The sequence below is a fragment of the Nerophis lumbriciformis genome, linkage group LG23 (assembly GCF_033978685.3).
Source record: "Nerophis lumbriciformis linkage group LG23, RoL_Nlum_v2.1, whole genome shotgun sequence".
NCBI classification, from domain to species: Eukaryota; Metazoa; Chordata; class Actinopteri; order Syngnathiformes; family Syngnathidae; genus Nerophis; species Nerophis lumbriciformis.
In genome coordinates, this window is record NC_084570.2 from 8,851,905 (window position 1) to 8,915,808 (window position 63,904).

A 63,904-nucleotide genomic window follows, 5' to 3' on the forward strand; every position below is an offset into this window, starting at 1 on the left:
ATGTGTCCCATTTTTATAGTCTTTGGTATGACTCGGCCGGGGTTTGAACTCACAACCTACCGATCTCAGGGCGGACACTCTAACCACTAGGCCACTGAGTTGGTACCATTTAGGTACCTAAATTGTAACACATTTACCATGTGATACAATTAAACACATGGTAAACAAATTGTTGTATAACTTATTTTTGTACAAAATCCCCAAATTAATTAACAACGCTCGGTTTTTCAAGGTTATATAATGATTTGTTTAATTTTTACCTCAGGTTTTGACTGAGGATCATAGCAGGTCCTTTGCGCCAAAAGACTGGGACCGAGTCATATAATAACGTTTATTTCTACTAGTGACGAGTAATCTAATTATTTACATTTACGTATGTTACAACGCCGTTACCGATAAGTTTGACGTAACATGGCACGCTACTCTGGATGTGGTTGTATGTCAACCTGAAAGCGTCAGAAGCACAGCAAGTTCAATGAAGGGAAATATCGTTTTACTAAAACAACAACCAGCAGCACACTAAAATGAACTCGATATCAAATAGAAGGAGGCAACATCACACAGTAAACAACACACAACATTGTAAGTACACACACTCATGCACACACTACTATGTGGGAATAATGAACAACAAATCATTGAAGTGACGTGCTTGCAATCCTACTTGTGGACAAGGAGACTCCAGCCATCGAAGCGCACTCAATCTCTTTATTGACCGGAGGTAACACAATCCAGTGAAAAGATTCAAAAGAGCTGCTTAACCGCAAGAGCTAAAAAAAACACAGCTGAGCTAATGCTGCTCTGTGTGACTCTCTCGCTGACGTCACAAGTCACTTGGACAGCCTTCTAAAGGCATACACACTCCATTTTCATGAAATGTCTTTGAACTACATATGCCGGATATTTAAAAAATAATAATAATTAAGTAACGCAATTACTTTCCCTAGTAATAATTATATTTATAAAGAGTAATTACATTAGTAATTTAATTAAGTTTTTGGCAAAGTATAAAGTACCCATATTTATTTATTTTTAATCTCTCAGTGGTGACAGCCACGGTGTTTATGCCACATATTTTTATTTCAAAAACATAATATTTTCTTTATTTTAAAAGTTCTTGATTCATATTGTCGTCTGGAGTCCGGCAAATCTGGCTGCTGATTGATCAGCTGATACGTGCTGTCAATTATTGTCACGCTTGCAAGAAACAGCAGAGCCAGCAAGCCAATCAGTGAGCTTGTGGGCGACCTAAAGGGGACAGCCTTCAGCCTGAGTGGCCATTTTCCGCCTGGCACTAGTGTTTGACTCATCTCCATTCAATAGGGTAACATTATTTTTGGACGGTTAAAACTGCCTTTTGAAAAAAAGTGCAGGGGACATAACCCCCCTGCCCACACAAATGATGTCCATTATCATTTTACATTGTGCCTTTTTTTTAGAGATTCCCACTGACTGCATCCATGTCTTGTTGACACATGGACAAACACCTCCCAAAATGTCATCACAGTTGATATAGGTAGGTGACTAACAAGCAGGCAGCAGTAGGTAAGGGTATCATTCACATTGAAATAGATACTAGTACCAAATCTGTACTTTGAAAACGGTGCCGGTGCTTGAAATGGTACTTAAAAAATGGACAACATGCAAATTTCCCCAAAAGAGAAGAGGGAAGCATTTGAGAACGTGTCACTCTCCCAACGCACTGTAACGAGACAGGTTGAGATCATCGCTGGAAAGGAGTTTCAGCTGAAGAACAGAACGGCTGACTTTGACTGTTTTTTGCTGGCTTTGGATGAGAGCTGCGATGTACGTGACACCGCCCAGCTGCTCGTCTTCTTTCGTGGGATAACTGCAGACTTTCAAATCACGGAGGAGCTGGCAGCCATGCAGTCAATTAAAAAGGACAACCACAGGTAATGACTTGTTCACAGAGGTAAATGCGTGTTTGGACATGTTAGGACTGAAATGGGACAAGCTGGCAGGTGTGACAACAGATGGTTGTCCAAATCTGACGGGGAAAAATGTTGGACTTTTAAAGAATATGAAGGATAAAGTGACAGAAATTAACCCTGTGCAGAAATGGACATTTTTGCATTGTATTATACATCAGGAAGTGTTGTGTGAGACAGTGTTGAAAATAAAACCATCAAAAGCAATTTGCTTTTGTATAAAGTTAAGTTAGGTTAAATGAAACTATTATTATTATTATTAATTATTATTGTTATTATTATTTATTTTACGGTATTTTAAAAATAATATTGAGCAAAATGTAATTGAAATATTGTCGATGTGGCCCTCCAGCAGTGCTCGGGTTGCTCATGCGGTAAAAAATAATTGCCAATCCCTGATATAGAACATAAAAAAACGTGCTAAAAAACGACTTATTTGACTTGGAATGTTTGATGCTTATAATTCCGGATGTTCATGAATGCAACCTTACTTGCCGTAACTGTCACTGGTGCATGATGGTGAAGTATTGTGTAGTTGTTGTGACTACTGTCCAGGCTAGCGTTGCCACGCTGGCGGTGTTATGAGGGTTGCTCAGACTCTGTGATGCCATTACGGATCCGTGTTTCGGTGCCAATCCCTCGGCCGCACTACCTCAAACTTGGGCTTGAGAAGGCGGCAGTTGAGGGCGAACCTCAATCAAGGATAACATAACGGCGTGACTCAGTTGGTAGAGCGGTCATGCCAGCAACTTGAAGGGTTATAGGTTCGATTCCAGCTTCGGCCATCCGAGTCACTGCCGTTGTGTCTTTGGGCAAGACACGTTACCCTTGCTCCCAGTGCCACCCACACTGGTTTAGATGTGGCTTGGATGTAGACAATGGGTTTCACTATGTAAAGCGCTTTGAGTCTCGACAGAAAAAGCGCTATATAAATATTATTCACATATAATCTAAATATCAAATATTTGTAGATAGAAATGTTTTAAATATATATTCTGCATGATTCGTTTTTTTTAATAGTTTCTTTAGTAAAACTTGCTTAATTTGAACATTTCCTGATTAAATATAGAAGAGAAACCTGAGTTGAGTCTCTCCTCTATTACCTTCTGAATGTGCACTCCTTAGACTTAGACTTAGACTTAGACTTAGACAAACTTTAATGATCCACAAGGGAAATTGTTCCACACAGTAGCTCAGTTACAATGATGGAAAGTGTAAGGATGGAAAGGACAATGCAGGTATAAATAGACTAAATATAGCGATATAAATTATAACATATATACGTAATATTTACATAATATATGTACAGTATATTATATATACTGATATATTATATTATGTCTATATCATATATACAATATGTAACAATGACCATGTACAATATTACAGTATATGTGACAGCTGCAGCATAAAATAGAGAGTAAATCCAGCAGAAAATAGACATTAAAAACAAAGAGAAGTAATTGGGTTGGTTAGCACGTTGCATGTTTCTGTTTGTCAGCATGTCGTCAATATAATAAATGTTCCTGGAACATTAATTAATACACCATGACTTTCTACCGCCTATATAATGTCTTTGATGTAAGCATGACATCGTTATTCTTGCTAATTGCTCGTGATTGCATTTAACCGCTTTCTCGTCGGCTGCTCCTCTGCTTTTTTATTGTGTATTGCAACCGCTGGAGTCTGTGCCAGCCCGGAGCCACGTTGGTGAGGATTGCGAGTGGTCAGGGTCCATTGCTGCACACCCACAATTTTGGACGTGTTGAATGCAACAACCGGATACTGACGTCCATCCATCCATCCATCTATCTCAGTGGTTCTTAACCTTGTTGGAGGAACTGAACCTCACCAGTTTCAAATGCGCATTCACCGAACCCTTCTTTAGTGAAAAATATTATTATGTATATATTTTTTTAATTCAAGACAAAGTTATATGTTTTTTTTACTGGTGCACAAAATGAACCGTGCATGAACATCACCTTGTTCCAAGAACAAAGCCAACACAGTGCATGAACTCACAACTAATTACTGTCACCGAACTATCTATTACACAAGACAAGAAGGAATCAAGCAGAGACAGAGTTTAATTTTACTAATGAGGAGATACGTATTGGACTGTACACTCAGTTACAGTTTCCCCTTACGCTCTAAGGTACAGTCCCATGTGCTCCTCTATTTATTCAGGAGGTCTCTTGTTAACATCACTGAGGCTGCTTCTGAAGGGAGGGGTAATGCAAGCAGCCCCGGTAGACACAATACATGATTATTCAGAATGGAAATGTGCTGACACTCGTGATTTCGCCCTGTCTCTGTTTTGTCTGTGTTGAGGTACTCGATGTCCGTCCTTGGCTGTCAGCAGGCAGGGTCTGGAAACAAACTGCTGACACGAGACAACTCGCAAAGCAAGATTACAAGTTGTGCCTTTGCACAGATAGAAAAGTACAACTTCAGCACAATTGATAATTACTATAGCAACGGCCTTTAAGCATAAGAGTTGTGTGATAACTTATACATAATTATTCTAACATTTACACACCTGCAAATCAGATGGAAAATTAAAGGGAACATTGTTTGGGGGTATCCATAATACGCCGATAGGGAGACGTTTTTATTTACACGATGAGTCGGGTGTGTCTTGACCTTCGCCGAACCCCTGACACCGACTCACCGAACCCCTAGGGTTCGATCAAACCCAGGTTAAGAACCACTGATCTATCTTCTTCCGCTTAGGCGAGGTCGGGTCGCGGGGAGCCTAAGCAGAGAAGCCCAGACTTCCCCCTACCCAGCCACTTCGTCCAGCTCCTCCCGGGGGATCCCGAGGGAGCGCTAGTCTCCTCAACGTGTCCTGGGTCTTCCCCGTGGCCTCCTACCAGTCGGACGTGCCCTAAACACCTCCCCAGGAAGGCGTCCGGGGCATACTTTGAGACCTCCGAATTCGGGAGATGGGGGGGTTGAGGTGAGAGGGGGCGGGGTTGGGTGGGCGGGGTTTGGTGGTAGCGGGGGTGTATATTGTAGCCCGTAAGAGTTAGGATTCTGGGTATTTGTTCTGTTGTGTTTATGTTGTGTTACGGTGCAGATGTTCTCCCGAAATGTGTTTGTCATTCTTGTTTGGTGTGGGTTCACAGTGTGGCGCATATTTGTAACAGTGTTAAAGTTGTTTATACTGCCACCCTCAGTGTGACCTGTATGGCTGTTGACCAAGTATGTCTTGCAGTCACTTACGTGTGTCTGTAGAAGCCGCAAACAAAATGTGACCCAGTCGGCACGCTGTTTGTATGGAGAAAAAGCGGACTCGACGACAGGTTGTAGAGGACGCTAAAGGCAGTGCCGTCACGGCACGCCCTCAATATTGTTGTCCGGGTGAAAATCGGGAGAAATTCGGGAGAATGGTTGCCCCGGGAGATTTTCAGGAGGGGCACTGAAATTCGGGAGTCTCCCGGAAAAATCGGGAGGGTTGGCAAGTATGGTCCGGGGATACTGACGTATGCACTCAAAATGCTAATTGTAAGTATTGAAGAGAGCAGATTGAAACATAGGTAGCGTTTACGTGGCACAGGACTGGAAACTATGACGTAATAAACGCAAAGCATTGTGGGTCTTGCGGACTTTTGAATAGCGTATTTAATGCAAATTTAGTTATTTTCTTTGACAAGTTCAAAACATCAATCAATCAATCAATCGATCAATGTTTATTTATATAGCCCTAAATCACAAGTGTCTCAAAGGGCTGCACAAGCCACAACGACATCCTCGGTACAGAGCCCACATAAGGGCAAGGAAAAACTCACCCCAGTGGGACGTCGATGTGAATGACTATGAGAAACCTTGGAGAGGACCGCATATTTTTGAGAACCGGTTCCCGTTATCGAGGCCACTATAGTAAAGAAAAAGAGTTGGTTCTTTATTCGAATCCCTGGGAACGAATCCCGTCCCACAAGAAATGCCCTGTGGGACATCACAAGAAATGACGTAGCTCAGTCATTAGACTGAGCTACGTCATTTCCTGTGAAATGACAGTTTTAATGTTTTTAATTTAATAAAAAGAGCATTGGTATGGTCATGATCATCCGCATAATTTACAATTCTAATAGCTTTCTTTTGAAGTAAGAACATAATAAATTCATAAAAGAACCAAACTTCATGAATGTTTTTTGTGACCAACAAGTATGTGCTCCAATCACTCTATCACAAAAAATATACGAGTTGTACAAATGATTGGAAACTCAAGACAGCCATGACATTATGTTCTTTACAAGTGTATGTAAACTTTTGACCACGACTATGATAATAATAATAATAGATTCTATTTGTAAAAAGCACTTTACATTGAGTAAACAACCTCAAAGTGCTACAGCGTATTAAAAAAAATAAAAAGAGAATTAAAAAATAAATAAAAATAAAAACTAGAACAGCCAAATAGCTAAAACTAGTATGCATATATCTAAAACAAAAAAAGGCATTTTTTTAAAAAGAAGGGTTTTTAAGTCTTTTTTAAATGCATCCACAGTCTGTGGTGCCCTCAGGTGGTCAGGGAGAGCGTTCCACAGACTGTTCGTAGCTTTGTTCTCGGAGGTTGGAGGAGGTTAGCCTGTCCGGAGCGGAGGTGTCGTGTGGAGGATTTGGGGGTGAGTAGTTATTTGAGGTAGAGGGGGGGCATTTCCATGGAGGCACTGGTGGGTTAATACGACTGTATGTATCATCAACGTTGTGCCTGCTGGGGATTGCGAAATGACATGCCCTTTGGAGCCCTATAGTAGTTGGTAACATAGCTGTTAGCGTGTGGTTGACAGAGCACATGTGCTGTTTTTGGTTCAAATATATTTTCTTCTGTTGCCATGTTGAATAACTGGGCAATGTTGTTCTGAATTACACGGCGGCATCGCCATGGTAACAAGGGAGCCCTCCTCTCGATCACATCCACGGTGACCTCAGAGTCCCCTTCCATTTGTTGTGTGCAAGGTGGCGGGTGTCATCGATTACTTGCTGGAGGAGCAATCGCAATAAATAAATGACTTGTGTTTAGCGAATAGAGCGACCACGCTGTGAGTTGAACTTTTGGACTTTGTATTTTATTTCCGTTATGAATTAGTTGTCACTAAGAAGTTGTAAATTGTCATTCCATAACTTGGCTATGTTACATGCCAGAGGTGGGCGGATGGATCCATGTAGTATCGATACAGATGATATGTATAGTCTCAGAATCACATCGATACTAGTGTCATGAAATTGATATTTTTCAGTGCTCTCCTACATTTATTTCCACAATATTCTGGGTCTCGGCGTCTCTGTTTCCACATCTCATCGACCAGTAAGGTGCAACAATGTTGCTGTCAGTGCAGGCCCTGTATTTAATTGGTATCGGATCAGAACACAATTCGCACTACCGAGCATCGTACAATCGGCTCAGTGTGAGTCGACTCACTCATCCTTTGACTGATGTAAAAATGATCATGCTAATATTATTATTGATATTTTATAAGTTATGTAAAAATGTGTACCGTATTTTTGGAGTATAAGTCGCACCGGAGTATAAGTCGCACCGGCCGAAAATGCATAATAAAGAAGGGAAAAAACATATATAAGTCGCACTGGAGTATAAGTCGCATTTTTGGGGACATTTATTTGATAAAAGCCAACACCAAGAACAGACATTTGAAAGGCAATTTAAAATAAATAAAGAATAGTGAACAACAGGCTGAATAAGTGTACGTTATATGATGCATAAATAACCAACTGAGAACGTGCCTGGTATGTTAACGTAACATATTATGGTAAGAGTCATTCAAATAACTATAACATATAGAACATGCTATTTGTTTACCAAACAATCTGTCACTCCTAATCGCTAAATCCCATGAAATCTTATACGTCTAGTCTCTTACGTGAATGAGCTAAATAATATTATTTGATATTTTACGCTAATGTGTTTATAATTTCACACATAAGTTGCTCCTAAGTATAAGTCGCACCCCCGGCCAAACTATGAAAAAAAACTGCGACTTACAGTCCGAAAAATACGGTATTTGCCATAAATAATCAAGTGTGAACAATACACACAAAGACTACAATCTTGTTCAATAAATTATGTTCAATAGTTATGTGTTTATATGCCAGATAATGTCCAAAGTTTATATGAAAATATAAAAAAATAGGTCCAAGGGAAAAGTGTTGGATATCGCCCACCGCATTGAAGCAAATTCAAAACTGCTAAGCCACATTGGCATTAATTGAAAAAGTAATTAAAACACAATTGATGAGCAAAAAGAATGATTTTTTAAATATTTTTTTTTACATTTTATTTTTGGGGAAACGGTTCGGCTCCAATATAAACTTAAATTGTACGGTTGTTGTAGAAATACGGTTGTAAATCTCTCACGATGTAGGCGTTCAAAGCGATGATAAATTATTAGAGATGTCCGATAATGGCTTTTTTTTGCCGATATCCGATATTCCGATATTGTAGAAAAAATTAAGTTAAATAAATAAATAAATATTGACTGTTACCCCCCTAAAAAAAAAAAAAAAAAAAATATTGACTGTTACCCAAAGTATATTAAGTGGGATTTTTCAGAAAAACAAATATATATAGTAACACAAAAACAACCTGTCTCTGTGATCACTATAGGTGTATAAATAACAATATAGTGTTAAATAGATTCAGTCCCTTGGGCACAAAACTGAAAATAATACAGCTCTCCAAAAAGTGCACTTCTGCTGCTATTGGAACATACTAACTACACACAAAGGCAGACAGTAGCAAACAGTCCAAGACGTCTAATAAAGTTCCAAAGCAGATTAATCCATTTAGGCTCTTTATTGTTGTTGATCTTGCTTTGTCTTTTCCTATCTTTACTTTTGTTTTGCACTGGACTATTTTTTTTCCCCGTTTTTTTTACTGAAATACACACAATGACAAATGTATAAACTATGCAATTCAATTAACATACTGAAATGTAATACACAATATGTAAATATTTGCTTCACACAAATATACAGTACTATCATCAAACAAATACTTCTGAGTGTTCAAACTATTTCGATGGTGGAAATACACGATTCAGCCATTTTAAGTCCTCAAAACATCCATTGAAACAGTGCACAAAAATCGTTTTTCAATAAACATCTTACTATCAAATGTAACCACTTTCCACCTTAATATTGAGTTACATAAACAAGTTAAACAGTTTGCTTACAGACTTATCTTTTCCAAGGCTTGTAAGAGCTAACACAACTTGTCTACTTCTCAATTGTCTCATGAACTGGACAAACATCGTCAACCCGGAAGTGCCCAAACTATTGAGGCGTAGTATTTTCATATCGCCACAAGGTGTCAGTAAGTGAAGTGAAGTGAAGTGAAGTGAATTATATTTATATAGCGCTTTTTCTCAAGTGACTCAAAGCGCTTTACATAGTGAAACCCAATATCTAAGTTACATTTAAACCAGTGTGGGTGGCACTGGGAGCAGGTGGGTAAATTGTCTTGCCCAAGGACACAACGGCAGTGACTAGAATGGCGGAAGCGGGGATCGAACCTGCAACCCTCAAGTTGCTGGCACAGCCGCTGTACCAACCGAGCTATACCGCCTACAATCAAATGGGCATAACATTGCCCATTTGGGATTCGTTCCCAGGGATTCTAATAAAGAACCAACTCTTTTTCTTTACTATAGTGGCCTCGATAACGGGAACCGGTTCTCAAAAAGGGATTCGAGTCCATGGAATCGGTTCTTTTCTTATCGAACAACCGGGAGAATCGGTTTCGAACATCATCCCTAGTTACCACTGGATTGATACAAGGAGGTATTTGATACCTCCAAGAGTTTACATGTTGTGCTTTTTGTTCAATCCCAGAAAGACTGTGATTTAAGGTGTTTAATCCTGGCTTTGTAGATACACTGAGACCGAGTGTAAACTCATTGTGTTTTTGAAGCTGCACTAATTTCCTCAGAATTTTCAACCAACTTGAAGTGTTTTGTCCAAAGGATTACTTGTGATTCGTACATTTTCAGAATGTGCTTGTTCTATTTTTGGCCAAAGAAAACAACCTGGAGTTGTCTTTATTTTTCAGTTATCATGCCATGATTTTACCATTCCGGCCCACTTGGGAATAGATTTTCCTCCATGCGGCCCCCGAGCTAAAATGAGTTTGACACCCCTGGTCTACACCACAGAACTGAAACAACCCTCATACAAATCACTAATCACTATTGTTTACTGTCTATCCTTGAAAATAATCTCCATCTGTTCAACGTCAATCTTCTATGTACACACCACCTCTATCCTCGTCCACAGTCTTCGGTCTCTTCTATTTTCTTTGACCATTTTTTGTGTAATTATATTATGTGCCGCTTTTATCTTGTTGTTTTTCTCACTGCACCGCGTCCTTGGCTTTCATGAAAGGTGCTTACAAATAAAATGTGTTATTGTTATTATTCAAATGGAGCTCCCAGTTCCAATCTGTGTTTCTTCCTGTGTACTTTAGTGTGATTTATTCCAACTCTGTTCAAAAGGTCGGCGTTAGAGAGCCCTCTGTTTGGCCTTGGACAAAGACAGAGCGAATGGATTGAGGAAGAATTGGCTCACTGATTCAGCTCCAAATCGAAGTACTCTTGTATATTTAGGATTAAAGGTCAAGGAAGCTGCCCACTAAGAACGAGCTTTATTTTGTTGCCGTCCACGAGACACACTTCGGCTGCAGTTGTCAAGAACAATATTTACTGCAACATAGTTGGTCTTTCTGTGTGCTATTGTATCATTAAAGTATTCACAAGGAGGTAAACACTGCATAATGAATAAATGCAGGGGCCCACCACATTATAGAATACAACTCAACAAGTTTGAACCTTGCAACACTTTAATTTGTCTCCTGGTTTGCAACAATCTCAACTGTTTCTTTGTCAATAACAGCAACAGTCAAAGTGAATACATAGTTACTCCAATGTGTGAGATCATTTATTACGCAGGCTCATGCAATGCACACAAACGACTGCAGAGGACGTCCTTGTTTTTATCTGTTTGTGCAAAGGATGTAATGCATACTTGCCAACCCTCCCGGATTTTCCGGGAGACTCCCGGAATTCAGCGCCTCTCCCGAAAACCTCCCGGGACCAATTTTCTCCCGAAAATCTCCCGAAATTCAGGCGGAGCTGGAAGCCACGCCCCTTCCAGCTCCATGGGGACCTGAGTGACGTATCAACAGCCTGTATTCACGTCCGCTTTCCCACACTATAAACAGCGTGTCTGCCCAAACACGTTATAACTGTAGAATGATCGAGGGCGAGTTCTTGGTTTCTTATGTGGGTTTATTGTTAGGCAGTTTCATTAACGTCCTCCCAGCGCGGTAACAACACACAACAACAGCAGTCAAGTTTTATTCTACCGTAAAGCAGTTCGTCTGCCGTAAACAGCAATGTTGTTGTAATATATTGAGTTGGAGGCAATAACCAGGCGAGGTGATGAAGTATGTCTCTTTACTGTAGACTTCAGAACAGACTCACACACTTGACGTCAGGTGCGCAACCCCACGTAAATAGTTGGCCAACCAAAAAGTAACCCCAGTATGCTATAGCCAACATTCACCAGGAGATGGCAACAGACAAACATAGATCACTCTATTACATTCCTCCCCTTTTAGAAATGTAGAAGTTACTCAAAATAAATAAACAACCCAACCAAAAAATGTAGCAGCTCAATTAAAAAACTGTACTTAAGCCACATTCTTTTCTTTTTTTTTTAGTACTGAACTCTTAACCCTCATTTGTAAACAATAACATGCTTATTATACAAACAGTATTTGTACACCTTTAACACAGATTTTTATACTGTCTTCAGAGAGTCTGATTTTTTGGTGGTACTCGAAACCTTTCTGGGTACCTGCGAAAGGGTGTTCAGCATGGTTAGAAAAATAGTGCCAGAGAATAGAACAAGGATGGACAATTCAACCCTTAACTCAACAATGAGTAGATGAGTGTTATGTGTGTGCATATGTGTAAATAAATAAACACTGAAATTCAAGTATTTCTTTTATTTATATTTATATTTATATATATATTTATATATATATATATATATATATATATATATATATATATATATATATATATATATATATATATATATATATATATATTTATATATATATGTATGTATATATATATATATATATATATATATATATATATTTATATATATATAGCTAGAATTCACTGAAAGTCAAGTATTTCTTATATATATATATATATATGAAATACTTGACTTGGTGAATTCTAGCTGTAAATATACTCCTCCCCTCTTAGCCACGCCCCCAACCACGCCCCTGCCCCCCGACCACGCCCCCCCACACACACACACACACACACACACACACACACACACACCCACACCCCACCTCCCGAAATCGGAGGTCTCAAGGTTGGCAAGTATGATGTAATGTCATATTTTGAATGATCTCTCAAGTGACACCTTGTCACTAGTTTGCATTTAGGCGTGTATTAAATTCCCCTCTTACTTGGAGGGGAGGAAACAGGTGGTAGAGGTGAACAGCACCGTGCCACCCCCCCCCTCTCAGTAAGCTGTGGAGTCCCCCAAGGCAGTATTTTAGGGCCTTTACTGTTCCTAATATACGTTAATGATATGTCCATCAGCATGCGACTGTGAATTGTTCCTGTTTGCGGATGACTCGGCCCTGCTGGTATCAGACAAGGACAAGTCACAGGTGGAGAAAATCCTCAGTGCTGAACTCTGTAGAACTTGCACCTGGCTCGCTGACAATAAACTATCCATACACTTGGGTAAAACGGAATCCATCCTATTTGGGTCCCAAATCAATCTAAAAAAAAGTCAGTGACTTCACTATAAAAGTGGGTGACATTGTTATCACCAGGAAAGATGAGGTCACCTACCTAGGTTCCATTCTAGAGGCTAATCTTTCCTGTGATAAAATGGCAACCAAGGTAATCAAAAAGGTCAACCAACGAACGAGATTTCTCTACAGAATCTCCTCTCTGGTCAATAAAAGCCCCTTGAAGATTCTAGCGGGAACTCTCATTCAACCCTTTTTCGATTACGCATGCACCTCCTGGTACCCCAGCACCTCCAAAACCCTCAAATCTAGTCTCCAAACATCCCAGAACAAGCTAGTCAGAATACTTCTAGACCTCCACCCCAGATCACACCTCACTCCTACCCACTTCTCCAAAGTGGGCTGGTTCAGGGTGGAGGACAGAGTAAAACAACTTGCACTGAGCCTAGTCTATAAAATCCGCTACACCTCCCTGATACCGAAGTACATGTCAAACTACTTCCTTAACGTAAATGACCGCCATAAGCACAACACCAGGGGGAGCTCCACAAACCACGTTAAACCCAGATTCCGATCTAACAAAGGTCTTAACTCAGTCTCCTTCTATGCCACATCAATATGGAATGCACTCCCAACAGGTGTAAAAGAATGTGCATCTCTATCATCCTTCAAAACCGCACTAAAAGAACACCTCCAGTCAACCTCAACCCTTGACTAACACCCTCCCCCTTCCACAACCCACCTCCCCGGATTGTAAATAATCAAATGTAAATAATCAAATGTATATACTTGTTCTTATGCTTTCTGAACTCACTATGTTCACTGCTCGCTGTACATATCCTACCAAGTCAGACCTACACTGTTCCAATGTCCATTTTATTTTTCACTAAAGAAGGGTTCGGTGAATGCGCATATGAAACTGGTGGGGTTCGGTACCTCCAACAAGGTAAAGAACCACTGAACTAAACCCTCCTCATCTCACCCCCCGGATTGTAAATATTGTACATAATGTAAATAATTCAATGTGTATATACTCTGATGATTAATTTGTGGGATGACTGTATTATGCTGATAGTATATATTTGTACCATGAATTGATTTACGTGGACCCCGACTTATACAAGTTGAAAAACTTATTCGGGTGTTACCATTTAGTGGTCAATTGTACGGAATATGTGCTGTACTGTGCAATCTACTAATAAAAGTTTCAATCAATCAATCAATCAAAAACCCTCTGCAATGACACTTATAGCTTCACCATTAACTTTTTCAACAGCAATAACGACAAACACCAGATTGGTGTATTTTAATGGGGTTAAAACGCCAAAATACAACCTTGTTCAGAGGCCACCACAGTGTATATGTTTTTGGATTTTTTGTTGTTTTACTTTTGTGGCTGTGTGTAGAAGTGGCTGGTTGCATCAGCTCTGCTCTTTTAATGTCTTTCATGTCCTTTGTGTTCTTTGATGTTTCCCTCTTACACACATGCTTATGTGTGCTATGGCTATGTTTTTTTCCCTTGGCCTCAGTCTGTACTCCGTCTCCAGGGGCCCAGGCTTAGACTGATTTTTATTTTATTTTTCGTCTCACCTTTTTTGTAAGGGGCACTGGAAGTTGGTAGACCCGTCAACGATCCCGTTCTGTCTCCCTGTAATGTTTGTCTGCTCTTGAATGGGATTGTGCTGAAAATCTTAATTTCCCCTTTGGGGGATTATTAAAGTATTTATGTTTCTGATTCTGATTGTTCAATTAAAAAATTTTGTGTAACCTATGTTTATGGACTTACCTGATGTTCAGTTCCTGTTATAAGCTGCCATACAGTATATGCCTTGAGCTCTTATTTTGAAGGCAAAAAGAGCGGAAGTGGTGAGACACGTTGTGGTGGAGTGAAGTTTTGGGAAGAACGGAATAAAGTGGTCCTCGTGTAAAACTGGAGCCTCCGTGTTTGTTATTTTTATAGTTTTATACAGCATAGGCGACAGATATAAACCTTCAGTTACATTTGTCTCGAATGTAATTCTCTGAAATGTCCACGAGATGGCAGCAGCAACCATGAATTTACCATGAATTGATTAACGTGGACCCCGAAAAACTTATTCGGGTGTTACCATTTAGTGGTCAATCGTACGGAATATGTACTGTACTGTGCATTCTACCAATAAAAGTTTAAACCAATCAATCAAACATCTTCTAATGCAGACATGCACAAGACCCCTCACGAAATGGTCGGATAACACGTCGACCTGTCCGCCACAGTACGGCAGTCAAGACTCCAGCAACAGTTCGTCGTATAACCTACGTAAATGCGATGTTTCTTTTTTAGTTTTTGACAATGACACGTACTGCTCCAGAAATAGGTCATACGGCAGTGTCACAATTTGATCAGAAACTATAAATCTACAATTCTGGACAGCAACGTTCATGAAACACATCGCTGTCACAGTGACTTCAACTGGTTGACAAGGCGGTTTTGACTCCCCTAAGATGGCGGCCGAGCTGACGTATAAACCAGTGGGCGGACAAAGAGGAAGTGACGAATTTAAACAAAAAAGAAGAAGGGTAAGTGACGTAGTGACGTACAGACGTAAACTAGGAAGTGAACAGCGGGCGCGTTGACTCCGCCGTTGCGTTTTATTTAAAAAAAAAAACGATATTTACATAAAATACTAACTTATTAGATACTTGTGGAATGTAGTTTAGTGTTTCCGCCACAAACATTTACATGAATTACGCGATAGAGAGAAAGGCTAAGTTTAGCTCCGATGCTAGCATGTCGGCGAGCTACCCCACGCCGCTGTACGCTCACGCCGCGCGGGGAGACTTCCGTGATGTCTACGAGCCGTCGGAGGATTCGTTCTTGCTCATTGACTCGCTGGAGAAAGATGCGGAAAAGCTCCAGCGGATGAGGTGAGTCCTGCCTGCTCCACCCCGGCGTGTGTGTGTGTGTGTGTGTGTGTGTGTGTGTGTGTGTGTGTGTGTGTGTGTGTGTGTGTGTGTGTGTGTGTGTGTGTGTGTGTGTGTGTGTGTGTGTGTGTGTGTGTGTGTGTGTGTGTGTGTGTGTGTGTGTGTGTGTGTGTGTGTGTGTGTGTGTGTGTGTGTGTGTGTGTGTGTGTGTGTGTGTGTGTGTGTGTGTGTGTGTGTGTGTGTGTGTGTGTGTGTGTGTGTGTGCGCGTGTGTGTGCGTGCGTGCGTGCGTGCGTGCGTGCGTGCGTGCGTGCGTGCGTGCGTGCGTGCGTGCGTGCGTGCGTGCGTGCGTGCGTGCGTGCGTGCGTGCGTGCGTGCGTGCGTGCGTGCGTGCGTGCGTGCGTGCGTGCGTGCGTGCGTGCGTGCGTGCGTGCGTGCGTGCGTGCGTGCGTGCGTGCGTGCGTGCGTGCGTGCGTGCGTGCGTGTGTGCTGCAAAAAGTCAGTGTTCAAAAACAAATACAAAAATGAGGGGTATTTTATTTGAACTAAGCAAAATTATCTGCCAATAGAACAAGAAAATTCGGCTTGTCAAGACTTTCCAAAACAAGTAAAATTAAAGCTGCAAGCAGCGTTGGTCGGGCCCGCGTATTTGGCAGGTGCTAGTCCTAAGTGTCCCAATACTTTTGTCTACTTTTAGTCTGAAGTGTCCCAAGACTTTTGTCTAGTGTACCTACCTTGTCTGCATTGTGTGGGCACGTTGGTGCTTCCTGCTTTTGAGCAGCCATCTTAAAAAAACAGCAGCGTAGCGGTTCTTTGAAGGCTCATAAAATCAAAACCGGAGCAGTTATAAAAAAAGCGCTTCTGTTGTTGTAATCACAAGGGTTCAATCTCTCTCCTGTGTTAGTTTGAAGGCGAAACGACAAACGCGCTCAGAGGAGTTCGTTTTTGAAGGAAGGTGACCGTTTTTTAAAAAAAAAAATGTTTTGAAGGGGGAATAGCAAACTTCCTGTTAATTTTTGCTGGGGGTTGTCAATTTATGAAATGTAGGTCTAAGTGAGACCTACATAGAGGTTTTTGTTTCATGTCTCTCCGACCTTCCCAGTGGGAGTTACAGGCAGTTTTGTAAGTTTTTTCATCCGAGGAGCAGTTTTTTGTCCGTTTTATTCAAAAATTGCTGTAGAGCGCAATTTTTAAATTTGGGGTTAGGTTTCTTTATTAGATAGCAATTTTTGCAAGTCCTGATGTGTGCGTGTAGTTCGGTGAGTTTTGAAGCATGTTAAGAGGGTCAAATTGCAGCTCAAAGAGGCAAAAGTGACTGTTTTTAGTACTTTTTTGTCTTGAAGGGGGAATTGCCAACTTCCTGTTGATTTTTGCCCGAGGATATACAATTATGAAAACTAGGTCTAAGTCAAACCTACATACAGGTTTTTGTTTCATGTCTCTCCGATCTTCCTAGTGGGAGATATAGGCAGTCTAGTTTTTTTTTTCCTAGGGGGCGCTAGAGCGCAATTTTGAGTTGTGGGGTTCGGTTTTTTTTTTAAAAAGGTAATTTTCGCAGGTCCTGATGTGTGGGTCAAATATGGTGAGTTTTGAAGCATGTTAAGTGGGTCAAATTACAGTTTGTTGTGGCGGCGGAAGAATAAAGAATAATAAAACGAACGAATAACAATAGGTCCTTATGTCCCATTGCATAAGGACTCCCTGCGGGAGTCCTTATGCAATGGGCCATTGCGGGCCCTAATTAGCTAACCTCAATGAACCCAAAAATACCTTAAAATAAATATATTCTCACTAATAACAAAGTGCACTTTTCTTGGTAGAAAAACAAATGAGGCCTTTTTGCTCAATATGTTGAAAAATATTCTTAAATTAAGTAAATGCTAGTGCCATTATCTTGACATAATGACATGCACTCGGCATTACATTTCTTGAAACCAGCAAACTTACACTAAAAACGTGTTTATTTTTCATAATGGAAAGGCAACGCTCAGGCAAATCATATTGTCTATAAATGCATTTTCCCATCGATAACATGACATCATCACGCCAAGTGCGTGCTCTTTCAGTCAATTAGTGAGCAAGGAATATATATATATATATATATATATGTATGTGTGGGGAAAAAAATCACAAGACTATTTCATCTCTACAGGCCTGTTTCATGAGGGGGGTACCCTCAATCGTCAGGAGATTTTAATGGGAGCATTCGCATACCATGGTTTATATAGGGCACAGAGTGGGTGGGTACAGGCTGGCCTAGGGGCGTGGTGATTGGCTCATGTGTTACCTAGGAGATGTTTCCGTCTATGGCGGCATGTTGTTACAATTTCGCTGCGCTTGTTGAGGGATGACAGGTCTGGACGGTAGATGATAAACAGTTTCTCTTTCAAGCATAGGTTGCATCTTTTATTACCACTATTGTAAGGTGTGCTGGATGCAAGAATTTGCCATGTTATTGAATATTCAACATTATTGTCTTTGAGGTCCCAAATGTGTTTGCTGAGTTCTGTGGTATTTCGCAGGTTTTTGTTCCTGAAAGAAGCCTTGTGGTTGTTCCATCTGGTTTTGAATTCACCCTCGGTTAATCCTACATATGTGTCGGATGTGTTAATGTCCTTGCGTATTACCTTAGATTGGTAGACAACTGATGTTTGTAAGCACCCCCCGTTGAGTGGGCAATCAGGTTTCTTTCGACAGTTACATGCTTTGTTGGTTTTGGAGTCGTTCTGACTGGGGGTCGACGGCTCATTTGCAATTGTTTTGTTGTGGTTTGAGATGATTTGTCGTATATTGTTCATGCAGCTGTAGCTCAATTTGATGTTGTTCTTGTTGAATACTTTTCTTAGGTTGTTGTCTTTGGGAAAGTGTTTGTCAATCAGATTGAGGAATTTGTGTCCAATGTTCGTTGAGACGTTTTTGCTGTATGGGGGGTTGTACCAGATGATGCCGTTTCGTTTTCTGTTCTTTTTTGGCTGGTTTCCTGGCGTGGGTTCATAGGTGAGGGTGAAATTGTATCCGCTTTCATCAAGGGCTTTTTGGTACGGGGGGGTTGCTTGGTCAAATTCAGCTTTGCTAGATGACAGCATCGATAGCCTTTTATTGATTCCGGTAGGTATTCTTTTCGTGGTGGTGGGTGGATGGTTGCTGTCATGGTGCACGTATTGGAGTGTTGTGTTGGGTTTCGTGAATGGTTGGTAGCTGTTATTTCTCAGGTTGAAAGTGACGTCAAGGAAGTTGACGGTTTGCTTGTTGGCTTCAATCGTGATCCGTAGGCCGTTCTCTTTGAAAATTTGGCATATGCGCTTCTTGGTATTCTCGCTGCTCCTTGGCGAGGCGCGACACACTGCCAGTCCGTCATCACGGTAAATACCAAGGTTCAGATTGAGGCTAGCGAGCTGGGAGAGGAGGAAACTCCTTATTAAGACATATATATATATATATATATATATATATGTATATGTGTGTATATATATATTAGGGCTGCAACTAACGATTAATTTGATAATCGATTCATCTGCAAATTATTACTTCGATTAATCGATTAATATTCGGATAAAAAAGACAAACTAAATTTCTATCCTTTCCAGTATTTTATTGAAAAAAAACAGCATACTGGCACCATACTTATTTTGATTATTGTGTCTCAGCTTTTTGTACATGTTGCAGTTTATAAATAAAGGTTTATAAAAATTAAATAAAAAAAAATAAAAATTGCCTCTGCGCATGCGCATAGCATAGATCCAACGAATCGATAACTAAATTAATCGCCAACTATTTTTATAATCGATTTTAATCAATTTAATCGATTAGTTGTTGCAGCCCTAATGTGTATATATATATATATATATATATGAATATTAAAAAAAAATATATATATATATATATATATTTTTTTTTTTTATTTTATTTTTTTTAATATATTTAAAAAATATATATATTTACAGCCTGGCCCCCAGTAAATTTTTTTTTAATTGTAATTTTGAAGAATTTATCTCAATGTGCATGAACTATTTTTGTTCAAAATTGTTTGAAATGTCACATGTGAAATGTTTAAATATTAACTGTCAGTTTACTGTACTGTGCCAACTTTACTACTATATGAGTACGTATTTTCTATTGTTTCATTGAAAATAGAACAGCAAAGTCCATTTGGCTGTCATCTGTTTTAATTATGAGACAAAATTGTGTCAAAGTCATGATTTTTTTATTTCATGCTTGAAATAAGAAATTATTTCTTTAAAAAAGTAGTTTTATACTTGTGAGTGTTGATGACACAGCTTTGCAACAGCTGATATTCTAGTTTCAAGCATGTTTTACTCAATATAGGTCATAAAATCTCAGCAACAAGCTGTAATATCTCACTGAGATCATTTAGGACTAAAACCATTAAAACACTCTAACATAAAATCTGCTTCGTGAGAAGAATTATCTTATCAGACAAACAGCTAAAATGATGTACAAAGCAAACTATAACCTGCTACCAAAGAATGTACAACAATTCTTCTCAACTAAAGAGGAGAAATATAACCTTAGAGGAAAAAATAATTTAAAACATTTATATGCACGTACAACACTTAGAACTTTTAGCATATCAGTATGTGGAATTGAATTATGGAATGGATTAAGTAAAGAAGTTAAAAATTGTACTTATATGCGACTTGTCCAGGGTGCACCCCGCCTTCCGCCTGATTGTAGCTGAGATAGGCTCCAGCGCCCCCTGTGCCCCCGAAAGGAATAAGCGGTAGAAAATGGATGGATGGATGGATGGATGATCCAGTTGTTCAAAATAATAGCGCTTACAAAGTACAAAGAAGAAGAATTATGTGAAATACTTCCAACCTTATGTTTGATAAGAAATTATCGAGTTTGAGCCCATTATCGAACCGATTCCTTATCGATTCTCTTATTGATTCCAGATAGGTTGTTGTATATGGAAAAAAAACACAATATTTGGTTTAACAAAAGCTCACTTTTATTTTATAAGAAAAAAATCAAATTAAATAAATATTGACTCTTACCCTCCAAAAAAAAATAAAAAAAAAATATTGACTGTTAAGTGGGATTTTTCAGAAAAACAAATATATACAGTAACACAAAAACAACCTGTCTCTGTGATCACTATAGGTGTATAAATAATAATATAGTGTTAAATAAAATCAGTCCCTTGGGCACAAAACTGAAAATAATACAGCTCTCCAAAAAGTGCACTTCTGCTGCTATTGGAACATACTAACTACACACACTATGACACTAAGAACACCACAGTCATCAATCAACAATTCTTCCCCCCTTACATGAGAGCGAAGCCTGGCAATAATTGCATATTGCCTGTTCTGCCCTCACTATACGTGTTGAGGTTATACAGCTTGGCAGACAGCTAACAAACAATCCAAGACGTCTAATAAAGTTCCAAAGCAGATTAATCCATTTAGGCTCTTTGTTGTTGTTGATCTTGCTTTGTCTTTTCCTATCTTTACTTTTGTCTTGCACTGGACTGTATTTTTTTAAACTGAAATACACACAATGACAAATGTATAAGCTGTGTGATTCAATTAACATACTGAAATGTAATACACAATATGTCAATATTAGCTTCACACAAATAAATAAATAATAAATATACAGTACTATCATCAAACAAATACTTCCGAGTGTTGAAACTATTTCGATGGTGGAAATACACGACTGGCAGCCATTTTAAGTCCTCAAAACATCCATTGAAACAGTGCACAAAAATCGTTTTTCAATAGACATCTTACTATCAAACTGAAACACTTTCCACCTTAATATTGAGTTATATAAAAAAGTTAAACAGTTCACTTACAGACTTATCTTTTCCAAGGCTTGTAAGAGCTAACACTACTTGTCTACTTCTCAATTGTCTCAACCCGGAAGTGCCCAGACTAATGACGTAGTATTTTCATATCGCCACAAGGTGTCAGTAAGAGTCTACAATCAAATGGGCATAACATTGCGTCTCACAGGGCATTTCTTGTGGGAAGGGATTCGAATAAAGAACCAACTCTTTTTCTTTACTATAGTGGTCTCGATAACGGGCACCGGTTCTCAAAAAAGGGATTCGAGTCCGAGGACTCGGTTCTTTTCTTATCGAACAACCGAGAAAAACGGTTTCGAGCATCATCCCTATACAGAGGTGATATTCTCACAAGCTTGAGTTCTTGTGGGACATGAATGAAATAAGTTTATTTCGGTCATACAATACCATCAACCATTTTGTGTGATCAGTTTAACAGTGCAGATTATACGTATTTAACAAGCATACACATTTACACACAAAAAGAAAAATAATGACCGAAAAAGGAATAGGCTGAAGCCAAAGCTTATATATAGGCAAATATAAGTTTTGGCTTTAGCCTATTCCTTTTTGGGATGGTGATATTGACCTGCTGCTGTCTGCAGGCCGTGCGTCTGCGTGGAGGTCGGCAGCGGCTCCGGCGTGGTGTCTGCGTTTCTTGCATCCGTGTTAGGACCCTCATCTGTCTATTTGTAAGTGTACTACCATCTTCTTTCTCTTCTTCTTCCATGTTACAATTTTGTCAAATGTTGTTGTAGTTGCACTGATGTGAATGGCACAGCGGCGCAGTGCAGCGCCAAGACCGCATCGTGCAACAACGTGTGCCTGCAGCCGGTCATCACAGACCTGGTCAGATCCAGCATCAAAGTTTTTATTCCCATCTTGAGGACTTTTTAATGCTCACTTAATATTTGCTCTCTGGTCCAGGTGGAGTGTTTCCTGCCCCGGTTAAGTGGACAAGTGGACGTGCTGCTCTTCAATCCCCCTTATGTGGTGACGTCATCCAGTGAGGTTGCTTTAACTCTCTGATGAAAAGCTCTAAAATGTGAGAAGTCGGTGACATGTTTTGGTCTTGTCAAGGAGGGCAGCACAGGTATAGAAGCCGCCTGGGCAGGTGGGAGGCGAGGCCGTGAGGTCATCGACAGGTTTCTACCAGTCGTGTCCCAGATGCTGTCCAGTCAAGGACTCTTCTACTTGGTCACCATAGCAGAAAATGATCCAGGTGGGTTCAGGTTGGATGTTGTCTCTTTAGGGTCATGGGGGAGCAATCAATCTGATTCAGACAAGTCACAGCTATAGACAATTAACTTAAAGGGACCCAAATTTCATTAAGATGTTCTATTTACCGTATTTTTCGAAGTATAAGTCGTACCAGCCGAAAATGCATAGTAAAGAAGGAAAAAAACATATATGTCGCACTGAGTATAAGTCGCATTTTTGGGGGAAATGTATTTGATAAAACCCAACACCAAGAATAGACATTTGAAAGGCAATTTAAAATAAAGAATAGTGAACAACAGGCTGAATAAGTGTACGTTATATGAGGCATAAATAACCAACTGAGAACGTGCTTGGTATGTTAACGTAACATATTATGGTAAGAGTCATTCAAATAACTATAACATATAGAACAGTGGTTCTTAACCTGGGTTCGATCGAATCCTAGGGGTTCGGTGAGTCGGGCTCGGGTTCGGCGGAGGTCAAGACACACCCGACTCATCACGTAAATAAAAACTTCTCCCTATCGCCGTATTACGGATACGGCAACAGCAGAAGTCAGACTGATTTGCGGGTGTGTAATTTGTTGTGAGTTTATGCACTGTGTTGGTTTTGTTGTTTGAACAAGGTGATGTTCATGCACGGTTCATTTTGTGCACCAGTAATAAAACATGGTAACACTTTAGTATGGGGAACATATTCACCATTAATTAGTTGCTTATTAACATGCAAATTAGTAACATATTGGGTCTTAACTAGTCATTATAAAGTACTTATTAATGCCTTATTCGGCATGGCATTAATGCCTTATTCGGCATGGCCTTATAACCCTCTAACAGCGTGCCAGCCCAACATTTGTTATATAATATACATATTTTGCTTGCACACGTACGTGACAGCAAGGCATACTTGGTCAACAGCCACACAGGTTACACTGACGGTGACCATATAAAACAACTTTAACACTCTTACTAATAATGCGCCACACTTTGAACCAAAACCAAACAAGAATGACAAACACATTTCGGGAGAACATCTGCACCTTAACACAACATAAACACAACAGAACAAACACCCAGAATCCCATGCAGCCCTGACTCTTCCGGGCAACATTATACACCCCTGCTAACCCCCCCCCCCCCCCGTCTCTGTTCATCGGTTGAGGTGGGCGGGGTTTGGTAGCGGGGGTGTATAATGTATCCCGGAAGAGTTAGGGCTGCATGGGATTCTGGGTATTTGTCCTGTTGTGTTACGGTGCAGATGTTCTCCCGAAATGTGTTTGTCATTCTTGTTTGGTGTGGGTTCACAGTGTGGCGCATTATTAGTAAGAGTGTTAAAGTTTTTTATATACCGCCACCGTCAGTGTAACCTGTGTGGCTCTTGACCAAGTATGCCTTGCTGTCACCTACGTAAGCAAGCGAAAGCCACATTCAACATGTGGCTGATCAGGCACGCTGGTTGTAGTGGGTGCTATATGCTGTACCATCACGGCATGCATGACGCTGACAAGCGCTAATCATTTAAAACCCGCGTGCCGCACCAGCTTAAAAATTCCATAAAAAGGTGTGGACAGCGTGTCTGAGACCCCTGGTTTATACATAGCACAAAGCAAAAAAAAAACCTTAGTATGCAGTGTTATTTCATTTAAAATTTCAAAAAATTTTGCGGCTCCCATTGTTTTGTATAATTTTTGAAACTGGTCAAAATGGCTCTTTGACTGGTAAAGGTTGCCGACCCCTGCCCTAGTGTCCAAAAATCTCTAAATTAAGTCTTTGTTACTTAGAATATGTTCCCCATACTAGAGTGTTACCAAAAACATATAACTTTGTCTTGAATTTGAAAAAAACATTTTATTTTTCACTAAAGAAGGGTTCGGTGAATGCGCATATGAAACTGGTTAAGACAACAAGGTTAAGAACCACTGATATAGAACATGCTATACGTTTACCAATCTGTCACTCCTAATCACTAAATCCCATGAAATCTTATACGTCTAGTCTCTTACGTGAATGAGCTAAATAATATTATTTGATATTTTACGGTAGTGTGTTAATTTCACACATAAGTCGCTCCTGAGTATAAGTCGCACCCTCGGCCAAACTATGGAAAAAAACTTTGACTTATAGTCTGAAAAATGCGGTATGTTTCTTTTTGTCACTAAAGATGAATATTGGAATCATTAGTTTTGGTGTCATCTGTAGATAATTAACTATTTAACACGCCCCTTTTCCATTTCCACTGCACCTTCTTGGTGTGACGTCTAGAGATGGGATTTGTGACTCATTGAAAGGAGCCGTTCCTTTAAAAGACTGGCTTGTTATTAGTCTTTTTTTTAATTGTCTGCTGTAACTGTTTTACATTTTTTCATATTTAAAAAAATATTTTGTCCAGAGAAAAAGTAAGGTCTTTAAGTATTTATTTGAATACTCAAATAACTTGAGATTCCAAATAAGGGCTTCTTGCTGAGAGAGAGAGAGAGATTCAAATCTGTTATGCCTTCAAAAAAGAGAGCAGAGAATGGGCGAAATGAAGGAGGAATGAGCAAAACACATCCTATCTAATTTGTGCTACTAGCAAAAACAGGAGTGTTTCCAATAAACATTGGACAAGGCGGTTATTAACATCAATCATAGAAGAAACCTATTTGGAGAGTAACATTTGACTAAAAACATAATTTAGTGATCAACCGACATCACAGCGGTCTTTGTCCTATTCACAGAAGTTGGGGTTTGGTGACATCCCGAAAGGCTGTAAAAATGGCCATAAAAGTCTCTTATCTTAGGACAGAAAACAGACCAATGTAGTGAAGACAAAGCCAAACTCTTAGACTGAAATTGTGGTTTTAGACACGATATTACTGAAATATTAATTTTGCCATTACATAACCGCAACAAAAACATTATAATTTTTTTTTAATTTTCTGCCTTACAAACCAGGCCAAAGCCAAGTCTTTGTCATCTGTCATATCAACAGCAGTCGCTCACTCTCTCACCAGCACCAACACACACACACACACACACACACACACACACACACACACGCACACACACTTAGCCACTGATGCGTTTATGGCCACACAAAAAGTCAGACAACTCCAACACCACACAAAGTGTAAATGCCAGGTCGTTACACTATGACTCCCCAATCAGTTTTGTGCCTATTCTACGGTCATTTGTTAGGAATGTTAATTTATGGATATTATTCATGTAATGTTACTAGAAAACAGAAAGGCTCATAAAAATACATATTTTACGCACAGAAAGTTACAGAATCCTTACAAACTTACAAACCAGGCCAATTTTATGCCATGCTTACATCTCATTGTGCAACAGGTGAATGTTTTAAGGGGAACTAAATGTTAAGTTAAAGTACCAATGATGGTCACACACACACTAGGTGTGGTGAAATGTGTCCTCTGCATTTGATCCACCCCCTGGGAGGTGAGGGGAGCAGTGGGCAGCAGCAGTGGCTGCGCCCGGGAATCATTTTTGGTGATTTAACCCCCAATTCCAACCCTTGATGCTGAGTGCCAAGCAGGGAGGTAATGGGTCCCATTTTTATAGTCTTTGGTATGACTAGGCCGGAGTTTGAACTCACAACCTATCGATCTCAGGGCGGACACTCTAACCACTAGGCAAGATCTCTGAAAGGGGTACAAATACTTTCCAAAATTGGACCTCCGCCCAATACATGAAAAACAAGAAAATAATGTCATGAAAATGTCTGCTGTCATTTGAATAATGGTATAAGACAATTAACTTGTCGGGTTTGGGACAGGTGTGCTGGTATGGCCACAGTGTGCTCCTTTGAATGCTCAAGGAGTTTTTGGGTTTGCTCAGACACATGAAAAATTAGAGGGAATGTTGCTGGTAGCCTACATAAGACAATATGTGGATCGGAATAATTAACATTTACACAAATATTACTGTATTGGTGAGAATTATTCTGAAATATTGGCAATAATTTTAAGTAAATATTTCTTAAGGTAGTCCCGTATCCCCATTTTTTGACATTGGTATCACTGTTTTCCATGTTCTCTAAAGAACTTTGTAGCAATTTAATGATCAATATAAAAATACACAAAACAAATAAGAATACAATGTATAGAAAAGTGTAAATAACATTTGAATAAAATCAGGACATAATAAAAATGTTAATACAAAATTGTTCCACCCTACCTTGTGTGTGTGTACGTTTGACCTACATCAGAACAAGGAACCATTAAAGTGAATCCAAATAAAAATCTAAGATAAAAATAAACAAAATTACTTAAAAATATACATTTTAAAAAGTAAAATGTTGTTAGTGTAGTTTCCAGTCGGTGTACATTGTATCTACATGAGCATTAAAAACTGCTCCCAAACACGAATTGGTTCCCTTGAAAAAAAACGTTTGTTCGTGTACGTTACATCTCTTGTGTAGTCAACTAGAGCCCATTTCCTCGCATAGCCGCATAGACCGTGTGAATAAAAGAATATACATCTATTATTTGGCGTGGCGCAGTGGGAGAGTGGCCGTGCGCGACCCGAGGGTCCCTGGTTCAATCCCCACCTAGTACCAACCTCGTCATGTCCGTTGTGTCCTGAGCAAGACACTTCACCCTTGCTCCTGATGGGTGCTGGTTAGCGCCTTGCATGGCAGCTCCCTCCATCAGTGTGTGAATGTGTGTGTGAATGGGTAAATGTGGTGTGTGTGAATGGGTAAATGTGGAAGTAGTGTCAAAGCGCTTTGAGTACCTTGAAGGTAGAAAAGCGCTATACAAGTACAACCCATTTATTATTTTGATCACTTAATTGCATGATTGTGTCGCCCTGGTCCATTATACTTCAAAACTGATATGTTTGACATTACGAGCCAAAGAGAAATCCAAAATAATCGCCATTTCCTATTCTATAGACACCATAGCCTGTGTTTCCTCATGCTCTTTCAGCATTTCCTCAATGATATTGAAGAACACATCAGTAGAAGAGGACACAAAATACAATACTAGTTACCTTCTTTTCCACTCTTTTTTTTTCTCCCGTTTTTCTCGAGGGTGCTCCTGATTTTCAAGATCGCATTTAGCTTCTCTTTAAAAATGTTCCATCCAAACTCAAACCAAAACCTTTCTTCTTCGAAGTCTGATCCATTAAAAGTAATAAATAATAGCTGCAATTACACTCTTGCTTGGTCTGTCCCATTTTGATAGGAGAGGTTCATACTTTCCCTGTATTGCCATCATTTGGAAATGTATGCAGGTTGACACCTTCTTTAGTTGTATTGCTACAACCGGCAACAATCTGGCAGACATCCATCCATTTTCTACCGCTTATTCCCTTCGGGGACGCGGGGGCCGCTGGAGCCTATCTCAGCTACAATCGGGCGGAAAGCGGTGTACACCCTGGACAAGTCGCCACCTCATCGCAGGGCCAACACAGATAGACAGACAACATTCACACTCACATTCACACACTAGGGCCAATTTAGTGTTGCCAATCAACCTATCCCCAGGTGCATGTCTTTGGAGGTGGGAGGAAGCCGGAGTACCCGGAGGGAACCCACGCAGTCACGGGGAGAACATGCACACTCCACACAGAAAGATCCCGAGGCCGGGATTGAACTCACGACTACTCAGGACCTTCGTATTGTGAGGCAGACGCACTAACCACTCTTCCACCGTGCTGCCCTTTGGCAGACATATTCCTTCAAATTCTACGCAAAACTATCATGATTCAGGATGAAGATGCTACTAAAACACATACTACGCAATTTGCAATTGCCTCCAGTGGAGCAGTGCATCTTAGTGAGGATGGTCGTGTCATCTGGAGGTCATCTAATTTCACATCTCATGTTCCTTCTCATCCTAGAGGAGATCATCCAGTTACTGAGCGGATACGGTCTGCACGGATACCCACACCTGTCAACCAGAGCTGGAAACGAGAGACTCTCAGTCCTGCGCTTCCATAAGCGCCAACAAACCTGAACTTGAAATGCTTTTGTAAGTCTACCCTTTTTAAAGTCTTGTTTTTAAAATATAACAAACTTTGTTTATACCTCCTGTCTAATTCATCATCAGGGAGCACAAACCTGAGGATGAAAAATTGGTGAGTAAAGATACTTGAGATCCTAATAACAAAGAGGTTCAGTTTAATCTTGATTTAAGGGAGGCTGCAAAAATGATCATGCATTCCATCTGCATGGACAAGTTTTGACAGTGGAGTGAAATGGAAATAACACAATCCATGTTGACAAATCATTGACTGTAGGCAAGAAATTGCATTCACACTTGGCTGCACAGAAGAAAAAAAAACTATTTTCCTGCTGAGGATTCACACATACTTTACTGTATATACTAGGGGTGTAACGGTACGTGTGTTTGTATTGAACCGTTTCGGTATGGGGGGTTCGGTTCGGAGGTGTACCGAACAAGTTTCCACACGAACATATAAAGTAGCCGCCTAAGCTAAAGTCTTATTAACATGCTGCTCCGCTTCCTTCTGCTTGTCTGTCAGTCCTCTACACAGCACCCAGCATTGTCCCACCCACACAACCATCTGATTGGTTACAAACAGAGCGGTAACAGCAATCAGCAGTGCGTATTCAGAGCGCATGTAGTCAGTGCTTAGCGTTTAGCAGGTAAGCATCAGGCAGCGGACTCTCCCCAAATTATAACAAACACCTCCCAGTCAACTACTAGTAACATCACTATGAGCCCGTTGACCTTCTAGAAACATAAACTGCAGCTTCAGCTCGCTCGCAGTCCTGGCTTGAGGTGAAGGCTAATTCGCTTTTAGCGTAACGTTAGCTCATTTTGCGGTGTGTGTGTGTGTTACGGACAGCAAAGCCCTGTCTTGTCTGTTATTTCACTTGACCTTTTTCTGTGTTGATTGAGCTGTGTTGAAGCAGCAAAAAAGGACATTATGTTAAATGAAGAGTTTCTGTCACTGATAGTTGATATAATAATGTAACTGCATCATTAAGCCTACATGAACTCCATGGTGTTCAGGGATGAATAGTCTCTCCTATTGCTATTGTACCATTTTTTCAGCTATAGTTACATTAATCATTAGTAATGGAGCAGCCTAGTTCTGAATGGCAGGGTTCCTGCTATCAAATGTTGATAAAAAATATAACATTTACATAATAAATCAACTACAGGCTTCCCAAATGCTGTAATAAATTAAGCATGATGAGTTGACTTGAAACTGTTTTATATGTAGAAGAAAAGTTTTGTGATTTTATTTAATCTGAGCAACAACTTGAGGCAGTTTAATGTTGATTAACGTGGGCAGAATTATTATAGTGTTCCCAATGTTAAAAGGATAAAGCCATTATTTACAAATTTGGTAAATAAATAAACCAAAAAATTTATATTTTGTTGTTTTCTGACTGTACCGAAAATTAACCAAACCGAGGTATGTACCGAACCAAAATATTTGTGTACCGTTACACCCCTAGTACCGGTATATAGGCTTATACAGTATATGTGCATACACTACAAGTAAACCATTTAGAAAGAATAGCATTTTTTGTTCTGTGCAGCTCTAATTCACACAAGTACATTTAAACACAAACATTTGGAGTAGATAAAGAAATGTTGTTTACTGTGCATAATATGTATTCATCCAGGAAAAATGTAACATGCATGCACATTAGGAATGTTTTGTAACAGTGTCACACTACACATTACTCAGCTGTAGTCATGCAAAGTACTAATGTGACCTCCAGATGACACGTCCATCCTCACTGAGATGGACAGCTCCGCTGGAGACCAGCTCCATCGCCGCAGGGAAGGCCCTGTGCTCGGCCTCTTTGATTCGGGCCGACAGACTTTCTTCAGTGTCGCCGCTCACCACCGGCACCGCCTCCTGCACGATGATGGCCCCTGCGTCCACCTCCTCCTGATAGACGGAACAAGCCCATTCAGCTGGGTTACGTGCGCGTGTAGGTGACAATATGGCTGACTTACCGCAACAAAGTGGACCGTGCAGCCGCTAACCCGCACCCCGGCCTGGAGAGCCTGCTTTTGGGCGTTCACACCCTTGAAGGAAGGCAGCAAGGAAGGATGGATGTTCAAGATCTTACCTAAAATGAGATCATGTTAAAAATAAAATGTGATTCACAGTGACACTAATACTTCAACTCACTGTTCCATTTCTTAACAAACCCCCCCGTGAGGATCCGCATGAATCCAGCCAGACACACAAGCTCCACCCCAAATTCTTCGAGGACGCGGTCAATGGTGCCGTCAAACTCCGCTCGGCTTCCGTAGAGTTTGTGGTCCACCACCTGGATCCATGTGCAAGAAAAATCAAACTCCACACTTTCTCAAGTTTCCCCACAGAAATGTTCATAATTGGCCATGGAGCATTTGCAAAGCGTGAGTAAAAAAAATAAGCAAAACAAAGTTAGCAAACTTCTGTTGCTGGTTTTCTTTTATGTCATATGTTGGAGGTGCCTGGCAGGGCCTTTAGATCAGACCTGGGAAAATTAAGGCCCGGGGGCCACATGCGGCCCGTTAAGCTTTTCAATCTGGCCCGCCGGACATTCCCAAATATTTTTTTTAGATCTTTAAGATGGAAAGTGTAGCTGCCATTATGATGTGCAGTGATGTTTTCAAAATGACCGTAAGACTTAAACTATACTAAGTATTTCAATGGTTGGAATCTGCGCTTTTGCATGATATACTAGTTACTATGGTAATCTACTTAGTTACTATGGTAATCTAAGTCACAGCAGCTAAGACAAGGCAACAAGCAGTGTGGGTGGGGAGCGCTTCTACAGAGTGTTTCCAGAGCGGCCAGCCTGAAATGCTGGTGTCAGGGACAGATGCAGAAGGAGATTTTTACAACAAAGTTCTAAAGCTTAGTTATGTATCAGATTGTAGGTGGGGGTTGTTTTTTTTACCCTTCACATTCATATTTCACTGTGATAGTTGCATTTTTGCGGTGTTTCGCTTGATTGTAAAATATGTCGATCGAGAGGGTGTCAATATGCAGTGTTTTATCCTCTGTAGTTAATATTGTAAATCCCGCATTCTTTATTTTCATGTACATTCTCAGTGTCTCATTCAGTAAAAAAATTTAAAATTCCATTCCGTTTTTTTAAAGTGGTCTGTCATAACGTTCTAGCATTCAATCAGACATTATTGTGTGGTTTTGTATTAGTGTTGCTGAAAATAGATACACCAGCCCCCAGACACATTTTTCTTCTTTGAATTTGGCCCCCCGAGTCAAAATAATTGCCCAGGCCTGCTTTAGATGAAGGAGGGGCCCACAGCGGTACCTGGAGCTTGTTAGTAGTTAAAAAGTAGGGAGATGGGCACCGATGCCGATTTGAACCATAGCCACATGTCACAAGACATGGAAAACATTTTCTCTGCCAGAGGACTGCATATAATCCACATGAATGTAAGCAGTCTTCTCCGTAACATTGACGAACTCGGAATGATCTTTAGAAACGGTAAGGTGGGAATTCTGTCCTTTTCGGAGACCAGACTTGATAGTTCTATTGAGTACTCTGAGATAGATATGGTCAGTTACACGGTAGTCAGAAGGGACAGAAATGGACGTGGGGGAGGGGTTTGTAAGATCTGATATCTGTTTTAATGTACGGGATGATTTGGAGCAAAGTGATATAGAGGCAGTGTGTTTCGATATTAGGGCTGTGAATGTTTGGGTGTCCCCACGATTCAATTCAATATCGATTCTTGGGGTCACGATTAGATTATAAATCGATTTTTTTGATTCAACGCGATTCTCGATTCAAAACGATATTTTTCCGATTCAAAACAATTCTCTATTCATTCAATACGTAGGATTTCAGCAGGATCTACCCCAGTCTGCTGACATGCAAGCAGAGTAGTAGATTTTTGTAAAAAGCTTTTATAACTGTAAAGGACAATGTTTTATCAACTGATTGCAATAATGTAAATTTGTTTTAACTATTAAATGAACCAAAAATATGACTTATTTTATCTTTGTGAAAATATTGGACACAGTGTGTTGTCAAGCTTATGATGCAAGTATAAGCCACTGTCACACTTTATTTTTTTATAAATGTCTAATGATAATGTCAATGAGGGATTTTTAATCACTGTTATGTTGAAATTGCAACTAATATTGATACTGTTGTTGATAATATTTATTTTTGTTTCACTACTTTTGGATTGTTCTGTGTCGTGTTTGTGTCTCCTCTCAATTGCTCTGTTTATTGCAGTTCTGAGTGTTGCTGGGTCAGGTTTGGTTTTGGAACTGGATTGCATTGTTATGGTATTGCTGTGTATTGTTTTGTTGGATTGATCAATAAAAAAAATTTAAGAAAAGATTTTTGAAAAATGAGAATCGATACTGAATCGTTCAACGTGAGAATGGTTATATGAATTCAAATCTATTTTTTCCCACACCCCTACTCTATATAATTTTCCCCAAACCACTGTTAATTGGCTCCCTGTACAGACCCCCAACGCAAAACTCATTTTATGAACAGCTAAACGAGGGGATCAGCTGATTTAGGCAATTCTGAAGTGATACTGATAGGTGATTTGAACACCAACATCCTGAAAAAAAGATACTCCTATCTACAAAGCCGTCACCCACCAATGACTCAAAGCACCTACAAGAGGACACAGAGAGGACCATCTCCAGAGTGGCTGCAGAACAGGAGGAGAGAAGCCCAGAAGCATTGCTGAATGGCGTATGTAAAACACAGGAAGACTCACACCACACATCTTAGCGCAGCCATGTTAACTGTATATACCAAAGCTAAGAGAAGAACAATTTTATGTTGTTTTATGTTTAAAAAAAACAAAAAAAACACTTGCAACCCACTTTGCCCTTCAATTTAAATCCTTCAGTAATTACTGTAAGCTACATAGCCTGAAACAGCTGATCACTCAATTCACACAGGTGTGCCCTGCTGCTCAAACAGTCATTGATTTGATTTTGACATCAGACTGGACCAAGATCTCCAGAAGCGGTGTAACCGAGTGCGGAATTAGTGATCATTTTCTGCACATGTAAAATTCAGAAATCTGTATCAGATTGTCACAACACAATAAGATTCAGATGGATGAAAAAGTACACCAGCGAAGCTCTAACTGCAGCCCTGGAGAGACTGGACTGGTCAATCGGTTGAAAAAGCATGGCCATGCTTCAAATCCAACTTCCTGCATGTGTCTGACCAGCTAGCACCCATGAAAGCTTCCGGGGTAAAATCCAGAACAGAACCCTGGATCAATGCAGACATAATAGAAGCCATGAAACTTAGAAATGACAAACATGCTAAGTTCACTAAAAACAGGACTGAACAGCTCCTTAAAGGGGAACATTATCACAATTTCAGAAGGGTTAAAACCATTAAAAATCAGTTCCCAGTGGCTTATTTTATTTTTCGAAGTTTTTTTCAAAATTTTACCCATCACGCAATATCCCTAAAAAAAGCTTCAAAGTGCCTGATTTTAACCATCGTTATATATACCCGTCCATTTTCCTGTGACGTCACATAGTGATGCCAACACAAACAAACATGGCGCATAGATTAGCAAAGTATAGCGACATTAGCTCGGATTCAGACTCGGATTTCAGCGGCTTAAGCGATTCAACAGATTACGCATGTATTGAAACGGATGGTTGTAGTGTGGAGGCAGGTAGCGAAAACGAAATTGAAGAAGAAACTGAAGCTATTGAGCCATATCGGTTACAACCGTATGCAAGCGAAACCGACGAAAACGACACGACAGCCAGCGACACGGGAGAAAGCGAGGACGAATTCGGCGATCGCCTTCTAACCAACGATTGGTATGTGTTTGTTTGGCATTAAAGGAAACTAACAACTATGAACTAGGTTTACAGCATATGAAATACATTTGGCAACAACATGCACTTTGAGAGTGCAGACAGCCCAGTTTTCATCAATTAATATATTCTGTAGACATACCCTCATCCGCTCTCTTTTCCTGAAAGCTGATCTGTCCAGTCCAGTTGGAAATGCATCTGCTTTGAGTGTCGCAGGATATCCACACATTCTTGCTATCTCTGTCGTAGCATAGCTTTCGTCGGTAAAGTGTGCGGAACAAACGTCCAATTTCTTGCCACTTTCGCATCTTTGGGCCACTGGTGCAACTTGAATCCGTCCCTGTTTGTGTTGTTACACCCTCCGACAACACACCGACGAGGCATGATGTCTCCAAGGTATGGAAAACAGTCGGAAAATAACAGAGCTGATTTGACTCTGTGTTTGTAATGTGTCTGAGAAAATGGCGGATTGCTTCCCGATGTGATGACGTCACACCGGGAAGCAACTGATTTGCACGTTCCAGGACCTTGCGACCTTGCTGAAGCCGTTGCTTGTGACGTCATCGCTCCGAGAGCGAATAATAGAAAGGCGTTTAATTCGCCAAAATTCACCCATTTAGAGTTCGGAAATCGGTTAAAAAAATATATGGTCTTTTTTCTGCAACATCAAGGTATATTTTGACGCTTACATAGGTCTGGTGATAATGTTCCCCTTTAAAGAATACAAAAAGCTAAGAAACGAAGTAACTAATATGATCAGGAAGGCCAAATCCAGTTACTTCAACGAAAAAAATAGTGGAAAATAAAAATAACCCGCTGAAACAATTGGGCCACAGCAGTCTCAAAACAATAACCACCAACCACAGTTTGAAAATAAACAAACTGAATGTGGCAAATTGCTTTAACAGACGTTACTCAACCTTCGCTTCCACGTTGGTAAGCAAATTGCCCTCACATTCAGGCCTCTACGGTGAACAGCACATCCAAGACTTTTACAAAAACAAAGGGGTACGCAAGGATGACTTCAAGTTCGTCAAAGTTAAAACTGATGTGTTAAAGAAACTCAGCTCGCTGCAGCCAAACAAAGCCACAGGACATGATAATATTCCCACAAGCTGTCACGATTTCACCAATGGTTGCTCATAACACCAACTTGTCTATCAATCAGTGTCATGTCCCACAAGAATTCCAGCTGGTGAGAATATCACCTCTGTATAAAAAAATTAGACGAATTAGACCCCGGGAACTACCGCCATGTTTCCATCCTTTGCTCCATCTCAAAGGTTATAGAGCGGTTAATATATGAGCAAATAGATAATTATCCATCAAATCGCGAGCTTCTATTCGAATTTCAATCAGGATTCAGAAAATCACATTCCACCGATACATGCCTACTGTACCTAACTGACTACATCAGGCGAGAGATAGACATGGGCAAGTACTGTGGAATGGTTATGCTGGACCCTCAAAAGGCATTCGACACAGTTAACCACTCAATACTGTTAAACAAGTTGAGGGCAATCGGTTTTGACAGCGCAGCCACAAACTGGATGGAATCTTCCCTTGAGGATAGAGAACAAGTGGTCGAGGTGAACGGATCACTGTCCTCTCCCCTCAAGGTGAGCTGTGGTGTCCCACAGGGGAGCATTCTGGGACCATTGTTATTCTTGATTTACATCAGGGGTCACCAACCTTTTTGAAACCAAGAGCTACTTTTTGGGTACTGATTAATGCGAAGGGCTACCAGTTTGATACACACTTAAATAAATTGCCAGAAATAGCCAATTTGCTCAATTTACCTTTAACTCTATGTTATTAATAATTAATGATATTTATCTTTGTGGAAACACTGATCATCTTAATGATTTCTCACAATAAATATATATAGAAACATAAATATCAATATGCAACACTTTATTTTTATATTTTCTCTAAGTGCACATTTTTCAAATTGAACATTTTCAAATGATCACTTCTAAGACAGTCTTGTGAAATCACAATATCCCATTTTAACTAACCAGCCACTAACATTTTTTAACAAATCATGAATTACTTTGCACCATGTTTCTACAAATAATAACTCATGTAAAATACAAAAGTCAACTCTCAAATGTTTAAATAAATCATGTCACACTTTGAACTGGACACCAAATCTGTTATCTGTTTCTTTGTCAGTTAGTGAAGACCAAGTCTTTAAAATATTTTCTTGGATTTTCAAATTCTATTTGAGTTTTGTCTCTCTTAGAATTAAAAATGTCGAGCAAAGCGAGACCAGCTTGCTAGTAAATAAATACAATTTAAAAAATAGAGGCAGCTCACTGGTAAGTGCTGCTATTTGAGCTATTTTTAGAACAGGCCAGCGGGCTACTCATCTGGTCCTTACGGGCTACCTGGTGCCCGCGGGCACCGCGTTGGTGACCCCTGATTTACATTAACGACATTAAATCAGCATGAAACAGAAATGTGTTCCTGTTCGCAGATGATTCTGTGATCCTGGCCTCAAACAGGGACAAATTGAAGGTTGTAAGTGCACTCAGCACCGAACTAAGTAATCTCTGCTCTGGCTTTCCGATAAACTATCACTACACCTGGGTAAAACAGAGTCCATCCTATTTGGGTCCAAGCACAACCTAGGTTTACGATTAAAGCAGGTGATACCATAATCACCAGCAAAGACAAGGTCATTTACCTAGGTTGTATATTGGACAACACTCTCTCGGGTGGAAAAAATGGCATTAAAAGCAATCACCAAGATCAATAATAAAACTAGATTTTTGGGCAGGATTTCTGCGTTTGTCAACAGGGATACACTTAAGACCCTTGCCGGTGCCCTCATACAGTGTCGTTTTGTTTACGCCTGCACCTCATGGTTCACAAGTATCACCAAGCCACTAAAAATACAACTGCAAACTTCCCAAAACAAGCTGGTGAGACTCCTGCTCAACCTCCCATACAGGACTCACCTAACTCAAGCCCACTTTACCAAACTGGGATGGCTTAAAGTTAAAGTTAAAGTTAAAGTACCAATGATTGTCACACACACACTAGGTGTGGCGAAATTATTCTCTGCATTTGACCCATCACCCTTGATCACCCCCTGGGAGGTGAGGGGAGCAGTGGGCAGCAGCGGTGGCTGCGCCCGGGAATCATTTTGGTGATTTAACCCCCAATTCCAACCCTTGATGCTGAGTGCCAAGCAGGGAGGTAATGGGTCCCATTTTTAAAGTCTTTGGTATGACTCGGCCGGGATTTGAACTCCCAACCTACCGATCTCAGGACGGACACTCTAACCACTAGGCCACTGAGTAGGTTAGTTAGAGATGAGGAAAGTTAGTTAGAGATGAGGAAAGAGCACACCAAATCGCAATGGGCCTAGTATTCAAAATACTCAGAGAAACTGTCCCCAAGTACCTGTCCAACTATTTCACCAGAGTAAGTGATGCTCACAGGTACTACACGAGAGGGAGTTCCTCAGACCTCGTCACCCCAAATTCAAGACTCTCATGGGAAAAAATGCATTTTATTTTGCCACCACACAGTGGAATGCACTACCAACAGACCTTAAAATTCAAACTTCTCTACTAAATTTTAAGACTGCCATAAAATCATGGCTCAGCTCAACCTCTACCTGATCTGAACCAAAATTGATCCCCAGCAACTCTTCGACGCATCAAACAGGTTTATATGTGGTTATAGTGTATATATAGCGGGGTTGGAGGGGCGGGGTTTGGTGGTAGCGGGAGGTGTACATTGTAGCTTCCCGGAATAGTTAGTGCTGCAAGGGGTTCTGGGTATTTGTTCTGTTGTGTTGCGGTGCGGATGTTCTCCCGAAATGTGTTTGTCATTCTTGTTTGGTGTGGGTTCACAGTGTGGCGCATATTTGTAACAGTGTTAAAGTTGTTTATACGGCCACCCTCAGTGTGACCTGTATGGCTGTTGATCAAGTATGCATTGCATTCACTTATGTGTGTGTAAAAGCCGCATATATTATGTGACTGGGCCGGCACGCCGGTTGTATGGAGGAAAAGCGGACGTGATGACAGGTTGTAGAAGACGCTAAAGGCAGTGCCCCAAATATTGTTGTCCGGGTGGAAATCGGGAGATTTTCGGGAGGGGCACTGAAATTCGGGAGTCTCCCGGGAAAATCGGGAGGGTTGTCAAGTAAGGCCTTCGTCCGTGTTTTACCGGATATGTACCGCTCCGTACAGCGGCGTTTTAAAAAGTCATTAATTTTACTTTTTGAAACCGATACCGATAATTTACGATATTACATTTTAAAGCATTTATCGAACATTCGGACATCTCTAGTTAAAAATATGAAGAAGGTGTAGGACTAAATATAAGCTTTGCTTCTTCCTACTCCTTTTCAGATAAGTTGAAATGCGCAAATGTAACCATGTGATGCACCCTGTTAACATGTCAATCATGACCATAATCACAACAGAGTACCCGTGTCTGGATCCCAGCCAGTGCTGCTCTTTTGAGGCCCTGAACTCCAGGCTTGTTAGAGATGACCACCACGATCTCTGCACAGCTAGATGGACGCCTGGCCTGCTCGATCAGTGCCTGCAGGTTGGTACCTGGTATTGACCGCAAAAGCACAAGTTGTAATCCACATGACATCACCAAATAAGTTCATGAAATACTACACAAACCTGTCCCTGAAATGAGAACGCCGACTTTGGTCCTCCTGTGCGGCGTGCTGATGTCACCGAGGCAATTGCCGTTCTTGGAGGCTGGACCGCCGCTCAGCAGGCTGTGCTTGAGGTTGCGGACCGCCACAGACTCGGTACCTGCGGCGGCATAGTCGCGTGACAAGAATGTGCATGCGTGTCTCCACAAGAAGGTCCCTGACTGACTCACCAGGCTGCTTGTGAGCGAGTGCGCCCACGATCCAGGCCTCCTCGTGGGCCTGCAGCTGCCGCAAGACCCTCTGAGCCTCCATCGGGGCCACCACTAGCACTGCTCCCAGGCCACAGTTGAAGGTGCGGGTCATTTCATCCTCGCTCAGTCCGCCCTCTTTCTGGAGCCAGGAAAACACTGGTGGGATGCTCCAACGAGACGCATCTGAAGCAAACGTGTGTAATTATAAAACCGTACAAGATAGGTATTTGCCTCCAGACTTGTATGCTGTAGAATGATGTAGGCCTTCACCTATATCGACTGCTAGCTCCTGGGGCAAAACACGAGGAATGTTTTCCAGAAGTCCTCCACCGGTGATGTGAGCATAGGCTTTCACCGCACCGCTGCGCAGGATCGGGAGCAGCAGACGACTGTAGATCTTTGTTGGCGTCAGCAAAACCTCCCCTGCAGGCCAACATTACAGTAAGAAGTGCTTCATGTATTTAACCTCTTAGGCCTTAGTGGCCACATGTGTGGACAGCACCTTTTAGCTCTTATTTCCAAAATTGTGTACACTACTGAATTGGGGTCTTATGCCGACATATGGACACTTATACTACTATCTGGTGGTGTCAGAAGAGTGGAAAAAAAAATGTAAAAATAAAAATTAGCATGTCATTACACATGAAGTACATGTTTGTTACTTATGGACTAAGTACATCATACAAAAAGATGATTTTTAGTTTTTATCCTAATTGGGGTCCAATAAGCCCAAATAGCAAAGATAAATTTAAAAAAAAATCATGTAAACAAGGTTAAGAGGGATGTCCCCATAAACACTTTTGGCCTCATATTAGATCCCACACTTTGACAATAGATTACAGAAGTGAAAAGGTTTTATAGCAAGTAACTAAAATAAACAAACACATTTTGATCAAGCGCATCTTATTAAATGTAGAATTTGCTAGTATTGAGGTAAATCAGATGATGTATTAAATGTGAAGTATTTACTGCTACTTACATTTTAACAAAATAAAGTGGCTAGTGTACAAAAATTAAAAGTAAAAACTACTATTGGCTCCCATTTAAATTAATTGGGTTTACCCTCAAAGCCTTCCTGTATCCAGAAACTTACCCCCTAAGTTTGTAAACCATAGCAAAAACCACCAAAACAGTGATTTTGTAATAAGAACATGAAAAAAGAAAAATATCGATCTAATCACTTTTGTATCATTTCTATACTAATAGTGTACTAGGTATCGATAGTATCGACATCTGGATGGACCACCCCTACTCTACATTTGAAAAATTAAAAAAAAAAGAGAAAATTGAGAAAAAAGAAAGAGGAACATGTTTACCAACACAAAGTGCTAACACGCCAAACCCGAAAGAAAGTTTTGAAAATCAAGACTACATTTCCTACAATTGGGTGCATTTCTACACTATATTTTACTTTTAGATTTACCAACCTCTTGTGACACTTACTGTACATGTCCCATGTTTTTAATAGATAATTTACTGACATTATTAACATTGAAAATGCTGTGAAAAATTCTTGAACATGCATGCCAAGAACTCAGAAAACGTTTCCCATTTGGCAACTTTATCCTGTAGCCACGCCCACACGGGTAATATACTTTCAGTGTTGTGACCTCTGTTACTAATGTGTCGTGTCAAAAAGAAACCTTCTCGCTGGCTAAGGATAAATACTCCAGAACAGTTATTCTCAAACTGTGGTACGTGTACCACTGGTGGTCTGCGGGCTCCATCTAGTGGTATTTTAAAGAATCACTTGATTAAAGTACAGTGTTTTATTTTCCTATATTCAAACACAGTGTGACTGTTCAAACAGTGTAAAAAAATGTTTTAAATATACTTCTTAAATAAACCTCTGCCTTGTTTTTAATGTATACGTATGCCTACTATGCTACTGTATTTTAATGTTGGTCATTAGTGTGGTACTAATGCAAAGTTTTTTCTTAGGTGGTACTTTGTGGAAAAAGTTTGAGAATCACTGTTCCAGAACTACAACTGTTTCGGAACTAACAGTGTTCAAATATGGTTAGCAGCAAAGTGGACAGCCGTCAACGTTGTGGCTCGCAACATATTTTGTCTAGATCGTATTTTTGTTTATATTTCATAAAAAAACACGGAAGTGATATTTTGACGGGAGAAGGGAATGTTTAAAAATGCGGGTTTTCGCGGAAATTTCTCATGGCTGAACATTGAAACTTTAGCGGTGAGCTTCTTGTGTCGCCCTGCTCAGTGTGTGTGTTTAGCCATTCCTTTTACTCTAGTCTTCCAGTGATAATGTTAGTTGGTAGAGTCTAGTATATTTTCCTGCATGGTGGTGAGGATAGTATCTTAGAAACGTCTAAGCACTGTCACAATTAACGCTCAAGAGTCGAGCCTGGGATCTGGAATGTGGGAATTCATAAAAAAAAAAAAGTAACCCCATGATGGGGATCAAGACTGTGGAGGGAGAGTGTGACCAGCGCGCCTGCAGGAGCAAAGGTCACCGTCTCTGTCCATGGTGCTGAAGACAGCGCACCATCAGACGGCGAGACACAGCTGGCAGGTGATTAGATTTCCCAGGTGGTACGAGTTGTCTTTAACAGTAAGCGACCGGGAGCAGAGAGGGAGAGAGGATACGGACGTGGCTGAAAAGTCACGTTCGGGGAGAGAAAACTTCTGTTGGGAAAAAACATTATCATTAAAACCTTGTGGAACCTGCACGCTTGGCTCCGGTGCCGTGTCTGACAGTGGGACCGCTAGGAAGCGACTTCCACAAAGACATCTGTGGTATTTTTACATCATACTTACCAACAGTCTGCCCCAGGTGGCCAAAGGGTGCCGGGGAGCTGTAGCTTAGATTTGCACGTTCCAGGACTTTGCGGACCAGGCTGAAGCCGTTGCTGTGGATACCAGAGGATGCCACTCCAATCAACAGGTCTCCCTCCGTAATGTCCGCCAGTCTCGGCAGCAGGGCGCTACGCTCTACTGCTCCCACGCAGAACCCGGCTAGATCATACTCCCCAGGGCCATAGACGCCAGGCATTTCTGCGGTCTCTCCACCTGGACCATCCACACATGATGGGTTCAATTTGGCAGCCGGTGCTACAGAACCACTGAGGCCTGCTTCTCCACTTACCCAGTAGAGCACAGCCAGCAATCTCACACGCTTTGGCGATGCCAGCGACCACTGCGGCGGCCACGTTCACATCCAGGCTTCCGCAGGAGAAGTAATCGAGGAAGAAAAGCGGCTCTGCTCCCTGAGCCAGGACGTCGTTCACACACATGGCGACTAGATCTTGACCCAAGCTGCCATGCTGACCGCACGCCTGGGCAATCTGCACAAACTTTTTTATTAACCATCAAAATTAAAAGTATTAAGACTAGAGATGTCCGATAAAATCGGCCGATAAATGCTTTAAAATGTAATATCGGAAATTATCGGTATCGGTTTCAAAAAGTAAAATGTATGACTTTATAAAACGCTGCTGTACGGAGTGGTACACTGCCGTAGGGAGAAGTACAGAGCAGTTGCGTCTCCCAGTCATACTTGCCAACCCTCCCGATTTTCCCGGGAGACTCCCGAAATTCAGTGCCCCTCCCGAAAATATCCCGGGGCAACCATTCTCCCGAATTTCTCACGATTTCCACCCAGACAACATTATTGGGGGCGTGCCTTAAAGGCACTGCATTTGCGTGCCGCCCAATCACAATATCTACGGCTTTTCACACACACATACTTGGTCAACAGCCATACAGGTCACACTGAGGGTGGCCGTATAAACAACTTTAACACTGTTACAAATATGCGCCACACTGTGAAACTACACCAAACAAGAATGACAAACACATTTCGGGAGAACATCCGCGCCGTAACACAACAGAACAAATACCCAAAACCCCTTGCAGCACTAACTCTTCTGGGACGCTACAATATAAACCCCCCGCTACCCCTCACCTCAACCCCGCCCACCTCAACCTCCTCATGCTCTCTCAGGGAGAGCATGTCCCAAATTCCAAGCTGCTGTTTTGTTGTTAAATGTTGCATGTTAAAAAAAATTATGCACTTTGTGACTTCAATAATAAATATGGCAGTGCCATGTTGGCATTTTTTGCCATAACTTGAGTTGATTTATTTTGGAAAACCTTGTTACATTCTTTAATGCATCCAGCGGGGCATCACAACAAAATTAGGCATAGGATGTCGTTGTGGCTTGTGCAGCCCTTTGAGACACTTGTGCAGCCCTTTGAGACACTTGTGATTTAGGGCTATATAAATAAACATTGATTGATTGATTGATTGATAATAAGGTGTTAATTCCACGACAGTATATATCCGTTGATATCGGAATCTGTAATTAAGAGTTGGACAATATCGGAATATCGGCAAAAAAGCCATTATCGGACATCTCTAATTAAGACTGAATCCAAACCAGACCTTCAGTTTGGTCCCAACACCGTCAGTTCCAGATACCAGAACCGGGTCGAGGAATCCTGCAGCTTTAAGGTCAAAAAGTCCAGCAAAGCCTCCCAGCTCTGCATTACATCCTGGTGAGAAAATATGATCTTATTATATTTAACTACAGCTTTAAATGTAAAGCATTACCTGGGCGGGAAGTTGCCCTGGCCAGAGGCTTGATGATGTCCACCAGCTTGTTGCCCGCAGCAATGTCCACGCCGCTGTCCTTATAAGTCAGGCCTCTGTCAGACAGGGTCAGATGACTTGACTTCAGAAATACAACACCTTCTTTCAGTGTGTGACGCAGATATACAGATAGGTTACAGAATTACAGGTTAAAAAAAACAGACACAGGGGATTCTCCACAGTTTGTTTATTGATGAAAGACATCAGTGACAATTGAGAAAACTGAAAGTTTTGTGCCGCATTCAAACACACCTGCGTTGCTTCAGGTGGGAAATGGCCCGGTGACCAATGTCACGGCGGTACACAGCACCCGGGAAACCAACCGCAGCCACTCCTTCATTGGCTGCCTGCAGTGCCGCCTCCAGCGAAGGTCTGACCGCGGTGACCGTCAGAACTCGCCCGCCGCTGGACACCACTTGTCCGTCCTTCAGCCCTGTACCTGCGTGGAACACCTGGATGCCCATGTCTTCCACCTGGGACAGACCTGAAGTGGAAAGGCGGTAGAAGTTAACGATGGGTCCCTGTAAGGACCATTCCACCGAATCAGTGCTGTTTGCATCCCAAGAAAATAAAATGCACGATAAAATTAACTGAAAAATACATTTAAAAATCAAAGTGTCCTGCATGTCTTTTGTTTTGATTGCATATTTATTAAATACTTATTTTTTTACTTATTTATTTGCAATGGCATTTAACACATATTGAGCTGGACATTTTTATTTACATATTTATAGATCTCCATTAGTTTATTTCTAATATTTTTTTCTACCATTTCATTGTTTGGTTGGTTTACGGTGAATGTATAGCCTTGTCTGTACTTAGTGTGATGTTGATTCTTTTTTTCTAGCATTTGTTTTTAATTTGTACAGCCCTTAGGGGCAGTAGTGGCCGTTTTTAAAAATTGTGCATTAAACCTCGACTTTGAAAATTACCTTGAACACTGTCCACGCTTCCTAAAATTAGACTTTACTGTGAAAAATAATAATGTAAATCCTTCAGAGATGTTATATTTTATTTAGTACTCCATATCCCAAATATACTTTGAGTAGATTTTCTTAAAAAAAAAAAAAAAAAAGACAATTTAATCAAACTTCACACTTTATACCCGAGGTTTTTACTCAGTCATGTCACCTCTACAAATGCAATATTCCACAAGTCACATGGTACACAGAAAGTTGCATCATTCCGACTCTCTGCAGGCCTACAGTAAGTTCTCATTTATTTTTCTGTCTATCGGATGATATTTCAACTTAGACTGGAAGAGTTGGGTTAAAACCACAGCACAGTCCTTTCACCTACAATATTTTTGGATATCATTGGTTTGGTTTTAAGATAAAAAATGTATGTTGAAAAGTGTTTACAGCATACAATTAGCGTAAATACTAAGTATATGCTAAAAACTCACTCCTATTACTCAAAGGAGTCATCGTGTGCTTCGGAACTAAGTACAAAAATGTAAAATAAAGTTGCCTGAGATGGGCCAATAAACATTTTCACAAGTTTAATACATATTTGCCAACCTTGAGACCTCCAAATTCGGGAGATGGGGGTGGGGGTGTTGAGGTGGGGTAACGGGGGGTGTGTGTATTTTTAAGTATTTCAAATATATATATACATATTATTTTTTCCAATCATTTTGGAACTTGCAAGCGTACTTCTTCTTACTTGTCGTCGCCATGTCTCTTCTACGTTCTTCTGCTTCGTCTCTGTTATGTTTTTGGACATTACTACTTGCCGTAGTTTTGAAGCAATACATGATGGGAATCCGGATGTTGTGTGTCAGTGTATTAACGTGTCGGCTGGAATAAACACACGCTGAGAAATAGCTCCGTGCCTGCCTACTTTATGGGTTATAGATAATCCTATGGATAACGGAGACATATATAATAGTCTCCTTTTCAGGTGAGAAAGGACGCTAAAGGCAGTGCCTTTAAGGCACGCCCCCAATATAGTTGTCCAGGTGGAAATCGGGAGAAATTCAGGAGAATGGTTGCCCCGGGAGATTTTCGGGAGGGGCACTGAAATTCGAGAGTCTCCCGGGGAAATCGGGAGGGTTGGCAAGTACGTTTTAATATGAGTATTATCAGATGCAAAGTTACAATGTCTGCACCACAATTACTTACCTGTGATGGCCATTCCTTTGTTGTAGGCACCTGGGTAGCCGGCACTGGCCATCACTACGGTCACTGCGGCTTTTTCCTTGTGCCACTCAGGGGCGCTAGAGGCCAGCTTGCCATTCATCGTGTTCAAGATGACCTCATACAAGTCACTTTTCAGCAAGGGCAGCAAGACCTGGCACTCGGGGTCTCCAAAGCGACAATTGAACTCCAGAACTTTGGGTCCCTTCTGGGTTAACATGAGCCCGGCATACAGCACACCTGGGGAGTCACACATGATTACATGGACTGCAGCCGGGCACTAACAAGCCCACTGTGCACTAACAAGTCGTGACTCATGTCTGCACTCACCAACATAAGGAGCTCCCTCTTGCTTCATCGCATCCACGGTCTTTTGAAGCACAGACTCTCGGATCTGCACCAGTAGCTCATGGCTCACCTGCGCCACATAAAGAGGAAGCAGCAAAAGCGCGTCATGTCTTAACAAACATAGGCTTGTGTTTCACAAAAAAAACATTTCTTGCTCTTCTCCTTTGCATGCCATCAATACATTTTGATTGTTAATATTCAAGTGTGATATTAAAAAAGGACAACCCTACTATCAATCCTTACACTTCCTGGGAAATGTATTATGTAGAGGTGGGACGTTCACCATGAAAAACATATAGGCTACAGGCAATGTTTTAATATTTTAAAAGTTCTATGTCAGTAACCTTTTTTCCACAAAGTATCACCTCAGAAAATACTTGGCTCCCAAAGTACCCCCATAATGACCAACATTAAAATACAGTAGCGTAGTAGGCCAACATATTCATTAAAAACAAGGCAGAGGTTCTGTTTAACAAGTATATTTAATATTTTGGCTCCTGTATCATTACACACAGTTTAAACAGTACTATGAATAAAGGAAAATTAAACTGTACTCTAATCAAATGATTCTTTGGCGTACCACTAAATGGAGCCAGCGTACCAGTACCTCTGTTTGAGATTTACTGGTTTGCAGTACCAGTTGACATACAACAACCAGGTTTGTTGTATGTCAAGTATGCAAAGTGTATGCAAAGTGCAGAGCGGGGGCCATTTGTGGCTCCTGAGTATAAGTCGCACCCCCAGCCAAACTATGAAAAAAACGGCGACTTATAGTCCGAAAAATACGGTAGTGACAAAGTAACCGTCCGTGGCCATCAGGAGGTCACTTATTGGCCTAGTACAGGGCATACATTTAGAAAACAAGAAGTGAAGCTACCTGAGGGGTGGGGCAGTAGGCTCCCATGCCACCTGTATTTGGACCCTGATCGCCATCTTGCAGCCGTTTGTGATCCTGCGCTGGAGGCATTGACGACACTGTGGAGCCATCGCTGAAGCACAGACACTGTAAAAGGTGCAGAGGTTAAACCAGGGCTGGTTCTTCACTTCCAACACATCCATGTGCAAGGACTCACAGATACTTCCTCGCCTTCGAGAAGCTCCTCCACCACCACTGTGTCGCCAGCAGAACCAAACGCTCGGTCCTGTGATAAGGTGAACGATATAAAAATGACATCATTTTCATCAACGCAGCATTAAGGGCAACCCACCTTCATGATGTCCATCACTGCCCGACAGGCCTCTTCCTGGTCTTGTGCCACAATAACTCCTTTACCCGCTGCCAAGCCACTGGCCTTCACAACCAGCGCTGGGAAGTCAGCCCTAATAAGGAGATTATTGAAAATATTGTTTCATGATGATAGTCACAACCTTCCAATAACGGAAATTGGATAAGTGAGGAGCTACTTTGAGTGAATCGACTGTACTGACGTGCGAATGTAGTTGCAAGCCTCCTTTGCGTCGGTGAAGGAGCCGTAGCGGGCCGTGGGAATGCCGTGGCGCTCCATGAAGGCCTTGGAGAAGCTCTTGCTGGCCTCCAACTCGGCGGCTCTGGCAGACGGGCCAAAACATGGTACACCTGCTGCCGTCAGGTCATCCACCATACCTGGGAGGGAAGCGATGGAGGCGATGAAGAAGCTGATGACAACTAAAAAGAAAACTTGTGAAAAGTTGGTGAACTTACCAGCAGCGAGCGGAACCTCTGGGCCGACCACCACGAGCCCCACATGATGGTCCTTACAGAACTGAGCCAAAATGGCGTGGTTACTCACAGATACCTCTGTGGCGAGATGGACAGCTTGATCACCTCTTTGTTTAGGACATGGCCATATGAATTATATTTTCAAAAACGTGGGTATAAATCTTTGGTCAACACATACTGCAAACTGAACAAAAATATCAAAACAAGAGCCTGACATAAAAGCATACAGCTAGGCCTGAGCAAATCTATTAAGCTACGGTATTTTCTATATTATACACCGCTATTTTTTCCCCCACTCCTTGAACCATGCGGCTTATAAAACGGTGCAGCTAATTTATTTATTTCCAGAGGTGGGTAGTAACTCGCTACATTTACTCCGTTACATCTACTTGAGTAACTTTTGGGATCAATTGTACTTCTAAGAGTAGATTTAATGCAACATACTTTAACTTTTACTTGAGTATATTTATAGAGAAGAAACGCTACTTTTACTCCGCTCCATTTATCTACATTCAGCTCGCTACTCGCTTCTGATTTTTATTGATCTGTTAATGCACGCTTTGTTTGTTTTGGTTTGTCAGACAGACATTCAAAGTAGGATCTATCGCATGCCTGCGTTTCACCAATCAAATGCAGTCACTGGTGACGTTTGACTCCGTTTCACCAATCAAACAGAGCCAGGCGGTCACATGATTAACTGCACATAAAGTTTCAGCGGCAAACAACAAGCTTAAGCTTACATGAACTCAACGTCAAATTTGAGGAAGCACATCGCGGTAAGTAACGTTAGTAGATATTTTGGCTGTCACCGTACGCTGATGTTAGCTTCCCTGCTATGAATCACTGTCAAATGTACATCGTGTGGGGACATTTATTAACGCACTGCAGCCTCATAGACAGACAGAGACACACACACACACGCACACATACACACGCATGCATAGAAACACCAATCAGAAAGAAGTGCACAGTGTGTTCCCAGGTGCAGCCCACACCTATCAGTTTATGGTTTGCGTAAAGGCTAACTTGTTATTTTCCTTTGTAATCTCTGCCTACTGAGCCTATGGTGCTGTTAAGTTATTGTGGCTCAATTTGCCTTAATTTTTTTATGTTAATGTATTATTATTTAATATATATTATTGTTTTAGTTGCTTAAAAGATATTCCTGGCTCTGAATTTGCTCATTGCTATTTTTATGTTTTTGTGCATTATTTGTTGCCGTCATCATTAAACGAACATGTTACTCATTAGTTACTCAGGACTTGAGTAGTTTTTTCACAACATACTTTTTACTTTTACTCAAGTAAATATTTGGGTGACTACTACTTACTTTTACTTGAGTAATAAATCTCTAAAGTAACAGTACTCTTACTTGAGTACAATTTCTGGCTACTCTACCCACCTCTGTTTATTTCCTTCTCTAACGGCCATTATGTTTTGTATTCAACAAATAGTTTTTAACACAGACAGATACACTGAAAAGGTGTGTTATTGTTTGTGCTGTGGCGCCATCTTTTGGACAAATTCGCTCATCGCAGGTGATGCGGGTTGAAAATGTACTTAAGATAATTATGTAAGATAATTATTTATTCTCAAATTTGGTGGTTGCGGCTTCAATACCGGTGCAATGCATAGCCAGGAAAGTACGATAATGATAAATGAAAATGAACTCTATAAATTGCCACGTCCGATTGTTAGTTTTTTTGTGTCTCGCTTTCAAACAGCATACAATAGGCTTCACCCTGTGCACCGCTCTCAGCACCAGAACGCATTTATTCGATAGCAGAATTAAATAAATTAATCGCTTTGTCATCCATTCACAATTTTTGTCTCGGTGAGCGGAAGCTGAACAGCTTGCATACACACATGCTCTGACAGAGCCTCGCTAGAAGCAGCAGCGCAAAGTAACAAAAAATAATCGGAAAAAAAAAATGATTGCAAATCCAAAAGTTCCTGCGTGGAAATATTTCTGCTTTAAACCGAAAAATCAAAAACATCAACACGGACGAATGTGCAAGTATGCCGAATTTGTTGGAAAAGTGATGGCAAAAAAAACAAACCACCGGAACCAGTTTATCCAACTAGGGAGAAAACTGCAATTCAAGATGTTCCAATATTTATTGACGTGCAATTTTTGCTCACAGAGATTGAGAGTCTATTTTATTTTTTAGTCAAAATAAACATGTTTCCTTACATATTTAGGATAGCTAAAGGTTATTGGCTTTCCAATTACAATGGTAAAAAATACTAATGAGTAAAAAAAGTTTTAAAGGCTTACTTGTTATTAGGAATGTGCCAATCATTATCAGCCGATTTTCATGAAAAAGAATGTGATTAATGCCTTTCAATTCCAATCACCTCTGGCTCAAATGTATTTGTTTTTTGTCCCTCAGCTGACCAGCAAGCAGCTAATTGTATATCTCCATACACAGTGTGGAGCCGCTCCCCTACGTTAATATTAATCACCGACATTACAGCAAATAAACTGCATTTCGTAGTATCTTTACTATGTACCATTATCACTGGAGGGCAAGGCTAAACATGTAATACCCTGGGAAAGAGCAAGCCAGGAGCAGACAGTCTAATAGCTAAGCTAACTGTTAAGGTAACTTTAAACAACAAGCAATTAGTGTTTAGTAAGCTTTAAGAAGTATAGATGGAACCACGTTACAGGAAATTAACAAATAGATTAAAAGTTAAAAGAGAGGATAATATAACAACAACAACTGTTTGTGTGTCAGCATTGTAGCAGTCAGTACACGACATGTAAGAGGACGACGAATCGGTGCATACGTTGATGGTGTCGACACAAAAGGTGATATCAGTAGATGATCGATATTCGAGTGATTGGATTGATATTTTTATTTTCTCAAAATATTATTTTTTTTGTTGTTGTTCATGTTTACAAACTCAGGGCAAAAAATCCCTGGACACAAGAGGACTTTGAGAGCAACAAGATTTCAATGAGTAATATATAGTAGTTTTTGATTTTGTTTAGTTATTCTGTACTATGGACTTTGTTTTGCTCAATAAATTGTATGTAATAAAAGAGAATAAAGAACCAGCTAAAATATTGTGCTGAGATTGTTAATCTGTCATAGCACTAATTATAAATACATTTTTTTTTTTAAAACATACAGTCGATACATGTGATCGGTATCTGCTGATCTCACTCATGGATAGGAACGTGTATCCTTAGGATTTTATAGATACCGATATCCCTTACCGAGACCGGTATTCATTGGTACTGTTATCACTACTATATGTCATTAGGTTAAATAAAGATGTGAAAAATTATTATTTCAATACCATTTTTATTAGCACCAGAGGTTGTACAAGATAATGGTGGTATCTTGTAAAGACCACACAATTACTCAGCTGGTATTTCATATTTATGTATGGCATTCATGGGAATTGTTATTTGTGTTTATGTTGCACACGGACGTATTTGAGTGATGGACCGGAAGCCATAGTGAGTGTTGACAGCTACCACTGTCTGTGTTGTGTGTACTATATAAATAACAAGATTCAATGAGCAAAGGTAATTAACCTCTTAAGGCCCAAGCTGTTTGTTTACAAGCTTTTTTTTATTTATTTTTGCTATTCGGGCTTATTGGACCCTAATTAGAGTAAAAACACAAAATCATCTTTTGATATGATGTACTTCGTTCATAAGTACACAAATGTGTACCGGTACTTCATGTGTAGTGACATGCTCATTTTTATTTTTACACTTTTTTTTCCAAATTCCATTGTATGTTATACTCTTCTGACACCACCAGATAGCAGTATAAGTGTCCACATAAGCGGCATAAGACCCCAATTCAGTAGTGTACACAATTTTGGAAAGAAGAGCTAAAAGGTGCTGTCCACGCATGTGGCCACTAAGGCCTTTAGAGGTAATGCTCGATCATCCAGTTTGTGGAGTCAAGAAACAGAACGCATTTAAACACATTTAAGTAAGGTGTGATTGATGATTTTCACTTTGAGTGGATTAATTTTGGCCTGCGGACTACTGAATCGCTGAAGTGCGGTAGAAGCTTTTTGTGACTCGTGATAGCGTACGTAATACATTCGTACATAATTAGCCTGTGTGATTTTGTGATACAAACTTTTGTGTGGTGTTGCTACCTTATTTGTGATCATTCCAAGCTGATTTTTTATATATAGCAGCAGTAGCCGAAGTGAATGTGACAGTGTGTTATATTTACGACAGTCAGCTGGAATTAAAAAATAAATAAAATACAGATAGTGTTGCGCTTGACCAGTCTTCCTCTCGGGGAATAAAACACACTGGTCAATCCCACATTTTTTGGGATGACATATGTTGAGTAAGAAGGATCACCGAGACAGAATAGTACTTGGCCAAGTTTTACTTAAGCTTTAGGAGACCAGCCCTTACAATGCGATCATAGCAGCATCAAGAAGCGGTCTAAACTCAAACGAAAAGAGTCCGCTTTTTTAGTGCAAGAACAGCTACTCCCGCCCAGAAAGAAATACAGCTTTTTGTTCTATACAGATACGGCTTTCTCCACAAAAAGGGAGTACATTACACTTCAAGTAGACATTGCAGGCCTTCAAGGTGAAGCACAAGTAAAAAACACAAAGTTTTCACATGGGAAGATATTAGCTGCTTTAAACATGACTATGGATTAAAAAGAACACTTAACAATATCTCATTCTAACAATAGCCCTATCATTTGTCCAGAATCTTAACGGTCCTGCTAGAAGACCCAATTAGTAACTGGTACCGAAAAATACCGGTTCTTGGCCTGCAGGAGCAAAGGTCACCGCCTCTGTCTATGGTGTTGAGGGCAAAGCACCATCAGATAGGGGCGGGGCAAGTGCCGACGGCGAGACACAGCTGACAGGTGATTAGATTTCCCAGGTGGTACGAGTTAATCTAATCATCTGATGTCTTTAACAGTAAGCGACCGGGAACAGGAGGAGAGAGGTTACGGAGGTGACTGAAAAGTCACGTCCGGCTGGAGAAACTTTGAGAAATTCTATGTACATTAAAACCTTGCTAAAAACTGCACGCTTGGCTCCTGTGCCGTGTCTAACAGTGGAACTGCTAGGAAGCAACTTCCACAATCCCTATTCATGGACGGTCGGTATTGGAATGGGCAGCATAAATCCCTGATTGGAACATCCCTACTTATTATCATTATATATTATGATTTCATTAGTGCTTAATTAGGTTCCAAATTAATGCCAACAATAATATTGTGTATCAGAAATAATTTTTGGGACAATATATTGTCCAGAAAAATGTGTTATGGGCCCAGGCCTACATAAAGCACACACATACCAGAGTTGCTGATCTTCCCGCAGTTTGCCGTCCCCGCGTTCCCGGGAGCCACAAGGACTTGCTGAATGTGTGGCGACTGTGCCAACTTCCAGGCCAGAGCGTGCTCCCGCCCTCCGCCGCCAACCACCAGCACCCTTTCAGCCATGGCACCTAAGAGACCAAAGAGGGAGAGGAGGGGGATAAACGACCCCGGCGTGACCTTTCAAACTCAATTTTGTCCAACCGCTCAAACCGTAACGAAAGGTCGGACGCGCTGACCTTTTCAGACAACTGCAGACTTTTATAATCTTGCACGCCCGCGATAACACGGGTGCAATCATGCAGAACATAAAGACATCATAAATGAGGAGATGCTCGTCAGGAGACTGGAGTGTGGACGCCTTTTTACTTCTTTTTTTTTTTAACAATTTCAACTGGATTTTTCGGCTCGGGACTAAGGCCATGTCCACACAAACATGGATACCTAATTAACGCATATTATTCACTGCGTTTAGGCCTAGAGAAGTCCGATTAATATCAGCCTGCCGATATTATAATATCGGCCTGCCGATATTATCGGCCGATAAATGCTTTAAAATGTGATATCGGAAATTATCGGTATCGTTTTTTTAAATTATCGGTATCGTTTTTTTTTTTTTATTAAATCAACATAAAAAACACAAGATACACTTACAATTAGTGCACCAACCCAAAAAACCTCCCTCCCCCATTTACACTGATTCACCCAAAAGGGTTGTTTCTTTCTGTTATTAATATTCTGGTTCCTACATTATATATCAATATATATCAATACAGTCTGCAAGGGATACAGTCCGTAAGCACACATGATTGTGCGTGCTGCTGGTCCATTAATAGTACTAACCTTTAACAGTTAATTTTACTCATTTTCATTAATTACTAGTTTCTGTGTAACGGTTTTTATATTGTTTTACTTTCTTTTTTATTCAAGAAAATGTTTTTAATTTATTCATCTTATTTTATTTTATTTTTTAAAAAGGACCTTATCGTCACCATACCTGGTTGTCCAAATTAGGCATAATAATGTGTTAATTGAACGACTGTATATATCGGTATCGTTTGATATCGGTATCGGTAATTAAAGAGTTGGGCAATATCGGAATATCGGATATCGGCAAAAAGCCATTATCGGACATCCCTATTTAGGCCTCTTGTCCACACGCAGACGCATACTTGTGTCTTTCAAAACGCAGAATTTTACAAACGGTGACTTGTGATGACGGCACGGTTAACAACACTGCCCTGCTGCCTCTAAACGCACCATAAGAGGAATTACTGTATGTTTGAACATAAACATGCTGCTATTTTCACTCTACATGAATAAAAAAAGACATCAAAATGGGCTTTGCGACACTCAAACCGGCGCAAATGACAGTCAGTTGTTTTTGGATATGATCACTTTCGAACTTCCGCCTGATGGAACAACTTTGACAAGCACGACTTTTTGCTCTGTATCATAAGAAATGTGCAACCTTATCTTATGTTTTTAGTCCTTGTTTAACGATAAATCATGAAGTTAACTTACGTGTCTTGCTTGCATTCCTGTAGATGGAGCTGGGCGCGAAGTGAGCAAGCAACTAAAAAAAAATAATGTAGCATCCTCCTTGTAGAGTGTGTAGGAGCCTAAATGATTTTTAAGTTAATTTACATTTTATGGAAGGTGCTTTATGTTTATTCAGCCAAAATGGGACTATTTATTTTATTTGCATAATACGAAAATGTATATATTGCATGCTTAGAATAATTATAAGGTACACTTTATTTGTAATTATTATATTTGTCTGAATAATTTGATGACGTACTATTTTATACTGCTTTAATACAGTGACGATTACGTAACTGTTTAATTGCATGTATGGCGGAAAAAACGGTGTGGCTCGATTCCCCCATACCTGACTGCCATTACCCATAATACCTTGTCCAAAACCATATTAGCACACTGATCTACATTAAATATGTTACGTTAACATACCAGGCACGTTCTCAGTCGGTTATTTATGCGTCATATAACGTACACTTATTCAGCCTGTTGTTCACTATTCTTTATTTATTTTAAATTGCCTTTCAAATGTCTATTCTTGGTGTTGGGTTTTATCAAAAAAATTTCCCCCAAAAATGCGACTTATACTCCAGTGCGACTTATATGTTTTTTTCCTTCTTTATTATGCATTTTCGGCCAGTGCGACTTATACTCCGAAAAATACGGTACATGTCATTGTACGCCTAGTATATCAAAATAAACATAACAGGAGGTGTAATGCCACCAAGTCAGCTATTTCTGCTTTATTCAGGCTTCTGATTGGACAAAATGTGCATGACAGCAAGTGTATGTTTGTGTGTAGACATAGACTGTTTTGAAACTACACTTGCGTGGATGGAGATCGTTTTAACCCCAAAATATGTGTTTTTGAAACTCTCCGTGTTCGTGCGGCCATGGCTTAAGTGGCACAATGACGAGCCTCGTGAAGTTTGTTAGCCAGCATGTGATCTCATCAGTGGAACACTCTGATTAGACTCATGCACTTTGTCTTCTTCAGCCCTGACCTCCACAATTTCTGGCTGTGTGAGACACAAAAAGTGTGCGCCGAATTTACTCTTTATCCAAAACATTGCGGAAGAGAAGATTTAGATGTCCATCAATAACTGGTCTAATTATGTGTCATGTTTAAGGCTAAAAGTAAAACATTACCAGCAAATTTACAAAAAATGTTTGTCATCACTTCCGAGAATACAGACCATAGAAGAAAAGGTCATTTCAAACATCAGTATTCAAGGACAACTTTAAAACAAATGTGTAAATCAGTGGTGGGGGTGAAACTATGGAATTCTCTTTACAATGAGATAAAAGACTGTAAAAATATATTCCAATTGAAAAAAATATATAAAGATAGAACAATAAGATCATATGGATTTGCTTTATATTTATTAGTTTACTTATTTTTTGCCTGGTTTTGTATTTGTTTTGTATCATCCCGTGAGGTGTATATATTTTTTTTTTGTTCGGTTTGTACTTCATGAAGTTTTGCACTTGTTGTGTTTTTTTGTGTGTTTTTTGTTTGTTTTCATTATATAGGGATGTAATTGTTGGTTTATATGATATCCATTAAGTAAGACTACGTGTTATGTTGAAGGGGGCATGAATACATACAATTTTTCTTCATCCTGCTCCTTCTCAGGCATTGGTGTGTAAATGTATAATTGAATAATTGAGGTATAATTGTCTATCGATCAAAGATGCACATCAATGAAGGAGATAAATAAAAATAATGAATTAAAAGCATGCAGCTCTTGATAGATCCCACCTCCCCGGATTGTAAATAATCAAATGTAAATAATGGAATGTATATACTTGTTCTCATGATTTCTGAGCTCACTATGTTCACTGCTCGCTGTACATATCCTACCAAGTCAGACCTACACTGTTTCAATGTCCATTTCTCAGATGATGCAATTGTTGATGACTGAAGTGCTTATATCAACCAAACCTAACCCCCCGCACCCTGGATTGTAAATAATGTAAATAATTTAATGTATATACTCTGATGATTAACTTGTGTGATGACTGTATTATGCTGATAGTATGTATTTGTACCATGAATTGATTTACGTGGCCCCCGACTTAAACAACTTATACGTCCTGGGCCAAAAAGCACTTCATATTCTCTACTGCTCGCTAGTGTTACCATATCTGAGTTATTGTGCAGAAATATGGGGAAATAACAACAAATGTGCGCTACATTCGCTAACCGTGTTACAAAAAAGATCAATTAGAATACTACATAATGTTGGATATAGAGAACATACAAACCCTTTATTTATTGAGTAAAAAATATTAAAGTTCGGTGATTTGGTAAAATTGCAAACAGCTAAAATGATGTACAAAGCAAACTATAACCTGCTACCAAAGAATGTACAACAATTCTTCTCAACTAAAGAGGAGAAATATAACTTTAGAGGAAAATCTAATTTAAAACATTTGTATGCACGTACAACACTTAGAACCTTTAGCATATCAGTATGTGGAATCAAATTATGGAATGGATTAAGTAATGAAGTTAAACATTGTACTGATTTGATCCAGTTTAAGATGTTGTTCAAATGAATGGTGCTTACAAAGTACAAAGAAGAAGAATTATAAGAAATACTTTCAACCTTATTGAAAATAAGATATTCTTCATCTCAGTATGTTAATGACTGAATTAATTAATTACATATTACAAAACTGTTGCGTATACTAATTCACAGATGTTATTTTATTATAAAAAGGTGGTCAGTAAATGATTCTATATATTTGTAAACGCTCTGAAGTGGGAAAGGGGTAGGATTAAATCAGCTTTGCTGCTTCCTTCGATTACGCATTCACCTCCTGGTACCCCAGCACCTCCAAAACCCTCAAATCTAGACTCCAAACATCCCAGAACAAGCTAGTCAGATTACTTCTAGACCTCCACCCCAGACCCCACCTCACTCCTACCCACTTCTCCAAAGTGGGCTGGCTCAGGGTGGAGGACAGAGTAAAACAACTTGCACTGAGCCTAGTCTATAAAATCCTCTACACCTCCCTGATACCGAAGTACATGTCAAACTACTTCCATAACGTAAATGACCGCCATAACCACAACACCAGGGGGAGCTCCACAAACCACGTTAAACCCAGATTCCGATCTAACAAAGGTCTTAACTAATTCTCTTTTTATGCCACATCAATGTGGAATGCGCTCCCAACAGGTGTAAAAGAAAGGGCATCTCTATCCTCCTTCAAAACCGCAATAAAAGAACACCTCCAGGCAACTTCAACCCTAAACTAACACCCTCCCCGGATTGTAAATAATCAAATGTAGATACTTTTTCTTATGTTTTCTGATATCTCTCTCTCTCTCTCTATGTCCACTACTTGCTGTACATATCCTACCAAGTCAGACCTACACTGTTTCAATGTCCATTTCTCTGTTCTCAATTGTTGATGACTGAAGTGTTGATAACAACCAAACCTAACCCCCTCCCCAAATTGTAAATAATGTAAATAATTCAATGTACATACTCTGATGATTATCTTGTGTGATGACTGCATTACGATGATAGAATATATCTGATAGTATATCTCTGTATCATGAATCAATTTAAGTGGACCCGATTTAATCAAATCAACTTTATTTATAAAGCACATTTAAAATCAAGTTGAAAAACGTATTGGGGTGTTACCATTTAGTGGTCAATTGTACGGAATATGTACTGTACTGTGCAATCTACTAATACAAGTTTCAATCAATCAATGCTTTCCATAGCATGCTGAAGTACACTAAAATGTATTATTTTATAATAAACGCCTTTTTTAAGTTAGCTAGATTAAGCCACAATTAAAAGAGAAGTTTAGAAGTGACGAAGGAGGGAACGGCGTGGTTCTAGAAGGTCGCCACGCTTGCAAAATAATAGTAAGCTATATTTAGGTTAGCTTACATGCTACATTTTAGCATCGTAGTCACACCAACCTGTTAAGTTTCAGTGAGGCGGGAAGAAGTCGGAGTCCGAGTCAGGAGGCAGAAATGTCTTCTCTGCTTTTAGCCAACAGACTGACAGTGGACACAGCCTGCGCGCACACGCACACACGCACACACACACACACACACGCACGCACACACACACACACTTACACGCTCACCACGTGGGTCAATGTTAAACGAGGTTATGCTAAATGCTAACACAAGTTCCAGAAAGGTAATAAAAAACAACAAGAACCGACGTAGTTGGTATGGCTGATGATTTTATCTCCAAAAGTTCCTTATTACCTTCTTTTTTTCCCCCTAAATGGCGAGTTTGGGGGGAGATGCGACCAACTTTTTCGGGGCGTAACACCCTGATGCATGATGGGACTTGTAGTTGTATACCTTTTTTTTTTGCCTTTGAGCTCTAATGGTTACTTTCCGTTCAGCGTTGCCAGACGTAAGATGAATCTTCGTTATTTATTCAATAATTCAATAATTTCACCCTCTACAACAGGGGTCCCCTAACATTTTGACTCGGGGGCCAGGCTGTATATATATATATATATATATATATATATATATATATATATATATATATATATATACTACCGTTCAAAAGTTTGGGGTCACATGGAAATGTCCTTATTTTTTAAGGAAAAGCACTGTACTTTTCAATGAAGATAACTTTAAACTAGTCTTAACTTTAAAGAAGTACACTCTATACATTGCTAATGTGGTAAATGACTATTCTAGCTGCAAATATCTGGTTTTTGGTGCAATATCTACATAGGTGTATAGAGGCCCATTTCCAGCAACTATCACTCCAGTGTTCGAATGGTACAATGTGTTTGCTCATTGGCTCAGAAGGCTAATTGATGATTAGAAAACCCTTGTGCAATCATGTTCACACATCTGAAAACAGTTTAGCTTGTCACAGAAGCTACAAAACTGACCTTCCTTTGAGCAGATTGAGTTTCTGGAGCATCACATTTGTGGGGTCAATTAAACGCTCAAAATGGCCAGAAAAAGAGAACTTTCATCTGAAACTCGACAGTCTATTCTTGTTCTTAGAAATGAAGGCTATTCCATGTGAGAAATTGCTAAGAAATTGAAGATTTCCTACAACGGTGTGTACTACTCCCTTCAGAGGACAGCACAAACAGGCTCTAACCAGAGTAGAAAAAGAAGTGGAAGGCCACGTTGCACAACTGAGCAAGAAGATAAGTACATTAGAGTCTCTAGTTTGAGAAACAGACGCCTCACAGGTCCCCAACTGGCATCTTCATTAAATAGTACCCGCAAAACACCAGTGTCAACATCTACAGTGAAGAGGCGGCTGCGGGATTCTGGGCTTCATGGCAGAGTGGCAAAGAAAAAGCCATATCTGAGACTGGCCAATGAAAGAAAAAGATTAAGATGGGCAAAAGAACACAGACATTGGACAGAGGAAGACTGGAAAAAAGTGTTGTGGACGAATTAATCAAAGTTTGAGGTGTTTGGATCACAAAGAAGTACGTTTGTGAGACGCAGAACAACTGAAAAGATGCTGGAAGAATGCCTGACGCCATCTGTTAAGCATGGTGGAGGTAATGTGATGGTCTGGGGTTGCTTTGGTGCTGGTAAGGTGGGAGATTTGTACAGGGTTAAAGGGATTCTGAATAAGGAAGGCTATCACTCCATTTTGCAACGCCATGCCATACCCAGTGGACAGCGCTTGACTGGAGCCAATTTCATCCTACAACAGGACAATGACCCAAAACACACCTCCAAATTGTGCAATAACTATTTAGAGAAGAAGCAGACAGCTGGTATTCTATCGGTAATGGAGTGGCCAGCGCAGTCACCAGATCTGAACCCCATTGAGCTGTTGTGGGAGCAGCTTGACCGTATGGTACGCAAGAAGTGCCCATCCAACCAATCCAACTTGTGGGAGCTGCTTCTAGAAGCGTGGGGTGCAATTTCTCCAGATTACCTCAACAAATTAACAGCTAGAATGCCAAAGGTCTGCAATGCTGTAATTGCTGCAAATGAAGGATTCTTTGACGAAAGCAAAGTTTGATGTAAAAAAAATCTTATTTCAAATACAAATCATTATTTCTAACTTTGTCAATGTGTTGACTCTATTTTCTATTCATTTCACAACGTATGGTGGTGAATAAGTGTGACTTTTCATGGAAAACACAAAATTCTTTGGGTGACCCCAAACTTTTGAACGGTAGTATATATATATATGTATATATATATATATATATATATATATATATATATATATATATATACAGGCCCGGCCCTAACCAATCTGGCGCCCTAGGCAAGATTTTAGGTGGCGCCCCCCCCACATCGGCAGTGAAGTGTATATACTCACAAGAAACCGAATAGCTTTGTCTTTGACCTTTTTTTTTTTTACTTACAACTATACCTAATATATAAAGGGGTGGAAAAGTGACTATTACCTGCAGGGCAAACATAGCTAACCAGAAGGCAATAACAATGTAAACAAAAAACAGCTGCTTAAAAGATCTAATACAAATGTCCCTGAAAAATGTAAGGTGGGAGTACTGTAATTACCTAGCGTTACATTATTATTTTCCATAACAATTTAGCCCCCTCCACAATATTAACCCGACGTTAAAACAGAACTAGCTATTTATTGATTAGCAATTGCCGAATCATGTGACATTAGCTTAATGCTAAAAAGCCGGGTTACTATCACATTCTGTAACAGACAAATAATTTCATGTTCGGCTCACCTACCTGCTACCTCTCGTTTCTCCTCCTCTTCTTTTCTCTTTTTTCTTCCCTGGGCACCTGACAGTTTTGGCCGTTTTGACATCTTGTGTTGATTTTTTGATGTGGTGACGTCCAAAAAGAGTCATGATACGGGAAGGGAGGGGGCGCACCGTGCGGGGGGACGGGGGGACGGGGGGGGGGGGGGGGGGGGGGGGCGTAATGTTGTAACAAATAATATTTCTATTAAATAGGCTTTACTTTGCATTTTAATTAACGTGGGATTATTTTTTGTATTTAGAAATAATAGTACCAACTTTTTTTCTTTTCTTTTTTTTTCTTCAACATTTGTGGCACTGGCGTGGCGCCCCCTGATGGACGGCGCCCTTAGCATTTGCCTATACGGCCTATGCCACGGGCCGGCCCTGCATATATATATATATATATATATATATATATATATATATATATATGCTCCAGCGCCCCCCGCGACCCCAAAAGGGAATAAGCGGTAGAAAATGGATGGATGGATGGATGTTGGAGCGGAGCCTATCTGTATTATTTATTTATTAATTGTTTTGACAATGAAATCAATTAATGCCAATGATGATGTTGATTAATTATTGGATGTTTTAGATGAACTGCAATCATACTTGCCAACCTTGAGACCTCCGATTTCGGGAGGGGGCGTGGCCGGGGGCGTGGTTAAGAGGGGAGGAGTATATTTACAGTTAGAATTCACTAAGTCAAGTATTTCCTATATATATATATATATATATATATATATATATATATATATATATATATATAAGAAATACTTGACTTTCAGTTAATTCTAGCTATATATATATATATATATATATATATATATATATATATATATATATATATATATATATATCTTAATAAGGTTATCCAAAAAATAGTGCTCGATACCGTAGTAGAGCGCAATATATGTATGTGTGGGAAAAAAATCACAAGACTATTTCATCTCTACAGGCCTGTTTCATGAGGGGGGGTACCCTCAATCATCAGGAGATTTTCTCCTGATGATTGAGGGTACCCCCCTCATGAAACAGGCCTGTAGAGATGAAATAGTCTTGTGATTTTTTCCCCACACATACATATATATATATATATATATATATATATATATATATATATATATATATATATATATATATATATATACATATATATATATATATATATATATATATATATATATATATATATATATAAATAAGAGAAATACTTGAATTTCAGTGTTCATTTATTTACACATATACACACACATAACACTCATCTACTCATTGTTGAGTTAAGGGTTGAATTGTCCATCCTTGTTCTATTCTCTATCACTATTTTTCTAACCATGCTGAACACCCTCTCTGATGATGCATTCTGCTTCGTCTCCTTGTTGTGTGTGCAGTTGTTCACTGCACTCTCTATAAAAGCCCTAGATATTAATGTCACATATGCATGTACAGTAGATGGCAGTATTGTCCTGTTTAAGAGTGTCACAACATTGCTGTTTACGGCAGACGAACTGCTTTACGGTAGACGAAAACGTGACTGCTGTTGTTGTGTGTTGTTGCCGCGCTGGGAGGACGTTAATGAAACTGCCTAACAATAAACCCACATAAGAAACCAAGAACTTGCCCTCCATCATTCTACAGTTATAACGTCATTGGGCAGGCATGCTGTTTATATTGTGGGAAAGCGGACGTGAAAACAGGCTGTCGACACGTCACTCAGGTCCGCCTGAATTTCGGGAGATTTTCGGGAGAAAATTTGTCCCGGGAGGTTTTCGGGAGAGGCGCTGAATTTCGGGAGTCTCCCGGAAAATCCGGGAGGGTTGGCAAGTATGCATTAGTATTCCGTGAGATATTGTTTGGTGTGCCGTGTTAGGCAATTTCACCATATTGGTCGGAAAAATATTTTTTGCAAACCAATAATTAAAATGGCCGTGTGTCCGGCCTGTAGAAGGTGGATCATGTATAAGAAGAGCAGGTGACCGGGGACTACAAGGATGAAGAGGACTCTGACTGATTTGGAATTCACATCTAAATAAAAAACAATAAAAAATGCTTAAATTACTGTGAAAAATGCTACGATACATAATACACAGACGAGTGATTTCTACAGAAATGCTATCTTTTGGTGGTGGTGGGTAGGTTGGTTTAGATCAGGGGTGTCCAAACTTTTTCCCCTGGGG

The 63,904-nt window shown here is 40.2% G+C and overlaps 2 protein-coding genes across 3 annotated transcripts; one reads left to right on the forward strand and one right to left on the reverse strand.

The window, feature by feature from the left end:
• Positions 1-15,348: 15,348 nt before the first annotated feature.
• hemk2 (HemK methyltransferase 2, ETF1 glutamine and histone H4 lysine) lies at positions 15,349-30,536 on the forward strand. 2 transcript variants are annotated; one of them, XM_061985215.1, is made up of 7 exons: positions 15,349-15,660; positions 22,077-22,163; positions 22,230-22,320; positions 22,399-22,482; positions 22,552-22,693; positions 28,536-28,666; positions 30,397-30,536. In XM_061985215.1, the coding sequence occupies exons 1-6, from the start codon at positions 15,476-15,478 to the stop codon at positions 28,649-28,651; spliced, it is 705 nt and encodes a 234-aa protein (XP_061841199.1). In that variant the 5' UTR covers positions 15,349-15,475; the 3' UTR covers positions 28,652-28,666; positions 30,397-30,536. The 2 variants fall into 2 exon arrangements, with proteins under 2 accessions (XP_061841199.1, XP_061841197.1); XM_061985213.1 differs by lacking the exon at positions 30,397-30,536 and adding an exon at positions 28,745-28,768.
• On the reverse strand, positions 30,082-59,327 carry gart (phosphoribosylglycinamide formyltransferase). The gene is made up of 21 exons (XM_061985212.1): positions 58,966-59,327; positions 53,459-53,608; positions 48,130-48,225; positions 47,877-48,051; positions 47,657-47,768; positions 47,522-47,590; positions 47,326-47,451; positions 46,431-46,518; positions 46,086-46,340; positions 44,215-44,446; positions 43,924-44,018; positions 43,756-43,865; positions 42,457-42,655; positions 42,129-42,380; positions 39,618-39,770; positions 39,327-39,530; positions 39,119-39,256; positions 38,913-39,043; positions 30,816-30,957; positions 30,638-30,753; positions 30,082-30,569 (listed from the first exon to the last, which is right to left on the reverse strand). The coding sequence occupies exons 2-21, from the start codon at positions 53,601-53,603 to the stop codon at positions 30,381-30,383; spliced, it is 3,027 nt and encodes a 1,008-aa protein (XP_061841196.1). The 5' UTR covers positions 53,604-53,608; positions 58,966-59,327; the 3' UTR covers positions 30,082-30,380.
• Positions 59,328-63,904: the final 4,577 nt, after the last annotated feature.

Bases quoted from the DNA above. Each gene is read 5' to 3' on its own strand.
- hemk2 (XM_061985215.1), top strand. From the start codon at position 15,476: ATGAATTACGCGATAGAGAGAAAGGCTAAGTTTAGCTCCGATGCTAGC. The intron at 22,321-22,398 runs GTCAGATCCAGC...TCTCTGGTCCAG, and splicing joins AGCCGGTCATCACAGACCTG to GTGGAGTGTTTCCTGCCCCG. The intron at 22,483-22,551 runs GTTGCTTTAACT...GGTCTTGTCAAG, and splicing joins TGGTGACGTCATCCAGTGAG to GAGGGCAGCACAGGTATAGA.
- gart (XM_061985212.1), bottom strand. From the start codon at position 53,603: ATGGCTGAAAGGGTGCTGGTGGTTGGCGGCGGAGGGCGGGAGCACGCT. The intron at 48,226-53,458 runs GTATGTGTGTGC...ATCTCGCCACAG, and splicing joins CGGGAAGATCAGCAACTCTG to AGGTATCTGTGAGTAACCAC. The intron at 30,754-30,815 runs GTGAGTTGAAGT...ATCTCATTTTAG, and splicing joins GTTTGTTAAGAAATGGAACA to GTAAGATCTTGAACATCCAT.